At 35.0% G+C, this 72,089-nt stretch overlaps 1 protein-coding gene across 1 annotated transcript; it reads left to right on the top strand.

Annotated features, from left to right (window-relative positions):
• Positions 1 to 33,619: 33,619 nt before the first annotated feature.
• LOC118957251 (piggyBac transposable element-derived protein 4-like) lies at positions 33,620 to 37,866 on the top strand. The gene is made up of 2 exons (XM_036974292.1): positions 33,620 to 34,680; positions 35,624 to 37,866. The coding sequence occupies exons 1-2, from the start codon at positions 34,499 to 34,501 to the stop codon at positions 37,356 to 37,358; spliced, it is 1,917 nt and encodes a 638-aa protein (XP_036830187.1). The 5' UTR covers positions 33,620 to 34,498; the 3' UTR covers positions 37,359 to 37,866.
• Positions 37,867 to 72,089: the final 34,223 nt, after the last annotated feature.

Below are 72,089 nucleotides of genomic sequence, written 5' to 3'. Positions count from 1 at the left end.
TGTCCATAGTGTCCCTATCATCTAGTTTGAACAGTTACGTTTAACAAACTGCAATCCAAACATGATTTTAGACCTTGTTTATATGGAAAAGTGGTTATTTCTGTAGTTTAACTGCTGCAAATTGCTGAAAATTGTCCATAGTGTCCCTATCTCATCTAGTTTGAACAGTTACGTTTAACAGAGTGCAATCCAAACATGATTTTAGACCTTGTTTATATGGAAAAGTGGTTATTTCTGTAGTTTAATTGCTGGAAATTGTCCATAGTGTCCCTATCTCATCTAGTTTGAACAGTTACGTTTAACAGTGCAATCCAAACATGATTTTAGACCTTGTTTATATGGAAAAGTGGTTATTTCTGTAGTTTAATTGCTGCAAATTGCTGAAAATTGTCCATAGTGTCCCTATCTCATCTAGTTTGAACAGTTACGTTTAACAGAGTGCAATCCAAACATGATTTTAGACCTTGTTTATTTGGAAAAGTGGTTATTTCTGTAGTTTAATTGCTGGAAATTGTCCATAGTGTCCCTATCTCATCTAGTTTGAACAGTTACGTTTAACAGAGTGCAATTCAAACATGATTTTAGACCTTGTTTATATGGAAAAGTGGTTATTTCTGTAGTTTAATTGCTGCAAATTGCTGAAAATTGTCCATAGTGTCCCTATCTCATCTAGTTTGAACAGTTAAGTTAAACAGAGTGCAATCCAAACATGATTTTAGACCTTGTTTATATGGAAAAGTGGTTATTTCTGGAGTTTAATTGCTGCAAATTGCTGAAAATTGTCCATAGTGTCCCTATCATCTAGTTTGAACAGTTACGTTTAACAGATTGTATCCAGAGTGCAATCCAAACATGATTTTAGACCTTGTTTATATGGAAAAGTGGTTATTTCTGTAGTTTAATTGCTGAAAATTGTCCATAGTGTCCCTATCTCATCTAGTTTGAACAGTTACGTTTAACAGATTGCAATCCAAACATGATTTTAGACCTTGTTTATATGGAAAAGTGGTTATTTCTGTAGTTGAATTGCTGCAAATCTCTGAAAATTGTCCATAGTGTCCCTACCTCATCTAGTTTGAACAGTTACGTTTAACAGAGTGCAATCCAAACATGATTTTAGACCTTGTTTATATGGAAAAGTGGTTATTTCTGTAGTTTAATTGCTGCAAATTGCTGAAAATTGTCCATAGTGTCCCTATCATCTAGTTTGAACAGTAACGTTTAACAGAGTGCAATCCAAACATGATTTTAGACCTTGTTTATATGGAAAAGTGGTTATTTCTGTAGTTTAATTGCTGCAAATTGCTGAAAATTGTCCATAGTGTCCCTATCATCTAGTTTGAACAGTTACGTTTAACAGATTGTATCCAGAGTGCAATCCAAACATGATTTTAGACCTTGTTTATTCGGAAAAGTGGTTATTTCTGTAGTTTAATTGCTGCAAATTGCTGAAAATTGTCCATAGTGTCCCTATCTCATCTAGTTTGAACAGTTACGTTTAACAGAGTGCAATCCAAACATGATTTTAGACCTTGTTTATATGGAAAAGTGGTTATTTGTGTAGTTTAATTGCTGCGAATTTCTGAAAATTGTCCATAGTGTCCCTATCATCTAGTTTGAACAGTTACGTTTAACAGATTGTATCCAGAGTGCAATCCAAACATGATTTTAGACCTTGTTTATATGGAAAAGTGGTTATTTCTGTAGTTTAATTGCTGCAAATTGCTGAAAATTGTCCAGTGTCCCTATCTCATCTAGTTTGAACAGTTACGTTTAACAGAGTGCAATCCAAACATGATTTTAGACCTTGTTTATATGGAAAAGTGGTTATTTCTGTAGTTTAATTGCTGCAAATTGCTGAAAATTGTCCATAGTGTCCCTATCTCATCTAGTTTGAACAGTTACGTTTAACAGATTGTATCCAGAGTGCAATCCAAACATGATTTTAGACCTTGTTTATATGGAAAAGTGGTTATTTCTGTAGTTTAATTGCTGCAAATTGCTGAAAATTGTCCATAGTGTCCCTATCATCTAGTTTGAACAGTTACGTTTAACAGAGTGCAATCCAAACATGATTTTAGAACTTGTTTATATGGAAAAGTGGTTATTTCTGTAGTTTAATTGCTGCAAATTGCTGAAAATTGTCCATAGTGTCCCTATCATCTAGTTTGAACAGTTATGTTTAACAGAGTGCAATCCAAACATGATTTTAGACCTTGTTTATATGGAAAAGTGGTTATTTCTGTAGTTTAATTGCTGCAAATTGCTGAAAATTGTCCATAGTGTCCCTATCATCTAGTTTGAACAGTTACGTTTAACAGATTGTATCCAGAGTGCAATCCAAACATGATTTTAGACCTTGTTTATATGGAAAAGTGGTTATTTCTGTAGTTGAATTGCTGCAAATCTCTGAAAATTGTCCATAGTGTCCCTACCTCATCTAGTTTGAACAGTTACGTTTAACAGAGTGCAATCCAAACATGATTTTAGACCTTGTTTATATGGAAAAGTGGTTATTTCTGTAGTTTAATTGCTGCAAATTGCTGAAAATTGTCCATAGTGTCCATATCATCTAGTTTGAACAGTTCCGTTTAACAGATTGTGTCCAGAGTGCAATCCCAACATGATTTTAGACCTTGTTTATATGGAAAAGTGGTTATTTCTGTAGTTTAATTGCTGCAAATTGCTGAAAATTGTCCATAGTGTCCCTATCATCTAGTTTGAACAGTAACGTTTAACAGAGTGCAATCCAAACATGATTTTAGACCTTGTTTATATGGAAAAGTGGTTATTTCTGTAGTTGAATTGCTGCAAATTGCTGAAAATTGTCCATAGTGTCCCTATCTCATCTAGTTTGAACAGTTACGTTTGACAGATTGTATCCAGAGTGCAATCCAAACATGATTTTAGACCTTGTTTATATGGAAAAGTGGTTATTTCTGTAGTTTAATTGCTGCAAATTGCTGAAAATTGTCCATAGTGTCCCTATCTCATCTAGTTTGAACAGTTACGTTTAACAGATTGTATTCAGAGTGCAATCCAAACATGATTTTAGACCTTGTTTATATGATAAAGTGGTTATTTCTGTAGTTTAATTGCTGAAAATTGTCCATAGTGTCCCTATCTCATCTAGTTTGAACAGTTACGTTTAACAGAGTGCAATCCAAACATGATTTTAGACCTTGTTTATATGGAAAAGTGGTTATTTCTGTAGTTTAATTGCTGCAAATTGCTGAAAATTGTCCATAGTGTCCCTATCATCTAGTTTGAACAGTTACGTTTAACAAACTGCAATCCAAACATGATTTTAGACCTTGTTTATATGGAAAAGTGGTTATTTCTGTAGTTTAACTGCTGCAAATTGCTGAAAATTGTCCATAGTGTCCCTATCTCATCTAGTTTGAACAGTTACGTTTAACAGAGTGCAATCCAAACATGATTTTAGACCTTGTTTATATGGAAAAGTGGTTATTTCTGTAGTTTAATTGCTGGAAATTGTCCATAGTGTCCCTATCTCATCTAGTTTGAACAGTTACGTTTAACAGTGCAATCCAAACATGATTTTAGACCTTGTTTATATGGAAAAGTGGTTATTTCTGTAGTTTAATTGCTGCAAATTGCTGAAAATTGTCCATAGTGTCCCTATCTCATCTAGTTTGAACAGTTACGTTTAACAGAGTGCAATCCAAACATGATTTTAGACCTTGTTTATTTGGAAAAGTGGTTATTTCTGTAGTTTAATTGCTGGAAATTGTCCATAGTGTCCCTATCTCATCTAGTTTGAACAGTTACGTTTAACAGTGCAATCCAAACATGATTTTAGACCTTGTTTATATGGAAAAGTGGTTATTTCTGTAGTTTAATTGCTGCAAATTGCTGAAAATTGTCCATAGTGTCCCTATATCATCTAGTTTGAACAGTTACGTTTAACAAAGTGCAATCCAAACATGATTTTAGACCTTGTTTATATGGAAAAGTGGTTATTTCTGTAGTTTAATTGCTGCAAATTGCTGCAAATTGTCCATAGTGTCCCTATCATCTAGTTTGAACAGTTACGTTTAACAGATTGTATCCAGAGTGCAATCCAAACATGATTTTAGACCTTGTTTATATGGAAAAGTGGTTATTTCTGTAGTTTAATTGCTGCAAATTGCTGAAAATTGTCCATAGTGTCCCTATCATCTAGTTTGAACAGTTACGTTTAACAGAGTGCAATCCAAACATGATTTTAGACCTTGTTTATATGGAAAAGTGGTTATTTCTGTAGTTTAATTGCTGCAAATTGCTGAAAATTGTCCATAGTGTCCCTATCATCTAGTTTGAACAGTAACGTTTAACAGAGTGCAATCCAAACATGATTTTAGACCTTGTTTATATGGAAAAGTGGTTATTTCTGTAGTTTAATTGCTGCAAATTGCTGAAAATTGTCCATAGTGTCCCTATCATCTAGTTTGAACAGTTACGTTTAACAGAGTGCAATCCAAACATGATTTTAGACCTTGTTTATATGGAAAAGTGGTTATTTCTGTAGTTTAATTGCTGCAAATTGCTGAAAATTGTCCATAGTGTCCCTATCATCTAGTTTGAACAGTTATGTTTAATAGATTGTATCCAGAGTGCAATCCAAACATGATTTTAGACCTTGTTTATATGGAAAAGTGGTTATTTCTGTAGTTTAATTGCTGCAAATTGCTGAAAATTGTCCATAGTGTCCCTATCATCTAGTTTGAACAGTAACGTTTAACAGAGTGCAATCCAAACATGATTTTAGACCTTGTTTATATGGAAAAGTGGTTATTTCTGTAGTTGAATTGCTGCAAATTGCTGAAAATTGTCCATAGTGTCCCTATCTCATCTAGTTTGAACAGTTACGTTTGACAGATTGTATCCAGAGTGCAATCCAAACATGATTTTAGACCTTGTTTATATGGAAAAGTGGTTATTTCTGTAGTTTAATTGCTGCAAATTGCTGAAAATTGTCCATAGTGTCCCTATCTCATCTAGTTTGAACAGTTACGTTTAACAGATTGTATTCAGAGTGCAATCCAAACATGATTTTAGACCTTGTTTATATGATAAAGTGGTTATTTCTGTAGTTTAATTGCTGAAAATTGTCCATAGTGTCCCTATCTCATCTAGTTTGAACAGTTACGTTTAACAGAGTGCAATCCAAACATGATTTTAGACCTTGTTTATATGGAAAAGTGGTTATTTCTGTAGTTTAATTGCTGCAAATTGCTGAAAATTGTCCATAGTGTCCCTATCATCTAGTTTGAACAGTTACGTTTAACAAACTGCAATCCAAACATGATTTTAGACCTTGTTTATATGGAAAAGTGGTTATTTCTGTAGTTTAATTGCTGCAAATTGCTGAAAATTGTCCATAGTGTCCCTATCTCATCTAGTTTGAACAGTTACGTTTAACAGAGTGCAATCCAAACATGATTTTAGACCTTGTTTATATGGAAAAGTGGTTATTTCTGTAGTTTAATTGCTGGAAATTGTCCATAGTGTCCCTATCTCATCTAGTTTGAACAGTTACGTTTAACAGTGCAATCCAAACATGATTTTAGACCTTGTTTATATGGAAAAGTGGTTATTTCTGTAGTTTAATTGCTGCAAATTGCTGAAAATTGTCCATAGTGTCCCTATCATCTAGTTTGAACAGTTACGTTTAACAAACTGCAATCCAAACATGATTTTAGACCTTGTTTATATGGAAAAGTGGTTATTTCTGTAGTTTAATTGCTGCAAATTGCTGAAAATTGTCCATAGTGTCCCTATCATCTAGTTTGAACAGTTACGTTTAACAGATTGTATCCAGAGTGCAATCCAAACATGATTTTAGACCTTGTTTATATGGAAAAGTGGTTATTTCTGTAGTTTAATTGCTGCAAATTGCTGAAAATTGTCCATAGTGTCCCTATCTCATCTAGTTTGAACAGTTACGTTTGACAGATTGTATCCAGAGTGCAATCGAAAAATGATTTTAGACCTTGTTTATATGGAAAAGTGGTTATTTCTGTAGTTTAATTGCTGAAAATTGTCCATAGTGTCCCTATATCATCTAGTTTGAACAGTTACGTTTAACAAAGTGCAATCCAAACATGATTTTAGACCTTGTTTATATGGAAAAGTGGTTATTTCTGTAGTTTAATTGCTGCAAATTGCTGCAAATTGTCCATAGTGTCCCTATCATCTAGTTTGAACAGTTACGTTTAACAGATTGTATCCAGAGTGCAATCCAAACATGATTTTAGACCTTGTTTATATAGAAAAGTAGTTATTTCTGTAGTTTAATTGCTGCAAATTGCTGAAAATTGTCCATAGTGTCCCTATCTCATCTAGTTTGAACAGTTACGTTTAACAGAGTGCAATCCAAACATGATTTTAGATCTTGTTTATATGGAAAAGTGGTTATTTCTGTAGTTTAATTGCTGCAAATTGCTGAAAATTGTCCATAGTGTCCCTATCTCATCTAGTTTGAACAGTTACGTTTGACAGATTGTATCCAGAGTGCAATCCAAACATGATTTTAGACCTTGTTTATATGGAAAAGTGGTTATTTCTGTAGTTTAATTGCTGCAAATTGCTGCAAATTGTCCATAGTGTCCCTATCTCATCTAGTTTGAACAGTTACGTTTAACAGAGTGCAATTCAAACATGATTTTAGACCTTGTTTATATGGAAAAGTGGTTATTTCTGTAGTTTAATTGCTGCAAATTGCTGAAAATTGTCCATAGTGTCCCTATCTCATCTAGTTTGAACAGTTAAGTTTAACAGAGTGCAATCCAAACATGATTTTAGACCTTGTTTATATGGAAAAGTGGTTATTTCTGGAGTTTAATTGCTGCAAATTGCTGAAAATTGTCCATAGTGTCCCTATCATCTAGTTTGAACAGTTACGTTTAACAGATTGTATCCAGAGTGCAATCCAAACATGATTTTAGACCTTGTTTATATGGAAAAGTGGTTATTTATGTAGTTTAATTGCTGCAAATTGCTGAAAATTGTCCATAGTGTCCCTATCTCATCTAGTTTGAACAGTTACGTTTAACAGATTGTATTCAGAGTGCAATCCAAACATGATTTTAGACCTTGTTTATATGGAAAAGTGGTTATTTCTGTAGTTTAATTGCTGAAAATTGTCCATAGTGTCCCTATCTCATCTAGTTTGAACAGTTACGTTTAACAGATTGCAATCCAAACATGATTTTAGACCTTGTTTATATGGAAAAGTGGTTATTTCTGTAGTTTAATTGCTGCAAATTGCTGAAAATTGTCCATAGTGTCCCTACCTCATCTAGTTTGAACAGTTACGTTTGACAGATTGTATCCAGAGTGCAATCGAAACATGATTTTAGACCTTGTTTATATGGAAAAGTGGTTATTTCTGTAGTTTAATTGCTGAAAATTGTCCATAGTGTCCCTATATCATCTAGTTTGAACAGTTACGTTTAACAGATTGCAATCCAAACATGATTTTAGACCTTGTTTATATGGAAAAGTGGTTATTTCTGTAGTTTAATTGCTGCAAATTGCTGAAAATTGTCCATAGTGTCCCTATCATCTAGTTTGAACAGTTACGTTTAACAAACTGCAATCCAAACATGATTTTAGACCTTGTTCATGTGGAAAAGTGGTTATTTCTGTAGTTTAATTGCTGCAAATTGCTGAAAATTGTCCATAGTGTCCCTATCATCTAGTTTGAACAGTTACGTTTAACAGATTGTATCCAGAGTGCAATCCAAACATGATTTTAGAACTTGTTTATATGGAAAAGTGGTTATTTCTGTAGTTTAATTGCTGCAAATTGCTGAAAATTGTCCATAGTGTCCCTATCTCATCTAGTTTGAACAGTTACGTTTAACAGAGTGCAATCCAAACATGATTTTAGACCTTGTTTATATGGAAAAGTGGTTATTTCTGTAGTTTAATTGCTGCAAATTGCTGAAAATTGTCCATAGTGTCCCTATCATCTAGTTTGAACAGTTACGCTTAACAGATTGTATCCAGAGTGCAATCCAAACATGATTTTAGAACTTGTTTATATGGAAAAGTGGTTATTTCTGTAGTTTAATTGCTGCAAATTGCTGAAAATTGTCCATAGTGTCCCTATCTCATCTAGTTTGAACAGTTACGTTTAACAGATTGTATTCAGAGTGCAATCCAAACATGATTTTAGACCTTGTTTATATGGAAAAGTGGTTATTTCTGTAGTTTAATTGCTGAAAATTGTCCATAGTGTCCCTATCTCATCTAGTTTGAACAGTTACGTTTAACAGAGTGCAATCCAAACATGATTTTAGACCTTGTTTATATGGAAAAGTGGTTATTTCTGTAGTTTAATTGCTGCAAATTGCTGAAAATTGTCCATAGTGTCCCTATCATCTAGTTTGAACAGTTACGTTTGACAGATTGTATCCAGAGTGCAATCCAAACATGATTTTAGACCTTGTTTATATGGAAAAGTGATTATTTCTGTAGTTTAATTGCTGCAAATTGCTGAAAATTGTCCATAGTGTCCCTATCATCTAGTTTGAACAGTTACGTTTAACAGAGTGTGTCACGTAGAGTAGGCCAGAAGGCTAAACTGGATAACCTAACCTTTATCAAAATAAAAAGATGGCGGAGCCGCAAAAGTTCTTCTGTGCAAAGGTGTTTATTTACAAGTGATTCCGGAACAAAAAACAACAGTACTGCCATCAACGTCTACCTTATGGGACAGCTTAAAAACAATGCTGCCCCATCCACAGCTCAATCCAAAAAATGCCTCCTTAGAGACTGGAGAGAGGCTCCTTTTGTAGGGCTAGCCTCTCCCCTCAGAACAATTAACCCTAATTAATTAATCAATTAACAATACAAACCTACATTTTCCATGAACTAAACATACTAAAGGATATACATTGCAACATGGTTTTAAACAATATCACAACATAACATTTACAACATTACATCACTACTGACAATATCTTTCAATATGCCCATATGCATTAATGAGCCATTTGGGACAGGCACTATAAAGCCAACCCAATTCCCTTAGCTCGGGTCCTTTTCCAGCACACCCGGAAGCTACAGAGATGGAGAGAGAGGAACAGAACAAACAAACAATGCGCTCATCCACAACATTGATAAGTATAATAATTATTGTATCTCTCAAATATGAACATTGACAAGTGTGAAATGCCTGCACCAAGACAGAAGTTAATTTGTGTGTCGACCCACATTGTTAACTTATGGTATAATGGCGCAGGGAGGAGTGATGAATATGTGTGTGCGTTAAAGAACCAAATGCTGCCCGCGGACTTCTACGTCACAGAGTGCAATCCAAACATGATTTTAGACCTTGTTTACATGGAAAAGTGGTTATTTCTGTAGTTTAATTGCTGCAAATTGCTGAAAATTGTCCATAGTGTCCCTATCATCTAGTTTGAACAGTTACGTTTAACAGATTGTATCCAGAGTGCAATCCAAACATGATTTTAGACCTTGTTTATATGGAAAAGTGGTTATTTCTGTAGTTTAATTGCTGCAAATTGCTGAAAATTGTCCATAGTGTCCCTACCTCATCTAGTTTGAACAGTTACGTTTGACAGATTGTATCCAGAGTGCAATCGAAACATGATTTTAGACCTTGTTTATATGGAAAAGTGGTTATTTCTGTAGTTTAATTGCTGAAAATTGTCCATAGTGTCCCTATATCATCTAGTTTGAACAGTTACGTTTAACAGATTGCAATCCAAACATGATTTTAGACCTTGTTTATATGGAAAAGTGGTTATTTCTGTAGTTTAATTGCTGCAAATTGCTGAAAATTGTCCATAGTGTCCCTATCATCTAGTTTGAACAGTTACGTTTAACAAACTGCAATCCAAACATGATTTTAGACCTTGTTCATGTGGAAAAGTGGTTATTTCTGTAGTTTAATTGCTGCAAATTGCTGAAAATTGTCCATAGTGTCCCTATCATCTAGTTTGAACAGTTACGTTTAACAGATTGTATCCAGAGTGCAATCCAAACATGATTTTAGAACTTGTTTATATGGAAAAGTGGTTATTTCTGTAGTTTAATTGCTGCAAATTGCTGAAAATTGTCCATAGTGTCCCTATCTCATCTAGTTTGAACAGTTACGTTTAACAGAGTGCAATCCAAACATGATTTTAGACCTTGTTTATATGGAAAAGTGGTTATTTCTGTAGTTTAATTGCTGCAAATTGCTGAAAATTGTCCATAGTGTCCCTATCATCTAGTTTGAACAGTTACGTTTGACAGATTGTATCCAGAGTGCAATCCAAACATGATTTTAGACCTTGTTTATATGGAAAAGTGATTATTTCTGTAGTTTAATTGCTGCAAATTGCTGAAAATTGTCCATAGTGTCCCTATCATCTAGTTTGAACAGTTACGTTTAACAGAGTGTGTCACGTAGAGTAGGCCAGAAGGCTAAACTGGATAACCTAACCTTTATCAAAATAAAAAGATGGCGGAGCCGCAAAAGTTCTTCTGTGCAAAGGTGTTTATTTACAAGTGATTCCGGAACAAAAAACAACAGTACTGCCATCAACGTCTACCTTATGGGACAGCTTAAAAACAATGCTGCCCCATCCACAGCTCAATCCAAAAAATGCCTCCTTAGAGACTGGAGAGAGGCTCCTTTTGTAGGGCTAGCCTCTCCCCTCAGAACAATTAACCCTAATTAATTAATCAATTAACAATACAAACCTACATTTTCCATGAACTAAACATACTAAAGGATATACATTGCAACATGGTTTTAAACAATATCACAACATAACATTTACAACATTACATCACTACTGACAATATCTTTCAATATGCCCATATGCATTAATGAGCCATTTGGGACAGGCACTATAAAGCCAACCCAATTCCCTTAGCTCGGGTCCTTTTCCAGCACACCCGGAAGCTACAGAGATGGAGAGAGAGGAACAGAACAAACAAACAATGCGCTCATCCACAACATTGATAAGTATAATAATTATTGTATCTCTCAAATATGAACATTGACAAGTGTGAAATGCCTGCACCAAGACAGAAGTTAATTTGTGTGTCGACCCACATTGTTAACTTATGGTATAATGGCGCAGGGAGGAGTGATGAATATGTGTGTGCGTTAAAGAACCAAATGCTGCCCGCGGACTTCTACGTCACAGAGTGCAATCCAAACATGATTTTAGACCTTGTTTACATGGAAAAGTGGTTATTTCTGTAGTTTAATTGCTGCAAATTGCTGAAAATTGTCCATAGTGTCCCTATCATCTAGTTTGAACAGTTACGTTTAACAGATTGTATCCAGAGTGCAATCCAAACATGATTTTAGACCTTGTTTATATGGAAAAGTGGTTATTTCTGTAGTTTAATTGCTGCAAATTGCTGAAAATTGTCCATAGTGTCCCTACCTCATCTAGTTTGAACAGTTACGTTTGACAGATTGTATCCAGAGTGCAATCGAAACATGATTTTAGACCTTGTTTATATGGAAAAGTGGTTATTTCTGTAGTTTAATTGCTGAAAATTGTCCATAGTGTCCCTATATCATCTAGTTTGAACAGTTACGTTTAACAAAGTGCAATCCAAACATGATTTTAGACCTTGTTTATATGGAAAAGTGGTTATTTCTGTAGTTTAATTGCTGCAAATTGCTGAAAATTGTCCATAGTGTCCCTATCATCTAGTTTGAACAGTTACGTTTAACAGATTGTATCCAGAGTGCAATCCAAACATGATTTTAGACCTTGTTTATACAGAAAAGTGGTTATTTCTGTAGTTTAATTGCTGCAAATTGCTGAAAATTGTCCATAGTGTCCCTATCTCATCTAGTTTGAACAGTTACGTTTAACAGAGTGCAATCCAAACATGATTTTAGATCTTGTTTATATGGAAAAGTGGTTATTTCTGTAGTTTAATTGCTGCAAATTGCTGAAAATTGTCCATAGTGTCCCTATCTCATCTAGTTTGAACAGTTACGTTTGACAGATTGTATCCAGAGTGCAATCCAAACATGATTTTAGACCTTGTTTATATGGAAAAGTGGTTATTTCTGTAGTTTAATTGCTGCAAATTGCTGCAAATTGTCCATAGTGTCCCTATCATCTAGTTTGAACAGTTACGTTTAACAGATTGTATCCAGAGTGCAATCCAAACATGATTTTAGACCTTGTTTATATGGAAAAGTGGTTATTTCTGTAGTTTAATTGCTGCAAATTGCTGCAAATTGTCCATAGTGTCCCTATCTCATCTAGTTTGAACAGTTACGTTTAACAGAGTGCAATTCAAACATGATTTTAGACCTTGTTTATATGGAAAAGTGGTTATTTCTGGAGTTTAATTGCTGCAAATTGCTGCAAATTGTCCATAGTGTCCCTATCTCATCTAGTTTGAACAGTTACGTTTAACAGAGTGCAATCCAAACATGATTTTAGACCTTGTTTATATGGAAAAGTGGTTATTTCTGGAGTTTAATTGCTGCAAATTGCTGCAAATTGTCCATAGTGTCCCTATCATCTAGTTTGAACAGTTACGTTTAACAGATTGTATCCAGAGTGCAATCCAAACATGATTTTAGACCTTGTTTATATGGAAAAGTGGTTATTTATGTAGTTTAATTGCTGCAAATTGCTGAAAATTGTCCATAGTGTCCCTATCTCATCTAGTTTGAACAGTTACGTTTAACAGATTGTATTCAGAGTGCAATCCAAACATGATTTTAGACCTTGTTTATATGGAAAAGTGGTTATTTCTGTAGTTTAATTGCTGAAAATTGTCCATAGTGTCCCTATCTCATCTAGTTTGAACAGTTACGTTTAACAGATTGCAATCCAAACATGATTTTAGACCTTGTTTATATGGAAAAGTGGTTATTTCTGTAGTTTAATTGCTGCAAATTGCTGAAAATTGTCCATAGTGTCCCTATCATCTAGTTTGAACAGTTACGTTTAACAAACTGCAATCCAAACATGATTTTAGACCTTGTTCATGTGGAAAAGTGGTTATTTCTGTAGTTTAATTGCTGCAAATTGCTGAAAATTGTCCATAGTGTCCCTATCATCTAGTTTGAACAGTTACGTTTAACAGATTGTATCCAGAGTGCAATCCAAACATGATTTTAGAACTTGTTTATATGGAAAAGTGGTTATTTCTGTAGTTTAATTGCTGCAAATTGCTGAAAATTGTCCATAGTGTCCCTATCTCATCTAGTTTGAACAGTTACGTTTAACAGAGTGCAATCCAAACATGATTTTAGACCTTGTTTATATGGAAAAGTGGTTATTTCTGTAGTTTAATTGCTGCAAATTGCTGAAAATTGTCCATAGTGTCCCTATCTCATCTAGTTTGAACAGTTACGTTTAACAGATTGTATTCAGAGTGCAATCCAAACATGATTTTAGACCTTGTATATATGGAAAAGTGGTTATTTCTGTAGTTTAATTGCTGCAAATTGCTGAAAATTGTCCATAGTGTCCCTATCATCTAGTTTGAACAGTTCCGTTTAACAGATTGTATCCAGAGTGCAATCCAAACATGATTTTAGACCTTGTTTATATGGAAAAGTGATTATTTCTGTAGTTTAATTGCTGCAAATTGCTGAAAATTGTCCATAGTGTCCCTATCATCTAGTTTGAACAGTTACGTTTAACAGAGTGTGTCACGTAGAGTAGGCCAGAAGGCTAAAATGGATAACCTAACCTTTATCAAAATAAAAAGATGGCGGAGCCGCAAAAGTTCTTCTGTGCAAAGGTGTTTATTTACAAGTGAATCCGGAACAAAAAACAACAGTACTGCCATCAACGTCTACCTTATGGGACAGCTTAAAAACAATGCTGCCCCATCCACAGCTCAATCCAAAAAATGCCTCCTTAGAGACTGGAGAGAGGCTCCTTTTGTAGGGCTAGCCTCTCCCCTCAGAACAATTAACCCTAATTAATTAATTAATCAATTAACAATACAAACCTACATTTTCCATGAACTAAACATACTAAAGGATATACATTGCAACACGGTTTTAAACAATATCACAACATAACATTTACAACATTACATCACTACTGACAATATCTTTCAATATGCCCATATGCATTAATGAGCCATTTGGGACAGGCACTATAAAGCCAACCCAATTCCCTTAGCTCGGGTCCTTTTCCAGCACACCCGGAAGCTACAGAGATGGAGAGAGAGGAACAGAACAAACAAACAATGCACTCATCCACAACATTGATAAGTATAATAATTATTGTATCTCTCAAATATGAACATTGACAAGTGTGAAATGCCTGCACCAAGACAGAAGTTAATTTGTGTGTCGACCCACATTGTTAACTTATGGTATAATGGCGCAGGGAGGAGTGATGAATATGTGTGTGCGTTAAAGAACCAAATGCTGCCCGCGGACTTCTACGTCACAGAGTGCAATCCAAACATGATTTTAGACCTTGTTTATATGGAAAAGTGGTTATTTCTGTAGTTTAATTGCTGCAAATTGCTGAAAATTGTCCATAGTGTCCCTATCTCATCTAGTTTGAACAGTTACGTTTGACAGATTGTATCCAGAGTGCAATCCAAACATGATTTTAGACCTTGTTTATATGGAAAAGTGGTTATTTCTGTAGTTTAATTGCTGGAAATTGTCCATAGTGTCCCTATCTCATCTAGTTTGAACAGTTACGTTTAACAGAGTGCAATCCAAACATGATTTTAGACCTTGTTTATATGGAAAAGTGGTTATTTCTGTAGTTTAATTGCTGCAAATTGCTGAAAATTGTCCATAGTGTCCCTATCATCTAGTTTGAACAGTTACGTTTAACAAACTGCAATCCAAACATGATTTTAGACCTTGTTTATATGGAAAAGTGGTTATTTCTGTAGTTTAATTGCTGCAAATTGCTGAAAATTGTCCATAGTGTCCCTATCATCTAGTTTGAACAGTTAGGTTTAACAGATTGTATCCAGAGTGCAATCCAAACATGATTTTAGACCTTGTTTATATGGAAAAGTGGTTATTTCTGTAGTTTAATTGCTGCAAATTTCTGAAAATTGTCCATAGTGTCCCTATCATCTAGTTTGAACAGTTACGTTTAACAGATTGTATCCAGAGTGCAATCCAAACATGATTTTAGACCTTGTTTATATGGAAAAGTGGTTATTTCTGTAGTTTAATTGCTGCAAATTGCTGAAAATTGTCCATAGTGTCCCTATCTCATCTAGTTTGAACAGTTACGTTTGACAGATTGTATCCAGAGTGCAATCCAAACATGATTTTAGACCTTGTTTATATGGAAAAGTGGTTATTTCTGTAGTTTAATTGCTGGAAATTGTCCATAGTGTCCCTATCTCATCTAGTTTGAACAGTTACGTTTAACAGAGTGCAATCCAAACATGATTTTAGACCTTGTTTATATGGAAAAGTGGTTATTTCTGTAGTTTAATTGCTGCAAATTGCTGAAAATTGTCCATAGTGTCCCTATCATCTAGTTTGAACAGTTACGTTTGACAGATTGTATCCAGAGTGCAATCCAAACATGATTTTAGACCTTGTTTATATGGAAAAGTGGTTATTTCTGTAGTTTAATTGCTGCAAATTGCTGAAAATTGTCCATAGTGTCCCTATCATCTAGTTTGAACAGTTACGTTTAACAGATTGTATCCAGAGTGCAATCCAAACATGATTTTAGACCTTGTTTTTATGGAAAAGTGGTTATTTCTGTAGTTTAATTGCTGCAAATTGCTGCAAATTGTCCATAGTGTCCCTATCTCATCTAGTTTGAACAGTTACGTTTAACAGAGTGCAATCCAAACATGATTTTAGACCTTGTTTATATGGAAAAGTGGTTATTTCTGGAGTTTAATTGCTGCAAATTGCTGAAAATTGTCCATAGTGTCCCTATCATCTAGTTTGAACAGTTACGTTTAACAGATTGTATCCAGAGTGCAATCCAAACATGATTTTAGACCTTGTTTATATGGAAAAGTGGTTATTTATGTAGTTTAATTGCTGCAAATTGCTGAAAATTGTCCATAGTGTCCCTATCTCATCTAGTTTGAACAGTTACGTTTAACAGATTGCAATCCAAACATGATTTTAGACCTTGTTTATATGGAAAAGTGGTTATTTCTGTAGTTGAATTGCTGCAAATTGCTGAAAATTGTCCATAGTGTCCCTATCATCTAGTTTGAACAGTTACGTTTAACAGAGTGTGTCACGTAGAGTAGGCCAGAAGGCTAAACTGGATAACCTAACCTTTATCAAAATAAAAAGATGGCGGAGCCGCAAAAGTTCTTCTGTGCAAAGGTGTTTATTTACAAGTGATTCCGGAACAAAAAACAACAGTACTGCCATCAACGTCTACCTTATGGGACAGCTTAAAAACAATGCTGCCCCATCCACAGCTCAATCCAAAAAATGCCTCCTTAGAGACTGGAGAGAGGCTCCTTTTGTAGGGCTAGCCTCTCCCCTCAGAACAATTAACCCTAATTAATTAATCAATTAACAATACAAACCTACATTTTCCATGAACTAAACATACTAAAGGATATACATTGCAACACGGTTTTAAACAATATCACAACATAACATTTACAACATTACATCACTACTGACAATATCTTTCAATATGCCCATATGCATTAATGAGCCATTTGGGACAGGCACTACAAAGCCAACCCAATTCCCTTAGCTCGGGTCCTTTTCCAGCACACCCGGAAGCTACAGAGATGGAGAGAGAGGAACAGAACAAACAAACAATGCGCTCATCCACAACATTGATAAGTATAATAATTATTGTATCTCTCAAATATGAACATTGACAAGTGTGAAATGCCTGCACCAAGACAGAAGTTAATTTGTGTGTCGACCCACATTGTTAACTTATGGTATAATGGCGCAGGGAGGAGTGATGAATATGTGTGTGCGTTAAAGAACCAAATGCTGCCCGCGGACTTCTACGTCACAGAGTGCAATCCAAACATGATTTTAGACCTTGTTTATATGGAAAAGTGGTTATTTCTGTAGTTTAATTGCTGCAAATTGCTGAAAATTGTCCATAGTGTCCCTATCTCATCTAGTTTGAACAGTTACGTTTGACAGATTGTATCCAGAGTGCAATCCAAACATGATTTTAGACCTTGTTTATATGGAAAAGTGGTTATTTCTGTAGTTTAATTGCTGGAAATTGTCCATAGTGTCCCTATCTCATCTAGTTTGAACAGTTACGTTTAACAGAGTGCAATCCAAACATGATTTTAGACCTTGTTTATATGGAAAAGTGGTTATTTCTGTAGTTTAATTGCTGCAAATTGCTGAAAATTGTCCATAGTGTCCCTATCATCTAGTTTGAACAGTTACGTTTAACAAACTGCAATCCAAAAATGATTTTAGACCTTGTTTATATGGAAAAGTGGTTATTTCTGTAGTTTAATTGCTGCAAATTGCTGAAAATTGTCCATAGTGTCCCTATCATCTAGTTTGAACAGTTAGGTTTAACAGATTGTATCCAGAGTGCAATCCAAACATGATTTTAGACCTTGTTTATATGGAAAAGTGGTTATTTCTGTAGTTTAATTGCTGCAAATTGCTGAAAATTGTCCATAGTGTCCCTATCATCTAGTTTGAACAGTTACGTTTAACAGATTGTATCCAGAGTGCAATCCAAACATGATTTTAGACCTTGTTTATATGGAAAAGTGGTTATTTCTGTAGTTTAATTGCTGCAAATTGCTGAAAATTGTCCATAGTGTCCCTATCTCATCTAGTTTGAACAGTTACGTTTGACAGATTGTATCCAGAGTGCAATCCAAACATGATTTTAGACCTTGTTTATATGGAAAAGTGGTTATTTCTGTAGTTTAATTGCTGGAAATTGTCCATAGTGTCCCTATCTCATCTAGTTTGAACAGTTACGTTTAACAGAGTGCAATCCAAACATGATTTTAGACCTTGTTTATATGGAAAAGTGGTTATTTCTGTAGTTTAATTGCTGCAAATTGCTGAAAATTGTCCATAGTGTCCCTATCATCTAGTTTGAACAGTTACGTTTAACAAACTGCAATCCAAACATGATTTTAGACCTTGTTTATATGGAAAAGTGGTTATTTCTGTAGTTTAATTGCTGCAAATTGCTGAAAATTGTCCATAGTGTCCCTATCATCTAGTTTGAACAGTTACGTTTGACAGATTGTATCCAGAGTGCAATCCAAACATGATTTTAGACCTTGTTTATATGGAAAAGTGGTTATTTCTGTAGTTTAATTGCTGCAAATTGCTGAAAATTGTCCATAGTGTCCCTATCATCTAGTTTGAACAGTTACGTTTAACAGATTGTATCCAGAGTGCAATCCAAACATGATTTTAGACCTTGTTTATATGGAAAAGTGGTTATTTCTGTAGTTTAATTGCTGCAAATTGCTGCAAATTGTCCATAGTGTCCCTATCTCATCTAGTTTGAACAGTTACGTTTAACAGAGTGCAATTCAAACATGATTTTAGACCTTGTTTATATGGAAAAGTGGTTATTTCTGTAGTTTAATTGCTGCAAATTCCTGAAAATTGTCCATAGTGTCCCTATCTCATCTAGTTTGAACAGTTACGTTTAACAGAGTGCAATCCAAACATGATTTTAGACCTTGTTTATATGGAAAAGTGGTTATTTCTGGAGTTTAATTGCTGCAAATTGCTGAAAATTGTCCATAGTGTCCCTATCATCTAGTTTGAACAGTTACGTTTAACAAACTGCAATCCAAACATGATTTTAGACCTTGTTTATATGGAAAAGTGGTTATTTCTGTAGTTTAATTGCTGCAAATTGCTGCAAATTGTCCATAGTGTCCCTATCATCTAGTTTGAACAGTTACGTTTAACAGATTGTATCCAGAGTGCAATCCAAACATGATTTTAGACCTTGTTTATATGGAAAAGTGGTTATTTCTGTAGTTTAATTGCTGCAAATTGCTGAAAATTGTCCATAGTGTCCCTATCTCATCTAGTTTGAACAGTTACGTTTAACAGAGTGCAATCCAAACATGATTTTAGACCTTGTTTATATGGAAAAGTGGTTATTTCTGGAGTTTAATTGCTGCAAATTGCTGAAAATTGTCCATAGTGTCCCTATCATCTAGTTTGAACAGTTACGTTTAACAAACTGCAATCCAAACATGATTTTAGACCTTGTTCATGTGGAAAAGTGGTTATTTCTGTAGTTTAATTGCTGCAAAATGCTGAAAATTGTCCATAGTGTCCCTATCATCTAGTTTGAACAGTTACGTTTAACAGATTGTATCCAGAGTGCAATCCAAACATGATTTTAGAACTTGTTTATATGGAAAAGTGGTTATTTCTGTAGTTTAATTGCTGCAAATTGCTGAAAATTGTCCATAGTGTCCCGATCTCATCTAGTTTGAACAGTTACGTTTAACAGAGTGCAATCCAAACATGATTTTAGACCTTTTTTATATGGAAAAGTGGTTATTTCTGTAGTTTAATTGCTGCAAATTGCTGAAAATTGTCCATAGTGTCCCTATCATCTAGTTTGAACAGTTACGTTTAACAGAGTGCAATCCAAACATGATTTTAGACCTTGTTTATATGGAAAAGTGGTTATTTCTGTAGTTTAATTGCTGCAAATTGCTGAAAATTGTCCATAGTGTCCCTATCTCATCTAGTTTGAACAGTTAGGTTTAACAGATTGTATTCAGAGTGCAATCCAAACATGATTTTAGACCTTGTTTATATGGAAAAGTGGTTATTTCTGTAGTTTAATAGCTGAAAATTGTCCATAGTGTCCCTATCTCATCTAGTTTGAACAGTTACGTTTAACAGAGTGCAATCCAAACATGATTTTAGACCTTGTTTATATGGAAAAGTGGTTATTTCTGTAGTTTAATTGCTGCAAATTGCTGAAAATTGTCCATAGTGTCCCTATCATCTAGTTTGAACAGTTCCGTCTAACAGATTGTATCCAGAGTGCAATCCAAACATGATTTTAGACCTTGTTTATATGGAAAAGTGATTATTTCTGTAGTTTAATTGCTGCAAATTGCTGAAAATTGTCCATAGTGTCCCTATCATCTAGTTTGAACAGTTACGTTTAACAGAGTGTGTCACGTAGAGTAGGCCAGAAGGCTAAACTGGATAACCTAACCTTTATCAAAATAAAAAGATGGCGGAGCCGCAAAAGTTCTTCTGTGCAAAGGTGTTTATTTACAAGTGATTCCGGAACAAAAAACAACAGTACTGCCATCAACGTCTACCTTATGGGACAGCTTAAAAACAATGCTGCCCCATCCACAGCTCAATCCAAAAAATGCCTCCTTAGAGACTGGAGAGAGGCTCCTTTTGTAGGGCTAGCCTCTCCCCTCAGAACAATTAACCCTAATTAATTAATCAATTAACAATACAAACCTACATTTTCCATGAACTAAACATACTAAAGGATATACATTGCAACACGGTTTTAAACAATATCACAACATAACATTTACAACATTACATCACTACTGACAATATCTTTCAATATGCCCATATGCATTAATGAGCCATTTGGGACAGGCACTATAAAGCCAACCCAATTCCCTTAGCTCGGGTCCTTTTCCAGCACACCCGGAAGCTACAGAGATGGAGAGAGAGGAACAGAACAAACAAACAATGCGCTCATCCACAACATTGATAAGTATAATAATTATTGTATCTCTCAAATATGAACATTGACAAGTGTGAAATGCCTGCACCAAGACAGAAGTTAATTTGTGTGTCGACCCACATTGTTAACTTATGGTATAATGGCGCAGGGAGGAGTGATGAATATGTGTGTGCGTTAAAGAACCAAATGCTGCCCGCGGACTTCTACGTCACAGAGTGCAATCCAAACATGATTTTAGACCTTGTTTATATGGAAAAGTGGTTATTTCTGTAGTTTAATTGCTGCAAATTGTCCATAGTGTCCCTATCTCATCTAGTTTGAACAGTTACGTTTAACAGAGTGCAATCCAAACATGATTTTAGACCTTGTTTATATGGAAAAGTGGTTATTTCTGTAGTTTAATTGCTGCAAATTGCTGAAAATTGTCCATAGTGTCCCTATCATCTAGTTTGAACAGTTACGTTTAACAAACTGCAATCCAAACATGATTTTAGACCTTGTTTATATGGAAAAGTGGTTATTTCTGTAGTTTAATTGCTGCAAATTGCTGAAAATTGTCCATAGTGTCCCTATCATCTAGTTTGAACAGTTACGTTTAACAGATTGTATCCAGAGTGCAATCCAAACATGATTTTAGACCTTGTTTATATGGAAAAGTGGTTATTTCTGTAGTTTAATTGCTGCAAATTGCTGAAAATTGTCCATAGTGTCCCTATCATCTAGTTTGAACAGTTACGTTTGACAGATTGTATCCAGAGTGCAATCCAAACATGATTTTAGACCTTGTTTATATGGAAAAGTGGTTATTTCTGTAGTTTAATTGCTGCAAATTGCTGCAAATTGTCCATAGTGTCCCTATCATCTAGTTTGAACAGTTACGTTTAACAGATTGTATCCAGAGTGCAATCCAAACATGATTTTAGACCTTGTTTATATGGAAAAGTGGTTATTTCTGTAGTTTAATTGCTGCAAATTGCTGAAAATTGTCCATAGTGTCCCTATCTCATCTAGTTTGAACAGTTACGTTTAACAGAGTGCAATCCAAACATGATTTTAGACCTTGTTTATATGGAAAAGTGGTTATTTCTGGAGTTTAATTGCTGCAAATTGCTGAAAATTGTCCATAGTGTCCCTATCATCTAGTTTGAACAGTTACGTTTAACAGATTGTATCCAGAGTGCAATCCAAACATGATTTTAGACCTTGTTTATATGGAAAAGTGGTTATTTATGTAGTTTAATTGCTGCAAATTGCTGCAAATTGTCCATAGTGTCCCTATCTCATCTAGTTTGAACAGTTACGTTTAACAGATTGTATTCAGAGTGCAATCCAAACATGATTTTAGACCTTGTTTATATGGAAAAGTGGTTATTTCTGTAGTTTAATTGCTGAAAATTGTCCATAGTGTCCCTATCTCATCTAGTTTGAACAGTTACGTTTAACAGATTGCAATCCAAACATGATTTTAGACCTTGTTTATATGGAAAAGTGGTTATTTCTGTAGTTTAATTGCTGCAAATTGCTGAAAATTGTCCATAGTGTCCCTATCATCTAGTTTGAACAGTTACGTTTAACAGATTGTATCCAGAGTGCAATCCAAACATGATTTTAGAACTTGTTTATATGGAAAAGTGGTTATTTCTGTAGTTTAATTGCTGCAAATTGCTGAAAATTGTCCATAGTGTCCCGATCTCATCTAGTTTGAACAGTTACGTTTAACAGAGTGCAATCCAAACATGATTTTAGACCTTTTTTATATGGAAAAGTGGTTATTTCTGTAGTTTAATTGCTGCAAATTGCTGAAAATTGTCCATAGTGTCCCTATCATCTAGTTTGAACAGTTACGTTTAACAGAGTGCAATCCAAACATGATTTTAGACCTTGTTTATATGGAAAAGTGGTTATTTCTGTAGTTTAATTGCTGCAAATTGCTGAAAATTGTCCATAGTGTCCCTATCTCATCTAGTTTGAACAGTTACGTTTAACAGATTGTATTCAGAGTGCAATCCAAACATGATTTTAGACCTTGTTTATATGGAAAAGTGGTTATTTCTGTAGTTTAATAGCTGAAAATTGTCCATAGTGTCCCTATCTCATCTAGTTTGAACAGTTACGTTTAACAGAGTGCAATCCAAACATGATTTTAGACCTTGTTTATATGGAAAAGTGGTTATTTCTGTAGTTTAATTGCTGCAAATTGCTGAAAATTGTCCATAGTGTCCCTATCATCTAGTTTGAACAGTTACGTTTAACAAACTGCAATCCAAACATGATTTTAGACCTTGTTTATATGGAAAAGTGGTTATTTCTGTAGTTTAATTGCTGAAAATTGTCCATAGTGTCCCTATCTCATCTAGTTTGAACAGTTACGTTTAACAGATTGCAATCCAAACATGATTTTAGACCTTGTTTATATGGAAAAGTGGTTATTTCTGTAGTTTAATTGCTGCAAATTGCTGAAAATTGTCCATAGTGTCCCTATCATCTAGTTTGAACAGTTACGTTTAACAGATTGTATCCAGAGTGCAATCCAAACATGATTTTAGAACTTGTTTATATGGAAAAGTGGTTATTTCTGTAGTTTAATTGCTGCAAATTGCTGAAAATTGTCCATAGTGTCCCGATCTCATCTAGTTTGAACAGTTACGTTTAACAGAGTGCAATCCAAACATGATTTTAGACCTTTTTTATATGGAAAAGTGGTTATTTCTGTAGTTTAATTGCTGCAAATTGCTGAAAATTGTCCATAGTGTCCCTATCATCTAGTTTGAACAGTTACGTTTAACAGAGTGCAATCCAAACATGATTTTAGACCTTGTTTATATGGAAAAGTGGTTATTTCTGTAGTTTAATTGCTGCAAATTGCTGAAAATTGTCCATAGTGTCCCTATCTCATCTAGTTTGAACAGTTACGTTTAACAGATTGTATTCAGAGTGCAATCCAAACATGATTTTAGACCTTGTTTATATGGAAAAGTGGTTATTTCTGTAGTTTAATAGCTGAAAATTGTCCATAGTGTCCCTATCTCATCTAGTTTGAACAGTTACGTTTAACAGAGTGCAATCCAAACATGATTTTAGACCTTGTTTATATGGAAAAGTGGTTATTTCTGTAGTTTAATTGCTGCAAATTGCTGAAAATTGTCCATAGTGTCCCTATCATCTAGTTTGAACAGTTACGTTTAACAAACTGCAATCCAAACATGATTTTAGACCTTGTTTATATGGAAAAGTGGTTATTTCTGTAGTTTAATTGCTGCAAATTGCTGAAAATTGTCCATAGTGTCCCTATCATCTAGTTTGAACAGTTACGTTTAACAGATTGTATCCAGAGTGCAATCCAAACATGATTTTAGACCTTGTATATATGGAAAAGTGGTTATTTCTGTAGTTTAATTGCTGCAAATTGCTGAAAATTGTCCATAGTGTCCCTATCATCTAGTTTGAACAGTTCCGTCTAACAGATTGTATCCAGAGTGCAATCCAAACATGATTTTAGACCTTGTTTATATGGAAAAGTGATTATTTCTGTAGTTTAATTGCTGCAAATTGCTGAAAATTGTCCATAGTGTCCCTATCATCTAGTTTGAACAGTTACGTTTAACAGAGTGTGTCACGTAGAGTAGGCCAGAAGGCTAAACTGGATAACCTAACCTTTATCAAAATAAAAAGATGGCGGAGCCGCAAAAGTTCTTCTGTGCAAAGGTGTTTATTTACAAGTGATTCCGGAACAAAAAACAACAGTACTGCCATCAATGTCTACCTTATGGGACAGCTTAAAAACAATGCTGCCCCATCCACAGCTCAATCCAAAAAATGCCTCCTTAGAGACTGGAGAGAGGCTCCTTTTGTAGGGCTAGCCTCTCCCCTCAGAACAATTAACCCTAATTAATTAATCAATTAACAAGTGTGAAATGCTTTTGATTTTAGACCTTGTTTATATGGAAAAGTGGTTATTTCTGTAGTTTAATTGCTGCAAATTGCTGAAAATTGTCCATAGTGTCCCTATCTCATCTAGTTTGAACAGTTACGTTTAACAGATTGTATTCAGAGTGCAATCCAAACATGATTTTAGACCTTGTTTATATGGAAAAGTGGTTATTTCTGTAGTTTAATTGCTGAAAATTTGTCCATAGTGTCCCTATCTCATCTAGTTTGAACAGTTACGTTTAACAGAGTGCAATCCAAACATGATTTTAGACCTTGTTTATATGGAAAAGTGGTTATTTCTGTAGTTTAATTGCTGCAAATTGCTGAAAATTGTCCATAGTGTCCCGATCTCATCTAGTTTGAACAGTTACGTTTAACAGAGTGCAATCCAAACATGATTTTAGACCTTGTTTATATGGAAAAGTGGTTATTTCTGTAGTTTAATTGCTGCAAATTGCTGAAAATTGTCCATAGTGTCCCTATCATCTAGTTTGAACAGTTACGTTTGACAGATTGTATCCAGAGTGCAATCCAAACATGATTTTAGACCTTGTTTATATGGAAAAGTGGTTATTTCTGTAGTTTAATTGCTGCAAATTGCTGAAAATTGTCCATAGTGTCCCTATCATCTAGTTTGAACAGTTACGTTTAACAAACTGCAATCCAAACATGATTTTAGACCTTGTTTATGTGGAAAAGTGGTTATTTCTGTAGTTTAATTGCTGCAAATTGCTGAAAATTGTCCATAGTGTCCCTATCATCTAGTTTGAACAGTTACGTTTAACAGATTGTATCCAGAGTGCAATCCAAACATTATTTCAGAACTTGTTTATATGGAAAAGTGGTTATTTCTGTAGTTTAATTGCTGCAAATTGCTGAAAATTGTCCATAGTGTCCCTATCATCTAGTTTGAACAGTTAGGTTTAACAGATTGTATCCAGAGTGCAATCCAAACATGATTTTAGACCTTGTTTATATGGAAAAGTGGTTATTTCTGTAGTTTAATTGCTGCAAATTGCTGAAAATTGTCCATAGTGTCCCTATCATCTAGTTTGAACAGTTACGTTTAACAGATTGTATCCAGAGTGCAATCCAAACATGATTTTAGACCTTGTTTATATGGAAAAGTGGTTATTTCTGTAGTTTAATTGCTGCAAATTGCTGAAAATTGTCCATAGTGTCCCTATCTCATCTAGTTTGAACAGTTACGTTTGACAGATTGTATCCAGAGTGCAATCGAAACATGATTTTAGACCTTGTTTATATGGAAAAGTGGTTATTTCTGTAGTTTAATTGCTGAAAATTGTCCATAGTGTCCCTATCTCATCTAGTTTGAACAGTTACGTTTAACAGAGTGCAATCCAAACATGATTTTAGACCTTGTTTATATGGAAAAGTGGTTATTTCTGTAGTTTAATTGCTGCAAATTGCTGAAAATTGTCCATAGTGTCCCTATCATCTAGTTTGAACAGTTACATTTAACAGATTGTATCCAGAGTGCAATCCAAACATGATTTTAGACCTTGTTTATATGGAAAAGTGGTTATTTCTGTAGTTTAATTGCTGCAAATTGCTGAAAATTGTCCATAGTGTCCCTATCTCATCTAGTTTGAACAGTTACGTTTAACAGAGTGCAATCCAAACATGATTTTAGACCTTGTTTATATGGAAAAGTGGTTATTTCTGTAGTTTAATTGCTGCAAATTGCTGAAAATTGTCCATAGTGTCCCTATCTCATCTAGTTTGAACAGTTACGTTTAACAGATTGTATTCAGAGTGCAATCCAAACATGATTTTAGACCTTGTTTATATGGAAAAGTGGTTATTTCTGTAGTTTAATTGCTGAAAATTGTCCATAGTGTCCCTATCTCATCTAGTTTGAACAGTTACGTTTAACAGAGTGCAATCCAAACATGATTTTAGACCTTGTTTATATGGAAAAGTGGTTATTTCTGTAGTTTAATTGCTGCAAATTGCTGAAAATTGTCCATAGTGTCCCGATCTCATCTAGTTTGAACAGTTACGTTTAACAGAGTGCAATCCAAACATGATTTTAGACCTTGTTTATATGGAAAAGTGGTTATTTCTGTAGTTTAATTGCTGCAAATTGCTGAAAATTGTCCATAGTGTCCCTATCATCTAGTTTGAACAGTTACGTTTGACAGATTGTATCCAGAGTGCAATCCAAACATGATTTTAGACCTTGTTTATATGGAAAAGTGGTTATTTCTGTAGTTTAATTGCTGCAAATTGCTGAAAATTGTCCATAGTGTCCCTATCATCTAGTTTGAACAGTTACGTTTAACAAACTGCAATCCAAACATGATTTTAGACCTTGTTTATGTGGAAAAGTGGTTATTTCTGTAGTTTAATTGCTGCAAATTGCTGAAAATTGTCCATAGTGTCCCTATCATCTAGTTTGAACAGTTACGTTTAACAGATTGTATCCAGAGTGCAATCCAAACATGATTTCAGAACTTGTTTATATGGAAAAGTGGTTATTTCTGTAGTTTAATTGCTGCAAATTGTCCATAGTGTCCCGATCTCATCTAGTTTGAACAGTTACGTTTAACAGAGTGCAATCCAAACATGATTTTAGACCTTGTTTATATGGAAAAGTGATTATTTCTGTAGTTTAATTGCTGCAAATTGCTGAAAATTGTCCATAGTGTCCCTATCTCATCTAGTTTGAACAGTTACGTTTAACAGAGTGCAATCCAAACATGATTTTAGACCTTGTTTATATGGAAAAGTGGTTATTTCTGTAGTTTAATTGCTGCAAATTGCTGAAAATTGTCCATAGTGTCCCTATCTCATCTAGTTTGAACAGTTACGTTTGACAGATTGTATCCAGAGTGCAATCGAAACATGATTTTAGACCTTGTTTATATGGAAAAGTGGTTATTTCTGTAGTTTAATTGCTGAAAATTGTCCATAGTGTCCCTATCTCATCTAGTTTGAACAGTTACGTTTAACAGAGTGCAATCCAAACATGATTTTAGACCTTGTTTATATGGAAAAGTGGTTATTTCTGTAGTTTAATTGCTGCAAATTGCTGAAAATTGTCCATAGTGTCCCTATCATCTAGTTTGAACAGTTACATTTAACAGATTGTATCCAGAGTGCAATCCAAACATGATTTTAGACCTTGTTTATATGGAAAAGTGGTTATTTCTGTAGTTTAATTGCTGCAAATTGCTGAAAATTGTCCATAGTGTCCCTATCTCATCTAGTTTGAACAGTTACGTTTAACAGAGTGCAATCCAAACATGATTTTAGACCTTGTTTATATGGAAAAGTGGTTATTTCTGTAGTTTAATTGCTGCAAATTGCTGAAAATTGTCCATAGTGTCCCTATCTCATCTAGTTTGAACAGTTACGTTTAACAGATTGTATTCAGAGTGCAATCCAAACATGATTTTAGACCTTGTTTATATGGAAAAGTGGTTATTTCTGTAGTTTAATTGCTGAAAATTGTCCATAGTGTCCCTATCTCATCTAGTTTGAACAGTTACGTTTAACAGAGTGCAATCCAAACATGATTTTAGACCTTGTTTATATGGAAAAGTGGTTATTTCTGTAGTTTAATTGCTGCAAATTGCTGAAAATTGTCCATAGTGTCCCGATCTCATCTAGTTTGAACAGTTACGTTTAACAGAGTGCAATCCAAACATGATTTTAGACCTTGTTTATATGGAAAAGTGGTTATTTCTGTAGTTTAATTGCTGCAAATTGCTGAAAATTGTCCATAGTGTCCCTATCATCTAGTTTGAACAGTTACGTTTGACAGATTGTATCCAGAGTGCAATCCAAACATGATTTTAGACCTTGTTTATATGGAAAAGTGGTTATTTCTGTAGTTTAATTGCTGCAAATTGCTGAAAATTGTCCATAGTGTCCCTATCATCTAGTTTGAACAGTTACGTTTAACAAACTGCAATCCAAACATGATTTTAGACCTTGTTTATGTGGAAAAGTGGTTATTTCTGTAGTTTAATTGCTGCAAATTGCTGAAAATTGTCCATAGTGTCCCTATCATCTAGTTTGAACAGTTACGTTTAACAGATTGTATCCAGAGTGCAATCCAAACATGATTTCAGAACTTGTTTATATGGAAAAGTGGTTATTTCTGTAGTTTAATTGCTGCAAATTGCTGAAAATTGTCCATAGTGTCCCGATCTCATCTAGTTTGAACAGTTACGTTTAACAGAGTGCAATCCAAACATGATTTTAGACCTTGTTTATATGGAAAAGTGATTATTTCTGTAGTTTAATTGCTGCAAATTGCTGAAAATTGTCCATAGTGTCCCTATCTCATCTAGTTTGAACAGTTACGTTTAACAGAGTGCAATCCAAACATGATTTTAGACCTTGTTTATATGGAAAAGTGGTTATTTCTGTAGTTTAATTGCTGCAAATTGCTGAAAATTGTCCATAGTGTCCCTATCATCTAGTTTGAACAGTTACGTTTAACAAACTGCAATCCAAACATGATTTTAGACCTTGTTTATATGGAAAAGTGGTTATTTCTGTAGTTTAATTGCTGCAAATTGCTGAAAATTGTCCATAGTGTCCCTATCATCTAGTTTGAACAGTTACGTTTAACAGATTGTATCCAGAGTGCAATCCAAACATGATTTTAGACCTTGTATATATGGAAAAGTGGTTATTTCTGTAGTTTAATTGCTGCAAATTGCTGAAAATTGTCCATAGTGTCCCTATCATCTAGTTTGAACAGTTCCGTTTAACAGATTGTATCCAGAGTGCAATCCAAACATGATTTTAGACCTTGTTTATATGGAAAAGTGATTATTTCTGTAGTTTAATTGCTGCAAATTGCTGAAAATTGTCCATAGTGTCCCTATCATCTAGTTTGAACAGTTACGTTTAACAGAGTGTGTCACGTAGAGTAGGCCAGAAGGCTAAACTGGATAACCTAACCTTTATCAAAATAAAAAGATGGCGGAGCCGCAAAAGTTCTTCTGTGCAAAGGTGTTTATTTACAAGTGATTCCGGAACAAAAAACAACAGTACTGCCATCAACGTCTACCTTATGGGACAGCTTAAAAACAATGCTGCCCCATCCACAGCTCAATCCAAAAAATGCCTCCTTAGAGACTGGAGAGAGGCTCCTTTTGTAGGGCTAGCCTCTCCCCTCAGAACAATTAACCCTAATTAATTAATCAATTAACAATACAAACCTACATTTTCCATGAACTAAACATACTAAAGGATATACATTGCAACACGGTTTTAAACAATATCACAACATAACATTTACAACATTACATCACTACTGACAATATCTTTCAATATGCCCATATGCATTAATGAGCCATTTGGGACAGGCACTATAAAGCCAACCCAATTCCCTTAGCTCGGGTCCTTTTCCAGCACACCCGGAAGCTACAGAGATGGAGAGAGAGGAACAGAACAAACAAACAATGCGCTCATCCACAACATTGATAAGTATAATAATTATTGTATCTCTCAAATATGAACATTGACAAGTGTGAAATGCCTGCACCAAGACAGAAGTTAATTTGTGTGTCGACCCACATTGTTAACTTATGGTATAATGGCGCAGGGAGGAGTGATGAATATGTGTGTGCGTTAAAGAACCAAATGCTGCCCGCGGACTTCTACGTCACAGAGTGCAATCCAAACATGATTTTAGACCTTGTTTATATGGAAAAGTGGTTATTTCTGTAGTTTAATTGCTGCAAATTGCTGAAAATTGTCCATAGTGTCCCTATCTCATCTAGTTTGAACAGTTACGTTTAACAGATTGTATTCAGAGTGCAATCCAAACATGATTTTAGACCTTGTTTATATGGAAAAGTGGTTATTTCTGTAGTTTAATTGCTGAAAATTGTCCATAGTGTCCCTATCTCATCTAGTTTGAACAGTTACGTTTAACAGAGTGCAATCCAAACATGATTTTAGACCTTGTTTATATGGAAAAGTGGTTATTTCTGTAGTTTAATTGCTGCAAATTGCTGAAAATTGTCCATAGTGTCCCTATCATCTAGTTTGAACAGTTACGTTTAACAAACTGCAATCCAAACATGATTTTAGACCTTGTTTATATGGAAAAGTGGTTATTTCTGTAGTTTAATTGCTGCAAATTGCTGAAAATTGTCCATAGTGTCCCTATCATCTAGTTTGAACAGTTACGTTTAACAGATTGTATCCAGAGTGCAATCCAAACATGATTTTAGACCTTGTATATATGGAAAAGTGGTTATTTCTGTAGTTTAATTGCTGCAAATTGCTGAAAATTGTCCATAGTGTCCCTATCATCTAGTTTGAACAGTTCCGTCTAACAGATTGTATCCAGAGTGCAATCCAAACATGATTTTAGACCTTGTTTATATGGAAAAGTGATTATTTCTGTAGTTTAATTGCTGCAAATTGCTGAAAATTGTCCATAGTGTCCCTATCATCTAGTTTGAACAGTTACGTTTAACAGAGTGTGTCACGTAGAGTAGGCCAGAAGGCTAAACTGGATAACCTAACCTTTATCAAAATAAAAAGATGGCGGAGCCGCAAAAGTTCTTCTGTGCAAAGGTGTTTATTTACAAGTGATTCCGGAACAAAAAACAACAGTACTGCCATCAACGTCTACCTTATGGGACAGCTTAAAAACAATGCTGCCCCATCCACAGCTCAATCCAAAAAATGCCTCCTTAGAGACTGGAGAGAGGCTCCTTTTGTAGGGCTAGCCTCTCCCCTCAGAACAATTAACCCTAATTAATTAATCAATTAACAATACAAACCTACATTTTCCATGAACTAAACATACTAAAGGATATACATTGCAACACGGTTTTAAACAATATCACAACATAACATTTACAACATTACATCACTACTGACAATATCTTTCAATATGCCCATATGCATTAATGAGCCATTTGGGACAGGCACTATAAAGCCAACCCAATTCCCTTAGCTCGGGTCCTTTTCCAGCACACCCGGAAGCTACAGAGATGGAGAGAGAGGAACAGAACAAACAAACAATGCGCTCATCCACAACATTGATAAGTATAATAATTATTGTATCTCTCAAATATGAACATTGACAAGTGTGAAATGCCTGCACCAAGACAGAAGTTAATTTGTGTGTCGACCCACATTGTTAACTTATGGTATAATGGCGCAGGGAGGAGTGATGAATATGTGTGTGCGTTAAAGAACCAAATGCTGCCCGCGGACTTCTACGTCACAGAGTGCAATCCAAACATGATTTTAGACCTTGTTTATATGGAAAAGTGGTTATTTCTGTAGTTTAATTGCTGCAAATTGCTGAAAATTGTCCATAGTGTCCCTATCTCATCTAGTTTGAACAGTTACGTTTAACAGAGTGCAATCCAAACATGATTTTAGACCTTGTTTATATGGAAAAGTGGTTATTTCTGTAGTTTAATTGCTGCAAATTGCTGAAAATTGTCCATAGTGTCCCTATCATCTAGTTTGAACAGTTACGTTTAAGAAACTGCAATCCAAACATGATTTTAGACCTTGTTTATATGGAAAAGTGGTTATTTCTGTAGTTTAATTGCTGCAAATTGCTGAAAATTGTCCATAGTGTCCCTATCATCTAGTTTGAACAGTTACGTTTAACAGATTGTATCCAGAGTGCAATCCAAACATGATTTTAGACCTTGTTTATATGGAAAAGTGGTTATTTCTGTAGTTTAATTGCTGCAAATTGCTGAAAATTGTCCATAGTGTCCCTATCATCTAGTTTGAACAGTTACGTTTAACAGATTGTATCCAGAGTGCAATCCAAACATGATTTTAGACCTTGTTTATATGGAAAAGTGGTTATTTCTGTAGTTTAATTGCTGCAAATTGCTGAAAATTGTCCATAGTGTCCCTATCTCATCTAGTTTGAACAGTTACGTTTGACAGATTGTATCCAGAGTGCAATCGAAACATGATTTTAGACCTTGTTTATATGGAAAAGTGGTTATTTCTGTAGTTTAATTGCTGAAAATTGTCCATAGTGTCCCTATCTCATCTAGTTTGAACAGTTACGTTTAACAGAGTGCAATCCAAACATGATTTTAGACCTTGTTTATATGGAAAAGTGGTTATTTCTGTAGTTTAATTGCTGCAAATTGCTGAAAATTGTCCATAGTGTCCCTATCATCTAGTTTGAACAGTTACGTTTAACAAACTGCAATCCAAACATGATTTTAGACCTTGTTTATATGGAAAAGTGGTTATTTCTGTAGTTTAATTGCTGCAAATTGCTGAAAATTGTCCATAGTGTCCCTATCATCTAGTTTGAACAGTTACGTTTAACAGATTGTATCCAGAGTGCAATCCAAACATGATTTTAGACCTTGTATATATGGAAAAGTGGTTATTTCTGTAGTTTAATTGCTGCAAATTGCTGAAAATTGTCCATAGTGTCCCTATCATCTAGTTTGAACAGTTCCGTCTAACAGATTGTATCCAGAGTGCAATCCAAACATGATTTTAGACCTTGTTTATATGGAAAAGTGATTATTTCTGTAGTTTAATTGCTGCAAATTGCTGAAAATTGTCCATAGTGTCCCTATCATCTAGTTTGAACAGTTACGTTTAACAGAGTGTGTCACGTAGAGTAGGCCAGAAGGCTAAACTGGATAACCTAACCTTTATCAAAATAAAAAGATGGCGGAGCCGCAAAAGTTCTTCTGTGCAAAGGTGTTTATTTACAAGTGATTCCGGAACAAAAAACAACAGTACTGCCATCAACGTCTACCTTATGGGACAGCTTAAAAACAATGCTGCCCCATCCACAGCTCAATCCAAAAAATGCCTCCTTAGAGACTGGAGAGAGGCTCCTTTTGTAGGGCTAGCCTCTCCCCTCAGAACAATTAACCCTAATTAATTAATCAATTAACAATACAAACCTACATTTTCCATGAACTAAACATACTAAAGGATATACATTGCAACACGGTTTTAAACAATATCACAACATAACATTTACAACATTACATCACTACTGACAATATCTTTCAATATGCCCATATGCATTAACTTCTTGCTCCTATGTGGGACGTCAGCGTCCCACATAGGCTAACTTCCGGTGAAATAGCATAGCACAAAGATACTAAATGCACAAATCGTAATGTTAAACTTTCTTGTAAATACATGTATCTAACATCATTTAAAAGCTTAATTTCCTCTTAATCCAACCACCATGTCAGATTTTTAAAATGCTTTTCAGCGAAAGCAATCTTACGATAATCTGACGACAGCGCGCCACACACACAAGTATTACAAGCATTTTCCATCCAAACATTAGCGTCACAAAAAGCCAGAAATAGCACTAAAATAATCAATTACCTTTGAAGATCTTCTTCTTTTGGCAATACAAAAGGTCCAATCTTCACAATAAATGGTTGCTTTGTTCGATTAAATCATGTTTCCATGCATAAAACGACACATTTTGTAAAAGGCTTGTGTCCTGAATTCCGTATCCTTCGACGTTCAACCAGACATGGGATGCAATCAGTCACACAGCATTGACGTTATCTAGTCATGGTTGGTTTCTGTGAAATCCTTTGTTTGTTAGTAACACAACGACACCTTGTTAGGTGCGTATTGACCGAAAGGAGGTGATTTGAACCCAGCAAACAATGACCTGATTACGCGCCAATGATCTCACCTGTGCATCTTTGAATGACTGTATTTCTGCCCAATCACCACTGATCCTCTTGAAATCTTGCTTGGTAGATAGCCAATGGGCTTAGGTAAATGGAAATAGCAATTGTTTGTATCAGGGAAGACCAGCTCTTGACCGAAACTCGAGCGTAACGCAGCCATTCGCCATTGGAATTTCTACCAGAAGGAGCCATTTTCTTTGCGCAACGCAGTATTTAGTCAAGATAATTTTCCGCTCTTTTATTGAAGTAATTATGGCGAGTAAAGCTGTAAAAGCAAAGGCAAAGTCCAAGTATACGGATCTCCAAGAGATTATTTGCGAGATTGAACGAGAAAGTGACACAGAAATCCCAGATGATCTATCAGATTGTGCGTCAAGTGTGGACAGCAACTTTGAGTACATGTTTCTGCGTGGTGAGGATGCCATTCTCGATTGGTAAGTAATTCTCATGCAGTTGTTTGAAATATTTGACATATATATATATTCAGTAATGAAATGTTTGTATTGTTGGCCACATGGCTTTCCCTTTGCGCGTTCCTAAATGTAATGTACTTTATCTAAACATGAATGTTTACTGTTGGCCACATGGCTTTCCCTTTGCGCGTGTTCCTAAATGTAATGTACTTTATCTAAACATGAATGTTTACTGTTGGCCACATGGCTTTCCCTTTGCGCGTGTTCCTAAATGTAATGTACTTTATCTAAACATGAATGTTTACTGTTGGCCACATGGCTTTCCCTTTGCGCGTGTTCCTAAATGTAATGTACTTTATCTAAACATGAATGTTTACTGTTGGCCACATGGCTTTCCCTTTGCGCGTGTTCCTAAATGTAATGTACTTTATCTAAACATGAATGTTTACTGTTGGCCACATGGCTTTCCCTTTGCGTGTTCCTAAATGTAATGTACTTTATCTAAACATGAATGTTTACTGTTGGCCACATGGCTTTCCCTTTGCGCGTGTTCCTAAATGTAATGTACTTTATCTAAACATGAATGTTTACTGTTGGCCACATGGCTTTCCCTTTGCGCGTGTTCCTAAATGTAATGTACTTTATCTAAACATGAATGTTTACTGTTGGCCACATGGCTTTCCCTTTGCGCGTGTTCCTAAATGTAATGTACTTTATCTAAACATGAATGTTTACTGTTGGCCACATGGCTTTCCCTTTGCGCGTTCCTAAATGTAATGTACTTTATCTAAACATGAATGTTTACTGTTGGCCACATGGCTTTCCCTTTGCGCGTGTTCCTAAATGTAATGTACTTTATCTAAACATGAATGTTTATTGTTGGCCTTGTGTGTCTGAACCTCACCTGAGTGATTTACATTCCCTACTCTAATATAATCTGTGTTTCTTTGTCTTTATTTCACAGTCCCAGTCCCTCTGATTCTGATTGGGAGCCCCCACTGAAAGGAGCTGGACCATCTAGCCGGACCCCTGCTGTCTCCGGCTCCACACCTACCCCTGCCCTGCAAGGTGTGAAGTCTGTGACAAAGAAGCGGAGGTGGGGAAGGGCTAAACCTGCAATCAGAGAGGAGGAGGGTCGTTGGCACTCTGTGCTGGAGGAGGATGTGTTGCCTACACCTCCAGTATTCAGACCGAAGAGGCCAACAGGACCTCAGCTGGACATGACCTCTAAGTACAGCCCCATTCAACTTTTTCAGCTGTTTTTCACCTCGGCAGTTGTTGATTCCTTGGTGTCGAACACAAACAAGTATGGTGCTAAGAAGCAGGCAGGCAAGAAAGAGGGATGGAAGCCCATTGCCATTTCAGATTTTTTTGGGTTCATGTCCATGGTCATTTACATGGGTATTGTGAAGCTAAAAACCCTGAAAGACTACTGGAAAACTGCTTCCCTCTATCAACTGCCTTTCCCATCCACGGTCATATCATGCAAAAGGTTTCTGACAATCTCAGGGGCGCTTCATATCAGTGACCCAGAAGTTGATGAGGACAACGAGAAGAAGAGAGGCACAGCTAGGTTTGATAGGCTGTGCAAAATAAAACCTCTCTACCCCAGCATTGTTGAGGCTTGCAAAACCTATTTTCAGCCTGCCCAGAACCTTTCCATAGATGAGAGGATGGTAGCTTCAAAAGCCCGAATTGGCCTAAAACAGTACATGCGCAACAAACCAACTAAATGGGGTTACAAACTGTTTGTTTTGGCTGATTCGGTGTGTGCATACACATGCAATTTTTTTATTTATGAGGGGAAGAACAGTTTTGCGACCGGTAATGGACTTAGTTATGACTCTGTTATGCAGTTATTAGATTTTCAACTGCTGGGGAAGGGCTACAAACTTTTTGTGGACAACTTTTACACAAGCCCTACCCTGTTTACAGAGCTGAGGAAGCGGGATGTGTGGGCTTGTGGCACCATTCGGCCCAATAGAGTGGGCTTTCCAAAAACCAAGGTGAATGACATGCCTAAGCGGGCTGAGCGGGGTACCATGAGATGGATCCGTGAAGATGGCCTGCTCTTTGTGAAGTGGATGGACACCAGAGAGGTGGTCATGTGCTCCAGTATCCACAAGTCCTTCAGTGGAGATCACGTCGTCAGGCGTGTGAAGGACGCTGCTGGGGCATGGACCACCAAGAATGTCCCCATTCCTGGAGCAATCAAGGACTACAACAAAAGCATGGGAGGTGTAGACCTCTCGGATGCGCTTATTGGATACTACAACGTTCTCCACAAGACAATGAAGTGGTACAAGACATTTTTTTATCATTTCGTTGACATTGCTGTGGTGAACGCCTTCATCCTCCAGAAGGAAATGGCTCAGAGCTGTGGACATCCCCCCATCTCACAGCTAGCCTTCAGGGAGCTGCTCATCCATGAGCTTGCTAGCTACAGCAAGTCCACTGTAGCACCTTCTGTCCCCTCTACGTCTGGCCCCTCTGCTCCAACCAGTAGTGTTCACCTGCCCAGATTCATCTCTGCAGGCATGAATGTGCCTCAGGGCAAAAAGGGCACAATAGGGAGACGTCGTTGTGTCCTCTGTCACAGGAAATGCCCCATCACCTGCACCAGCTGTTCAGTAACCCTGTGCTTTACAGCAGAAAGAGACTGCTATTGGGCATGGCATCAGAAGAACAATATTGTGTAGAGGACTGAGGGTCTTCACAATATTGTACATTGTACATTGTACATTGAATGTGTGTAAATAGTTTACCCTTGTTATTTGAAAATGTTTCAAATGTTCATTTTTTGGGTTTTTTTTTGTGGGGTGGTATGTTAGAATGGCATTTGAGTGTTTTGTATATAGTAATTTACTTCAATGTATCACTGTGCCAAATAGGCCACTTGGGTACATTTGGGCACCTTGTGTGGGACACCTGGGTGACTACATGCTCAATGTCATGTAGCTCACTCATTCCTGAAGATATCTTTCTAAAACTTTTTTCAAATACTGTTGCCATCTTATGTTCTCCATTTCTACCACCCCCAGCATCCTATCTGTATGTGTGGATGTTCTTGTTCAGTTGAAAGATGATGCAGCAACAATAAAAACAGAAAACGAATGTTAATTTCCTTGTATTTTCTTCTACCAGATCTATGGTGTTCTATTCTCCTACATTCAATTCACATTTACACAAAATTCAGAGTGTTTCCTTTCAAATGGTACCAAGAATATGCATGTCCTTGCTTCTGGGCCAGAGCTACAGGCAGTTAGATTTGGGTATGTCTTCAGGCGGAAATTGGAAAAAGTGGGGGGGTAGAATTAAGAATTAATGAGCCATTTGGGACAGGCACTATAAAGCCAACCCAATTCCCTTAGCTCGGGTCCTTTTCCAGCACACCCGGAAGCTACAGAGATGGAGAGAGAGGAACAGAACAAACAAACAATGCGCTCATCCACAACATTGATAAGTATAATAATTATTGTATCTCTCAAATATGAACATTGACAAGTGTGAAATGCCTGCACCAAGACAGAAGTTAATTTGTGTGTCGACCCACATTGTTAACTTATGGTATAATGGCGCAGGGAGGAGTGATGAATATGTGTGTGCGTTAAAGAACCAAATGCTGCCCGCGGACTTCTACGTCACAGAGTGCAATCCAAACATGATTTTAGACCTTGTTTATATGGAAAAGTGGTTATTTCTGTAGTTTAATTGCTGCAAATTGCTGAAAATTGTCCATAGTGTCCCTATCTCATCTAGTTTGAACAGTTACGTTTGACAGATTGTATCCAGAGTGCAATCCAAACATGATTTTAGACCTTGTTTATATGGAAAAGTGGTTATTTCTGTAGTTTAATTGCTGGAAATTGTCCATAGTGTCCCTATCTCATCTAGTTTGAACAGTTACGTTTAACAGAGTGCAATCCAAACATGATTTTAGACCTTGTTTATATGGAAAAGTGGTTATTTCTGTAGTTTAATTGCTGCAAATTGCTGAAAATTGTCCATAGTGTCCCTATCATCTAGTTTGAACAGTTACGTTTAACAAACTGCAATCCAAACATGATTTTAGACCTTGTTTATATGGAAAAGTGGTTATTTCTGTAGTTTAATTGCTGCAAATTGCTGAAAATTGTCCATAGTGTCCCTATCATCTAGTTTGAACAGTTACGTTTAACAGATTGTATCCAGAGTGCAATCCAAACATGATTTTAGACCTTGTTTATATAGAAAATTGGTTATTTCTGTAGTTTAATTGCTGCAAATTGCTGAAAATTGTCCATAGTGTCCCTATCATCTAGTTTGAACAGTTACGTTTAACAGAGTGCAATCCAAACATGATTTTAGACCTTGTTTATATGGAAAAGTGGTTATTTCTGTAGTTTAATTGCTGCAAATTGCTGAAAATTGTCCATAGTGTCCCTATCATCTAGTTTGAACAGTTACATTTAACAGATTGTATCCAGAGTGCAATCCAAACATGATTTTAGACCTTGTTTATATGGAAAAGTGGTTATTTCTGTAGTTTAATTGCTGCAAATTGCTGAAAATTGTCCATAGTGTCCCTATCATCTAGTTTGAACAGTTACGTTTAACAGAGTGCAATCCAAACATGATTTTAGACCTTGTTTATATGGAAAAGTGGTTATTTCTGTAGTTTAATTGCTGCAAATTGCTGAAAATTGTCCATAGTGTCCCTATCTCATCTAGTTTGAACAGTTACGTTTAACAGATTGTATTCAGAGTGCAATCCAAACATGATTTTAGACCTTGTTTATATGGAAAAGTGGTTATTTCTGTAGTTTAATTGCTGAAAATTGTCCATAGTGTCCCTATCTCATCTAGTTTGAACAGTTACGTTTAACAGAGTGCAATCCAAACATGATTTTAGACCTTGTTTATATGGAAAAGTGGTTATTTCTGTAGTTTAATTGCTGCAAATTGCTGAAAATTGTCCATAGTGTCCCTATCTCATCTAGTTTGAACAGTTACGTTTGACAGATTGTATCCAGAGTGCAATCCAAACATGATTTTAGACCTTGTTTATATGGAAAAGTGGTTATTTCTGTAGTTTAATTGCTGGAAATTGTCCATAGTGTCCCTATCTCATCTAGTTTGAACAGTTACGTTTAACAGAGTGCAATCCAAACATGATTTTAGACCTTGTTTATATGGAAAAGTGGTTATTTCTGTAGTTTAATTGCTGCAAATTGCTGAAAATTGTCCATAGTGTCCCTATCATCTAGTTTGAACAGTTACGTTTAACAAACTGCAATCCAAACATGATTTTAGACCTTGTTTATATGGAAAAGTGGTTATTTCTGTAGTTTAATTGCTGCAAATTGCTGAAAATTGTCCATAGTGTCCCTATCATCTAGTTTGAACAGTTACGTTTAACAGATTGTATCCAGAGTGCAATCCAAACATGATTTTAGACCTTGTTTATATAGAAAATTGGTTATTTCTGTAGTTTAATTGCTGCAAATTGCTGAAAATTGTCCATAGTGTCCCTATCTCATCTAGTTTGAACAGTTACGTTTAACAGAGTGCAATCCAAACATGATTTTAGACCTTGTTTATATGGAAAAGTGGTTATTTCTGTAGTTTAATTGCTGCAAATTGCTGAAAATTGTCCATAGTGTCCCTATCATCTAGTTTGAACAGTTACATTTAACAGATTGTATCCAGAGTGCAATCCAAACATGATTTTAGACCTTGTTTATATGGAAAAGTGGTTATTTCTGTAGTTTAATTGCTGCAAATTGCTGAAAATTGTCCATAGTGTCCCTATCATCTAGTTTGAACAGTTACGTTTAACAGAGTGTGTCACGTAGAGTAGGCCAGAAGGCTAAAATGGATAACCTAACCTTTATCAAAATAAAAAGATGGCGGAGCCGCAAAAGTTCTTCTGTGCAAAGGTGTTTATTTACAAGTGATTCCGGAACAAAAAACAACAGTACTGCCATCAACGTCTACCTTATGGGACAGCTTAAAAACAATGCTGCCCCATCCACAGCTCAATCCAAAAAATGCCTCCTTAGAGACTGGAGAGAGGCTCCTTTTGTAGGGCTAGCCTCTCCCCTCAGAACAATTAACCCTAATTAATTAATCAATTAACAATACAAACCTACATTTTCCATGAACTAAACATACTAAAGGATATACATTGCAACACGGTTTTAAACAATATCACAACATAACATTTACAACATTACATCACTACTGACAATATCTTTCAATATGCCCATATGCATTAATGAGCCATTTGGGACAGGCACTATAAAGCCAACCCAATTCCCTTAGCTCGGGTCCTTTTCCAGCACACCCGGAAGCTACAGAGATGGAGAGAGAGGAACAGAACAAACAAACAATGCGCTCATCCACAACATTGATAAGTATAATAATTATTGTATCTCTCAAATATGAACATTGACAAGTGTGAAATGCCTGCACCAAGACAGAAGTTAATTTGTGTGTCGACCCACATTGTTAACTTATGGTATAATGGCGCAGGGAGGAGTGATGAATATGTGTGTGCGTTAAAGAACCAAATGCTGCCCGCGGACTTCTACGTCACAGAGTGCAATCCAAACATGATTTTAGACCTTGTTTATATGGAAAAGTGGTTATTTCTGTAGTTTAATTGCTGCAAATTGCTGAAAATTGTCCATAGTGTCCCTATCTCATCTAGTTTGAACAGTTACGTTTGACAGATTGTATCCAGAGTGCAATCCAAACATGATTTTAGACCTTGTTTATATGGAAAAGTGGTTATTTCTGTAGTTTAATTGCTGGAAATTGTCCATAGTGTCCCTATCTCATCTAGTTTGAACAGTTACGTTTAACAGAGTGCAATCCAAACATGATTTTAGACCTTGTTTATATGGAAAAGTGGTTATTTCTGTAGTTTAATTGCTGCAAATTGCTGAAAATTGTCCATAGTGTCCCTATCATCTAGTTTGAACAGTTACGTTTAACAAACTGCAATCCAAACATGATTTTAGACCTTGTTTATATGGAAAAGTGGTTATTTCTGTAGTTTAATTGCTGCAAATTGCTGAAAATTGTCCATAGTGTCCCTATCATCTAGTTTGAACAGTTACGTTTAACAGATTGTATCCAGAGTGCAATCCAAACATGATTTTAGACCTTGTTTATATAGAAAATTGGTTATTTCTGTAGTTTAATTGCTGCAAATTGCTGAAAATTGTCCATAGTGTCCCTATCTCATCTAGTTTGAACAGTTACGTTTAACAGAGTGCAATCCAAACATGATTTTAGACCTTGTTTATATGGAAAAGTGGTTATTTCTGTAGTTTAATTGCTGCAAATTGCTGAAAATTGTCCATAGTGTCCCTATCATCTAGTTTGAACAGTTACATTTAACAGATTGTATCCAGAGTGCAATCCAAACATGATTTTAGACCTTGTTTATATGGAAAAGTGGTTATTTCTGTAGTTTAATTGCTGCAAATTGCTGAAAATTGTCCATAGTGTCCCTATCATCTAGTTTGAACAGTTACGTTTAACAGAGTGCAATCCAAACATGATTTTAGACCTTGTTTATATGGAAAAGTGGTTATTTCTGTAGTTTAATTGCTGCAAATTGCTGAAAATTGTCCATAGTGTCCCTATCTCATCTAGTTTGAACAGTTACGTTTAACAGATTGTATTCAGAGTGCAATCCAAACATGATTTTAGACCTTGTTTATATGGAAAAGTGGTTATTTCTGTAGTTTAATTGCTGAAAATTGTCCATAGTGTCCCTATCTCATCTAGTTTGAACAGTTACATTTAACAGAGTGCAATCCAAACATGATTTTAGACCTTGTTTATATGGAAAAGTGGTTATTTCTGTAGTTTAACTGCTGCAAATTGCTGAAAATTGTCCATAGTGTCCCTATCATCTAGTTTGAACAGTTACGTTTAACAAACTGCAATCCAAACATGATTTTAGACCTTGTTTATGTGGAAAAGTGGTTATTTCTGTAGTTTAATTGCTGCAAATTGCTGAAAATTGTCCATAGTGTCCCTATCATCTAGTTTGAACAGTTACGTTTAACAGATTGTATCCAGAGTGCAATCCAAACATGATTTTAGACCTTGTTTATATGGAAAAGTGGTTATTTCTGTAGTTTAATTGCTGCAAATTGCTGAAAATTGTCCATAGTGTCCCTATCTCATCTAGTTTGAACAGTTACGTTTGACAGATTGTATCCAGAGTGCAATCCAAACATGATTTTAGACCTTGTTTATATGGAAAAGTGGTTATTTCTGTAGTTTAATTGCTGGAAATTGTCCATAGTGTCCCTATCTCATCTAGTTTGAACAGTTACGTTTAACAGAGTGCAATCCAAACATGATTTTAGACCTTGTTTATATGGAAAAGTGGTTATTTCTGTAGTTTAATTGCTGCAAATTGCTGAAAATTGTCCATAGTGTCCCTATCATCTAGTTTGAACAGTTACGTTTAACAAACTGCAATCTAAACATGATTTTAGACCTTGTTTATATGGAAAAGTGGTTATTTCTGTAGTTTAATTGCTGCAAATTGCTGAAAATTGTCCATAGTGTCCCTATCATCTAGTTTGAACAGTTACGTTTAACAGATTGTATCCAGAGTGCAATCCAAACATGATTTTAGACCTTGTTTATATAGAAAATTGGTTATTTCTGTAGTTTAATTGCTGCAAATTGCTGAAAATTGTCCATAGTGTCCCTATCTCATCTAGTTTGAACAGTTACGTTTAACAGAGTGCAATCCAAACATGATTTTAGACCTTGTTTATATGGAAAAGTGGTTATTTCTGTAGTTTAATTGCTGCAAATTGCTGAAAATTGTCCATAGTGTCCCTATCATCTAGTTTGAACAGTTACATTTAACAGATTGTATCCAGAGTGCAATCCAAACATGATTTTAGACCTTGTTTATATGGAAAAGTGGTTATTTCTGTAGTTTAATTGCTGCAAATTGCTGAAAATTGTCCATAGTGTCCCTATCATCTAGTTTGAACAGTTACGTTTAACAGAGTGTGTCACGTAGAGTAGGCCAGAAGGCTAAAATGGATAACCTAACCTTTATCAAAATAAAAAGATGGCGGAGCCGCAAAAGTTCTTCTGTGCAAAGGTGTTTATTTACAAGTGATTCCGGAACAAAAAACAACAGTACTGCCATCAACGTCTACCTTATGGGACAGCTTAAAAACAATGCTGCCCCATCCACAGCTCAATCCAAAAAATGCCTCCTTAGAGACTGGAGAGAGGCTCCTTTTGTAGGGCTAGCCTCTCCCCTCAGAACAATTAACCCTAATTAATTAATCAATTAACAATACAAACCTACATTTTCCATGAACTAAACATACTAAAGGATATACATTGCAACACGGTTTTAAACAATATCACAACATAACATTTACAACATTACATCACTACTGACAATATCTTTCAATATGCCCATATGCATTAATGAGCCATTTGGGACAGGCACTATAAAGCCAACCCAATTCCCTTAGCTCGGGTCCTTTTCCAGCACACCCGGAAGCTACAGAGATGGAGAGAGAGGAACAGAACAAACAAACAATGCGCTCATCCACAACATTGATAAGTATAATAATTATTGTATCTCTCAAATATGAACATTGACAAGTGTGAAATGCCTGCACCAAGACAGAAGTTAATTTGTGTGTCGACCCACATTGTTAACTTATGGTATAATGGCGCAGGGAGGAGTGATGAATATGTGTGTGCGTTAAAGAACCAAATGCTGCCCGCGGACTTCTACGTCACAGAGTGCAATCCAAACATGATTTTAGACCTTGTTTATATGGAAAAGTGGTTATTTCTGTAGTTTAATTGCTGCAAATTGCTGAAAATTGTCCATAGTGTCCCTATCTCATCTAGTTTGAACAGTTACGTTTGACAGATTGTATCCAGAGTGCAATCCAAACATGATTTTAGACCTTGTTTATATGGAAAAGTGGTTATTTCTGTAGTTTAATTGCTGGAAATTGTCCATAGTGTCCCTATCTCATCTAGTTTGAACAGTTACGTTTAACAGAGTGCAATCCAAACATGATTTTAGACCTTGTTTATATGGAAAAGTGGTTATTTCTGTAGTTTAATTGCTGCAAATTGCTGAAAATTGTCCATAGTGTCCCTATCATCTAGTTTGAACAGTTACGTTTAACAAACTGCAATCCAAACATGATTTTAGACCTTGTTTATATGGAAAAGTGGTTATTTCTGTAGTTTAATTGCTGCAAATTGCTGAAAATTGTCCATAGTGTCCCTATCATCTAGTTTGAACAGTTACGTTTAACAGATTGTATCCAGAGTGCAATCCAAACATGATTTTAGACCTTGTTTATATAGAAAATTGGTTATTTCTGTAGTTTAATTGCTGCAAATTGCTGAAAATTGTCCATAGTGACACTATCTCATCTAGTTTGAACAGTTACGTTTAACAGAGTGCAATCCAAACATGATTTTAGACCTTGTTTATATGGAAAAGTGGTTATTTCTGTAGTTTAATTGCTGCAAATTGCTGAAAATTGTCCATAGTGTCCCTATCATCTAGTTTGAACAGTTACATTTAACAGATTGTATCCAGAGTGCAATCCAAAGATGATTTTAGACCTTGTTTATATGGAAAAGTGGTTATTTCTGTAGTTTAATTGCTGCAAATTGCTGAAAATTGTCCATAGTGTCCCTATCATCTAGTTTGAACAGTTACGTTTAACAGATTGTATTCAGAGTGCAATCCAAACATGATTTTAGACCTTGTTTATATGGAAAAGTGGTTATTTCTGTAGTTTAATTGCTGCAAATTGCTGAAAATTGTCCATAGTGTCCCTATCTCATCTAGTTTGAACAGTTACGTTTAACAGATTGTATTCAGAGTGCAATCCAAACATGATTTTAGACCTTGTTTATATGGAAAAGTGGTTATTTCTGTAGTTTAATTGCTGAAAATTGTCCATAGTGTCCCTATCTCATCTAGTTTGAACAGTTACATTTAACAGAGTGCAATCCAAACATGATTTTAGACCTTGTTTATATGGAAAAGTGGTTATTTCTGTAGTTTAACTGCTGCAAATTGCTGAAAATTGTCCATAGTGTCCCTATCATCTAGTTTGAACAGTTACGTTTAACAAACTGCAATCCAAACATGATTTTAGACCTTGTTTATGTGGAAAAGTGGTTATTTCTGTAGTTTAATTGCTGCAAATTGCTGAAAATTGTCCATAGTGTCCCTATCATCTAGTTTGAACAGTTACGTTTAACAGATTGTATCCAGAGTGCAATCCAAACATGATTTTAGAACTTGTTTATATGGAAAAGTGGTTATTTCTGTAGTTTAATTGCTGCAAATTGCTGAAAATTGTCCATAGTGTCCCGATCTCATCTAGTTTGAACAGTTACGTTTAACAGAGTGCAATCCAAACATGATTTTAGACCTTGTTTATATGGAAAAGTGGTTATTTCTGTAGTTTAATTGCTGCAAATTGCTGAAAATTGTCCATAGTGTCCCCATCATCTAGTTTGAACAGTTACGTTTGACAGATTGTATCCAGAGTGCAATCCAAACATGATTTTAGACCTTGTTTATATGGAAAAGTGGTTATTTCTGTAGTTTAATTGCTGCAAATTGCTGAAAATTGTCCATAGTGTCCCTATCATCTAGTTTGAACAGTTCCGTTTAACAGATTGTATCCAGAGTGCAATCCAAACATGATTTTAGACCTTGTTTATATGGAAAAGTGATTATTTCTGTAGTTTAATTGCTGCAAATTGCTGAAAATTGTCCATAGTGTCCCTATCATCTAGTTTGAACAGTTACGTTTAACAGAGTGTGTCACGTAGAGTAGGCCAGAAGGCTAAAATGGATAACCTAACCTTTATCAAAATAAAAAGATGGCGGAGCCGCAAAAGTTCTTCTGTGCAAAGGTGTTTATTTACAAGTGATTCCGGAACAAAAAACAACAGTACTGCCATCAACGTCTACCTTATGGGACAGCTTAAAAACAATGCTGCCCCATCCACAGCTCAATCCAAAAAATGCCTCCTTAGAGACTGGAGAGAGGCTCCTTTTGTAGGGCTAGCCTCTCCCCTCAGAACAATTAACCCTAATTAATTAATCAATTAACAATACAAACCTACATTTTCCATGAACTAAACATACTAAAGGATATACATTGCAACACGGTTTTAAACAATATCACAACATAACATTTACAACATTACATCACTACTGACAATATCTTTCAATATGCCCATATGCATTAATGAGCCATTTGGGACAGGCACTATAAAGCCAACCCAATTCCCTTAGCTCGGGTCCTTTTCCAGCACACCTGGAAGCTACAGAGATGGAGAGAGAGGAACAGAACAAACAAACAATGCGCTCATCCACAACATTGATAAGTATAATAATTATTGTATCTCTCAAATATGAACATTGACAAGTGTGAAATGCCTGCACCAAGACAGAAGTTAATTTGTGTGTCGACCCACATTGTTAACTTATGGTATAATGGCGCAGGGAGGAGTGATGAATATGTGTGTGCGTTAAAGAACCAAATGCTGCCCGCGGACTTCTACGTCACAGAGTGCAATCCAAACATGATTTTAGACCTTGTTTATATGGAAAAGTGGTTATTTCTGTAGTTTAATTGCTGCAAATTGCTGAAAATTGTCCATAGTGTCCCTATCTCATCTAGTTTGAACAGTTACGTTTGACAGATTGTATCCAGAGTGCAATCCAAACATGATTTTAGACCTTGTTTATATGGAAAAGTGGTTATTTCTGTAGTTTAATTGCTGGAAATTGTCCATAGTGTCCCTATCTCATCTAGTTTGAACAGTTACGTTTAACAGAGTGCAATCCAAACATGATTTTAGACCTTGTTTATATGGAAAAGTGGTTATTTCTGTAGTTTAATTGCTGCAAATTGCTGAAAATTGTCCATAGTGTCCCTATCTCATCTAGTTTGAACAGTTACGTTTAACAGATTGTATCCAGAGTGCAATCCAAACATGATTTTAGACCTTGTTTTTATGGAAAAGTGGTTATTTCTGTAGTTTAATTGCTGAAAATTGTCCATAGTGTCCCTATCTCATCTAGTTTGAACAGTTACGTTTAACAGAGTGCAATCCAAACATGATTTTAGACCTTGTTTATATGGAAAAGTGGTTATTTCTGTAGTTTAATTGCTGCAAATTGCTGAAAATTGTCCATAGTGTCCCTATCTCATCTAGTTTGAACAGTTACGTTTAACAGATTGTATCCAGAGTGCAATCCAAACATGATTTTAGACCTTGTTTATATGGAAAAGTGGTTATTTCTGTAGTTTAATTGCTGCAAATTGCTGAAAATTGTCCATAGTGTCCCTATCATCTAGTTTAAACAGTTACGTTTAACAGAGTGCAATCCAAACATGATTTTAGACCTTGTTTATATGGAAAAGTGGTTATTTCTGTAGTTTAATTGCTGCAAATTGCTGAAAATTGTCCATAGTGTCCCTATCTCATCTAGTTTGAACAGTTACGTTTAACAGATTGTATCCAGAGTGCAATCCAAACATGATTTTAGACCTTGTTTATATGGAAAAGTGGTTATTTCTGTAGTTTAATTGCTGAAAATTGTCCATAGTGTCCCTATCTCATCTAGTTTGAACAGTTACGTTTAACAGATTGTATCCAGAGTGCAATCCAAACATGATTTTAGACCTTGTTTATATGGAAAAGTGGTTATTTCTGTAGTTTAATTGCTGCAAATTGCTGAAAATTGTCCATAGTGTCCCTATCTCATCTAGTTTGAACAGTTACGTTTAACAGATTGTATCCAGAGTGCAATCCAAACATGATTTTAGACCTTGTTTATATGGAAAAGTGGTTATTTCTGTAGTTTAATTGCTGCAAATTGCTGAAAATTGTCCATAGTGTCCCTATCATCTAGTTTGAACAGTTACGTTTAACAGAGTGCAATCCAAACATGATTTTAGACCTTGTTTATATGGAAAAGTGGTTATTTCTGTAGTTTAATTGCTGCAAATTGCTGAAAATTGTCCATAGTGTCCAAATCATCTAGTTTGAACAGTTCCGTTTAACAGATTGTATCCAGAGTGCAATCCAAACCTGATTTTAGACCTTGTTTATATGGAAAAGTGGTTATTTCTGTAGTTTGTTTGCTGCAAATTGCTGAAAATTGTCCATAGTGTCCCTTATCATCTAGTTTGAACAGTTCAGTTTAACAGATTGTGTCCAGAGTGCAATCCAAACATGATTTTAGACCTTGTTTATATGGAAAAGTGGTTATTTCTGTAGTTTAATTGCTGCAAATTGCTGAAAATTGTCCATAGTGTCCCTATCTCATCTAGTTTGAACAGTTACGTTTAACAGAGTGCAATCCAAACATGATTTTAGACCTTGTTTATATGGAAAAGTGGTTATTTCTGTAGTTTAATTGCTGAAAATTGCTGAAAATTGTCCATAGTGTCCAAATCTCATCTAGTTTGAACAGTTACGTTTAACAGATTGTATCCAGAGTGCAATCCAAACATGATTTTAGACCTTGTTTATATGGAAAAGTGGTTATTTCTGTAGTTTAATTGCTGCAAATTGCTGAAAATTGTCCATAGTGTCCCTATCTCATCTAGTTTGAACAGTTACGTTTGACAGATTGTATCCAGAGTGCAATCCAAACATGATTTTAGACCTTGTTTATATGGAAAAGTGGTTATTTCTGTAGTTTAATTGCTGCAAATTGCTGAAAATTGTCCATAGTGTCCCTATCTCATCTAGTTTGAACAGTTATGTTTAACAGATTGTATCCAGAGTGCAATCCAAACATGATTTTAGACCTTGTTTATATGGAAAAGTGGTTATTTCTGTAGTTTAATTGCTGCAAATTGCTGAAAATTGTCCATAGTGTCCCTATCTCATCTAGTTTGAACAGTTACGTTTAACAGAGTGCAATCCAAACATGATTTTAGACCTTGTTTATATGGAAAAGTGGTTATTTCTGTAGTTTAATTGCTGCAAATTGCTGAAAATTGTCCATAGTGTCCCTATCTCATCTAGTTTGAACTTACGTTTGACAGATTGTATCCAGAGTGCAATCCAAACATGATTTTAGACCTTGTTTATATGGAAAAGTGGTTATTTCTGTAGTTTAATTGCTGCAAATTGCTGAAAATTGTCCATAGTGTCCCTATCATCTAGTTTGAACAGTTACGTTTAACAGAGTGCAATCCAAACATGATTTTAGACCTTGTTTATATGGAAAAGTGGTTATTTCTGTAGTTTAATTGCTGCAAATTGCTGAAAATTGTCCATAGTGTCCCTATCATCTAGTTTGAACAGTTCCGTTTAACAGATTGTATCCAGAGTGCAATCCAAACATGATTTTAGACCTTGTTTATATGGAAAAGTGGTTATTTCTGTAGTTTAATTGCTGAAAATTGTCCATAGTGTCCCTATCTCATCTAGTTTGAACAGTTACGTTTAACAGATTGTATCCAGAGTGCAATCCAAACATGATTTTAGACCTTGTTTATATGGAAAAGTGGTTATTTCTGTAGTTTAATTGCTGCAAATTGCTGAAAATTGTCCATAGTGTCCCTATCTCATCTAGTTTGAACAGTTACGTTTAACAGAGTGCAATCCAAACATGATTTTAGACCTTGTTTATATGGAAAAGTGGTTATTTCTGTAGTTTAATTGCTGCAAATTGCTGAAAATTGTCCATAGTGTCCCTATCTCATCTAGTTTGAACAGTTACGTTTAACAGATTGTATCCAGAGTGCAATCCAAACATGATTTTAGACTTTGTTTATATGGAAAAGTGGTTATTTCTGTAGTTTAATTGCTGCAAATTGCTGAAAATTGTCCATAGTGTCCCTATCTCATCTAGTTTGAACAGTTACGTTTGACAGATTGTATCCAGAGTGCAATCCAAACATGATTTTAGACCTTGTTTATATGGAAAAGTGGTTATTTCTGTAGTTTAATTGCTGCAAATTGCTGAAAATTGTCCATAGTGTCCCTATCTCATCTAGTTTGAACTTACGTTTGACAGATTGTATCCAGAGTGCAATCCAAACATGATTTTAGACCTTGTTTATATGGAAAAGTGGTTATTTCTGTAGTTTAATTGCTGAAAATTGTCCATAGTGTCCCTATCTCATCTAGTTTGAACAGTTACGTTTAACAGATTGTATCCAGAGTGCAATCCAAACATGATTTTAGACCTTGTTTATATGGAAAAGTGGTTATTTCTGTAGTTTAATTGCTGCAAATTGCTGAAAATTGTCCATAGTGTCCCTATCTCATCTAGTTTGAACAGTTACGTTTAACAGAGTGCAATCCAAACATGATTTTAGACCTTGTTTATATGGAAAAGTGGTTATTTCTGTAGTTTAATTGCTGCAAATTGCTGAAAATTGTCCATAGTGTCCCTATCTCATCTAGTTTGAACAGTTACGTTTAACAGATTGTATCCAGAGTGCAATCCAAACATGATTTTAGACCTTGTTTATATGGAAAAGTGGTTATTTCTGTAGTTTAATTGCTGCAAATTGCTGAAAATTGTCCATAGTGTCCCTATCTCATCTAGTTTGAACAGTTACGTTTGACAGATTGTATCCAGAGTGCAATCCAAACATGATTTTAGACCTTGTTTATATGGAAAAGTGGTTATTTCTGTAGTTTAATTGCTGCAAATTGCTGAAAATTGTCCATAGTGTCCCTATCATCTAGTTTGAACAGTTACGTTTAACAGAGTGCAATCCAAACATGATTTTAGACCTTGTTTATATGGAAAAGTGGTTATTTCTGTAGTTTAATTGCTGCAAATTGCTGAAAATTGTCCATAGTGTCCCTATCATCTAGTTTGAACAGTTCCGTTTAACAGATTGTATCCAGAGTGCAATCCAAACATGATTTTAGACCTTGTTTATATGGAAAAGTGGTTATTTCTGTAGTTTAATTGCTGAAAATTGTCCATAGTGTCCCTATCTCATCTAGTTTGAACAGTTACGTTTAACAGAGTGCAATCCAAACATGATTTTAGACCTTGTTTATATGGAAAAGTGGTTATTTCTGTAGTTTAATTGCTGCAAATTGCTGAAAATTGTCCATAGTGTCCCTATCTCATCTAGTTTGAACTTACGTTTGACAGATTGTATCCAGAGTGCAATCCAAACATGATTTTAGACCTTGTTTATATGGAAAAGTGGTTATTTCTGTAGTTTAATTGCTGCAAATTGCTGAAAATTGTCCATAGTGTCCCTATCATCTAGTTTAAACAGTTACGTTTAACAGAGTGCAATCCAAACATGATTTTAGACCTTGATTATATGGAAAAGTGGTTATTTCTGTAGTTTAATTGCTGCAAATTGCTGAAAATTGTCCATAGTGTCCCTATCATCTAGTTTGAACAGTTCCGTTTAACAGATTGTATCCAGAGTGCAATCCAAACATGATTTTAGACCTTGTTTATATGGAAAAGTGGTTATTTCTGTAGTTTAATTGCTGAAAATTGTCCATAGTGTCCCTATCTCATCTAGTTTGAACAGTTACGTTTAACAGATTGTATCCAGAGTGCAATCCAAACATGATTTTAGACCTTGTTTATATGGAAAAGTGGTTATTTCTGTAGTTTAATTGCTGCAAATTGCTGAAAATTGTCCATAGTGTCCCTATCTCATCTAGTTTGAACAGTTACGTTTAACAGAGTGCAATCCAAACATGATTTTAGACCTTGTTTATATGGAAAAGTGGTTATTTCTGTAGTTTAATTGCTGCAAATTGCTGAAAATTGTCCATAGTGTCCCTATCTCATCTAGTTTGAACAGTTACGTTTAACAGATTGTATCCAGAGTGCAATCCAAACATGATTATAGACCTTGTTTATATGGAAAAGTGGTTATTTCTGTAGTTTAATTGCTGCAAATTGCTGAAAATTGTCCATAGTGTCCCTATCTCATCTAGTTTGAACAGTTACGTTTGACAGATTGTATCCAGAGTGCAATCCAAACATGATTTTAGACCTTGTTTATATGGAAAAGTGGTTATTTCTGTAGTTTAATTGCTGCAAATTGCTGAAAATTGTCCATAGTGTCCCTATCTCATCTAGTTTGAACAGTTACGTTTAACAGATTGTATCCAGAGTGCAATCCAAACATGATTTTAGACCTTGTTTATATGGAAAAGTGGTTATTTCTGTAGTTTAATTGCTGCAAATTGCTGAAAATTGTCCATAGTGTCCCTATCATCTAGTTTGAACAGTTACGTTTAACAGAGTGCAATCCAAACATGATTTTAGACCTTGTTTATATGGAAAAGTGGTTATTTCTGTAGTTTAATTGCTGCAAATTGCTGAAAATTGTCCATAGTGTCCCTATCATCTAGTTTGAACAGTTCCGTTTAACAGATTGTATCCAGAGTGCAATCCAAACATGATTTTAGACCTTGTTTATATGGAAAAGTGGTTATTTCTGTAGTTTAATTGCTGAAAATTGTCCATAGTGTCCCTATCTCATCTAGTTTGAACAGTTACGTTTAACAGATTGTATCCAGAGTGCAATCCAAACATGATTTTAGACCTTGATTAAATGGAAAAGTGGTTATTTCTGTAGTTTAATTGCTGCAAATTGCTGAAAATTGTCCATAGTGTCCCTATCTCATCTAGTTTCAACAGTTACGTTTAACAGATTGTATCCAGAGTGCAATCCAAACATGATTTTAGACCTTGTTTATATGGAAAAGTGGTTATTTCTGTAGTTTAATTGCTGCAAATTGCTGAAAATTTTCCATAGTGTCCCTATCATCTAGTTTGAACAGTTACGTTTAACAGAGTGCAATCCAAACATGATTTTAGACCTTGTTTATATGGAAAAGTGGTTATTTCTGTAGTTTAATTGCTGCAAATTGCTGAAAATTGTCCATAGTGTCCCTATCTCATCTAGTTTGAACAGTTACGTTTAACAGATTGTATCCAGAGTGCAATCCAAACATGATTTTAGACCTTGTTTATATGGAAAAGTGGTTATTTCTGTAGTTTAATTGCTGCAAATTGCTGAAAATTGTCCATAGTGTCCCTATCATCTAGTTTGAACAGTTCCGTTTAACAGATTGTATCCAGAGTGCAATCCAAACATGATTTTAGACCTTGTTTATATGGAAAAGTGATTATTTCTGTAGTTTAATTGCTGCAAATTGCTGAAAATTGTCCATAGTGTCCCTATCATCTAGTTTGAACAGTTACGTTTAACAGACTGCAATCCAAACATGATTTTAGACCTTGTTTATATGGAAAAGTGGTTATTTCTGTAGTTTAATTGCTGAAAATTGTCCATAGTGTCCCTATCATCTAGTTTGAACAGTTCCGTTTAACAGATTGTATCCAGAGTGCAATCCAAACATGATTTTAGACCTTGTTTATATGGAAAAGTGGTTATTTCTGTAGTTTAACTGCTGCAAATTGCTGAAAATTGTCCATAGTGTCCCTATCATCTAGTTTGAACAGTTACGTTTAACAAACTGCAATCCAAACATGATTTTAGACCTTGTTTATGTGGAAAAGTGGTTATTTCTGTAGTTTAATTGCTGCAAATTGCTGAAAATTGTCCATAGTGTCCCTATCATCTAGTTTGAACAGTTACGTTTAACAGATTGTATCCAGAGTGCAATCCAAACATGATTTTAGAACTTGTTTATATGGAAAAGTGGTTATTTCTGTAGTTTAATTGCTGCAAATTGCTGAAAATTGTCCATAGTGTCCCGATCTCATCTAGTTTGAACAGTTACGTTTAACAGAGTGCAATCCAAACATGATTTTAGACCTTGTTTATATGGAAAAGTGGTTATTTCTGTAGTTTAATTGCTGCAAATTGCTGAAAATTGTCCATAGTGTCCCCATCATCTAGTTTGAACAGTTACGTTTGACAGATTGTATCCAGAGTGCAATCCAAACATGATTTTAGACCTTGTTTATATGGAAAAGTGGTTATTTCTGTAGTTTAATTGCTGCAAATTGCTGAAAATTGTCCATAGTGTCCCTATCATCTAGTTTGAACAGTTCCGTTTAACAGATTGTATCCAGAGTGCAATCCAAACATGATTTTAGACCTTGTTTATATGGAAAAGTGATTATTTCTGTAGTTTAATTGCTGCAAATTGCTGAAAATTGTCCATAGTGTCCCTATCATCTAGTTTGAACAGTTACGTTTAACAGAGTGTGTCACGTAGAGTAGGCCAGAAGGCTAAAATGGATAACCTAACCTTTATCAAAATAAAAAGATGGCGGAGCCGCAAAAGTTCTTCTGTGCAAAGGTGTTTATTTACAAGTGATTCCGGAACAAAAAACAACAGTACTGCCATCAACGTCTACCTTATGGGACAGCTTAAAAACAATGCTGCCCCATCCACAGCTCAATCCAAAAAATGCCTCCTTAGAGACTGGAGAGAGGCTCCTTTTGTAGGGCTAGCCTCTCCCCTCAGAACAATTAACCCTAATTAATTAATCAATTAACAATACAAACCTACATTTTCCATGAACTAAACATACTAAAGGATATACATTGCAACACGGTTTTAAACAATATCACAACATAACATTTACAACATTACATCACTACTGACAATATCTTTCAATATGCCCATATGCATTAATGAGCCATTTGGGACAGGCACTATAAAGCCAACCCAATTCCCTTAGCTCGGGTCCTTTTCCAGCACACCTGGAAGCTACAGAGATGGAGAGAGAGGAACAGAACAAACAAACAATGCGCTCATCCACAACATTGATAAGTATAATAATTATTGTATCTCTCAAATATGAACATTGACAAGTGTGAAATGCCTGCACCAAGACAGAAGTTAATTTGTGTGTCGACCCACATTGTTAACTTATGGTATAATGGCGCAGGGAGGAGTGATGAATATGTGTGTGCGTTAAAGAACCAAATGCTGCCCGCGGACTTCTACGTCACAGAGTGCAATCCAAACATGATTTTAGACCTTGTTTATATGGAAAAGTGGTTATTTCTGTAGTTTAATTGCTGCAAATTGCTGAAAATTGTCCATAGTGTCCCTATCTCATCTAGTTTGAACAGTTACGTTTGACAGATTGTATCCAGAGTGCAATCCAAACATGATTTTAGACCTTGTTTATATGGAAAAGTGGTTATTTCTGTAGTTTAATTGCTGGAAATTGTCCATAGTGTCCCTATCTCATCTAGTTTGAACAGTTACGTTTAACAGAGTGCAATCCAAACATGATTTTAGACCTTGTTTATATGGAAAAGTGGTTATTTCTGTAGTTTAATTGCTGCAAATTGCTGAAAATTGTCCATAGTGTCCCTATCTCATCTAGTTTGAACAGTTACGTTTAACAGATTGTATCCAGAGTGCAATCCAAACATGATTTTAGACCTTGTTTTTATGGAAAAGTGGTTATTTCTGTAGTTTAATTGCTGAAAATTGTCCATAGTGTCCCTATCTCATCTAGTTTGAACAGTTACGTTTAACAGAGTGCAATCCAAACATGATTTTAGACCTTGTTTATATGGAAAAGTGGTTATTTCTGTAGTTTAATTGCTGCAAATTGCTGAAAATTGTCCATAGTGTCCCTATCTCATCTAGTTTGAACAGTTACGTTTAACAGATTGTATCCAGAGTGCAATCCAAACATGATTTTAGACCTTGTTTATATGGAAAAGTGGTTATTTCTGTAGTTTAATTGCTGCAAATTGCTGAAAATTGTCCATAGTGTCCCTATCATCTAGTTTAAACAGTTACGTTTAACAGAGTGCAATCCAAACATGATTTTAGACCTTGTTTATATGGAAAAGTGGTTATTTCTGTAGTTTAATTGCTGCAAATTGCTGAAAATTGTCCATAGTGTCCCTATCTCATCTAGTTTGAACAGTTACGTTTAACAGATTGTATCCAGAGTGCAATCCAAACATGATTTTAGACCTTGTTTATATGGAAAAGTGGTTATTTCTGTAGTTTAATTGCTGAAAATTGTCCATAGTGTCCCTATCTCATCTAGTTTGAACAGTTACGTTTAACAGATTGTATCCAGAGTGCAATCCAAACATGATTTTAGACCTTGTTTATATGGAAAAGTGGTTATTTCTGTAGTTTAATTGCTGCAAATTGCTGAAAATTGTCCATAGTGTCCCTATCTCATCTAGTTTGAACAGTTACGTTTAACAGATTGTATCCAGAGTGCAATCCAAACATGATTTTAGACCTTGTTTATATGGAAAAGTGGTTATTTCTGTAGTTTAATTGCTGCAAATTGCTGAAAATTGTCCATAGTGTCCCTATCATCTAGTTTGAACAGTTACGTTTAACAGAGTGCAATCCAAACATGATTTTAGACCTTGTTTATATGGAAAAGTGGTTATTTCTGTAGTTTAATTGCTGCAAATTGCTGAAAATTGTCCATAGTGTCCAAATCATCTAGTTTGAACAGTTCCGTTTAACAGATTGTATCCAGAGTGCAATCCAAACCTGATTTTAGACCTTGTTTATATGGAAAAGTGGTTATTTCTGTAGTTTGTTTGCTGCAAATTGCTGAAAATTGTCCATAGTGTCCCTTATCATCTAGTTTGAACAGTTCAGTTTAACAGATTGTGTCCAGAGTGCAATCCAAACATGATTTTAGACCTTGTTTATATGGAAAAGTGGTTATTTCTGTAGTTTAATTGCTGCAAATTGCTGAAAATTGTCCATAGTGTCCCTATCTCATCTAGTTTGAACAGTTACGTTTAACAGAGTGCAATCCAAACATGATTTTAGACCTTGTTTATATGGAAAAGTGGTTATTTCTGTAGTTTAATTGCTGAAAATTGCTGAAAATTGTCCATAGTGTCCAAATCTCATCTAGTTTGAACAGTTACGTTTAACAGATTGTATCCAGAGTGCAATCCAAACATGATTTTAGACCTTGTTTATATGGAAAAGTGGTTATTTCTGTAGTTTAATTGCTGCAAATTGCTGAAAATTGTCCATAGTGTCCCTATCTCATCTAGTTTGAACAGTTACGTTTGACAGATTGTATCCAGAGTGCAATCCAAACATGATTTTAGACCTTGTTTATATGGAAAAGTGGTTATTTCTGTAGTTTAATTGCTGCAAATTGCTGAAAATTGTCCATAGTGTCCCTATCTCATCTAGTTTGAACAGTTATGTTTAACAGATTGTATCCAGAGTGCAATCCAAACATGATTTTAGACCTTGTTTATATGGAAAAGTGGTTATTTCTGTAGTTTAATTGCTGCAAATTGCTGAAAATTGTCCATAGTGTCCCTATCTCATCTAGTTTGAACAGTTACGTTTAACAGAGTGCAATCCAAACATGATTTTAGACCTTGTTTATATGGAAAAGTGGTTATTTCTGTAGTTTAATTGCTGCAAATTGCTGAAAATTGTCCATAGTGTCCCTATCTCATCTAGTTTGAACTTACGTTTGACAGATTGTATCCAGAGTGCAATCCAAACATGATTTTAGACCTTGTTTATATGGAAAAGTGGTTATTTCTGTAGTTTAATTGCTGCAAATTGCTGAAAATTGTCCATAGTGTCCCTATCATCTAGTTTGAACAGTTACGTTTAACAGAGTGCAATCCAAACATGATTTTAGACCTTGTTTATATGGAAAAGTGGTTATTTCTGTAGTTTAATTGCTGCAAATTGCTGAAAATTGTCCATAGTGTCCCTATCATCTAGTTTGAACAGTTCCGTTTAACAGATTGTATCCAGAGTGCAATCCAAACATGATTTTAGACCTTGTTTATATGGAAAAGTGGTTATTTCTGTAGTTTAATTGCTGAAAATTGTCCATAGTGTCCCTATCTCATCTAGTTTGAACAGTTACGTTTAACAGATTGTATCCAGAGTGCAATCCAAACATGATTTTAGACCTTGTTTATATGGAAAAGTGGTTATTTCTGTAGTTTAATTGCTGCAAATTGCTGAAAATTGTCCATAGTGTCCCTATCTCATCTAGTTTGAACAGTTACGTTTAACAGAGTGCAATCCAAACATGATTTTAGACCTTGTTTATATGGAAAAGTGGTTATTTCTGTAGTTTAATTGCTGCAAATTGCTGAAAATTGTCCATAGTGTCCCTATCTCATCTAGTTTGAACAGTTACGTTTAACAGATTGTATCCAGAGTGCAATCCAAACATGATTTTAGACTTTGTTTATATGGAAAAGTGGTTATTTCTGTAGTTTAATTGCTGCAAATTGCTGAAAATTGTCCATAGTGTCCCTATCTCATCTAGTTTGAACAGTTACGTTTGACAGATTGTATCCAGAGTGCAATCCAAACATGATTTTAGACCTTGTTTATATGGAAAAGTGGTTATTTCTGTAGTTTAATTGCTGCAAATTGCTGAAAATTGTCCATAGTGTCCCTATCTCATCTAGTTTGAACTTACGTTTGACAGATTGTATCCAGAGTGCAATCCAAACATGATTTTAGACCTTGTTTATATGGAAAAGTGGTTATTTCTGTAGTTTAATTGCTGAAAATTGTCCATAGTGTCCCTATCTCATCTAGTTTGAACAGTTACGTTTAACAGATTGTATCCAGAGTGCAATCCAAACATGATTTTAGACCTTGTTTATATGGAAAAGTGGTTATTTCTGTAGTTTAATTGCTGCAAATTGCTGAAAATTGTCCATAGTGTCCCTATCTCATCTAGTTTGAACAGTTACGTTTAACAGATTGTATCCAGAGTGCAATCCAAACATGATTTTAGACCTTGTTTATATGGAAAAGTGGTTATTTCTGTAGTTTAATTGCTGCAAATTGCTGAAAATTGTCCATAGTGTCCCTATCTCATCTAGTTTGAACAGTTACGTTTGACAGATTGTATCCAGAGTGCAATCCAAACATGATTTTAGACCTTGTTTATATGGAAAAGTGGTTATTTCTGTAGTTTAATTGCTGCAAATTGCTGAAAATTGTCCATAGTGTCCCTATCATCTAGTTTGAACAGTTACGTTTAACAGAGTGCAATCCAAACATGATTTTAGACCTTGTTTATATGGAAAAGTGGTTATTTCTGTAGTTTAATTGCTGCAAATTGCTGAAAATTGTCCATAGTGTCCCTATCATCTAGTTTGAACAGTTCCGTTTAACAGATTGTATCCAGAGTGCAATCCAAACATGATTTTAGACCTTGTTTATATGGAAAAGTGGTTATTTCTGTAGTTTAATTGCTGAAAATTGTCCATAGTGTCCCTATCTCATCTAGTTTGAACAGTTACGTTTAACAGAGTGCAATCCAAACATGATTTTAGACCTTGTTTATATGGAAAAGTGGTTATTTCTGTAGTTTAATTGCTGCAAATTGCTGAAAATTGTCCATAGTGTCCCTATCTCATCTAGTTTGAACTTACGTTTGACAGATTGTATCCAGAGTGCAATCCAAACATGATTTTAGACCTTGTTTATATGGAAAAGTGGTTATTTCTGTAGTTTAATTGCTGCAAATTGCTGAAAATTGTCCATAGTGTCCCTATCATCTAGTTTAAACAGTTACGTTTAACAGAGTGCAATCCAAACATGATTTTAGACCTTGATTATATGGAAAAGTGGTTATTTCTGTAGTTTAATTGCTGCAAATTGCTGAAAATTGTCCATAGTGTCCCTATCATCTAGTTTGAACAGTTCCGTTTAACAGATTGTATCCAGAGTGCAATCCAAACATGATTTTAGACCTTGTTTATATGGAAAAGTGGTTATTTCTGTAGTTTAATTGCTGAAAATTGTCCATAGTGTCCCTATCTCATCTAGTTTGAACAGTTACGTTTAACAGATTGTATCCAGAGTGCAATCCAAACATGATTTTAGACCTTGTTTATATGGAAAAGTGGTTATTTCTGTAGTTTAATTGCTGCAAATTGCTGAAAATTGTCCATAGTGTCCCTATCTCATCTAGTTTGAACAGTTACGTTTAACAGAGTGCAATCCAAACATGATTTTAGACCTTGTTTATATGGAAAAGTGGTTATTTCTGTAGTTTAATTGCTGCAAATTGCTGAAAATTGTCCATAGTGTCCCTATCTCATCTAGTTTGAACAGTTACGTTTAACAGATTGTATCCAGAGTGCAATCCAAACATGATTATAGACCTTGTTTATATGGAAAAGTGGTTATTTCTGTAGTTTAATTGCTGCAAATTGCTGAAAATTGTCCATAGTGTCCCTATCTCATCTAGTTTGAACAGTTACGTTTGACAGATTGTATCCAGAGTGCAATCCAAACATGATTTTAGACCTTGTTTATATGGAAAAGTGGTTATTTCTGTAGTTTAATTGCTGCAAATTGCTGAAAATTGTCCATAGTGTCCCTATCTCATCTAGTTTGAACAGTTACGTTTAACAGATTGTATCCAGAGTGCAATCCAAACATGATTTTAGACCTTGTTTATATGGAAAAGTGGTTATTTCTGTAGTTTAATTGCTGCAAATTGCTGAAAATTGTCCATAGTGTCCCTATCATCTAGTTTGAACAGTTACGTTTAACAGAGTGCAATCCAAACATGATTTTAGACCTTGTTTATATGGAAAAGTGGTTATTTCTGTAGTTTAATTGCTGCAAATTGCTGAAAATTGTCCATAGTGTCCCTATCATCTAGTTTGAACAGTTCCGTTTAACAGATTGTATCCAGAGTGCAATCCAAACATGATTTTAGACCTTGTTTATATGGAAAAGTGGTTATTTCTGTAGTTTAATTGCTGAAAATTGTCCATAGTGTCCCTATCTCATCTAGTTTGAACAGTTACGTTTAACAGATTGTATCCAGAGTGCAATCCAAACATGATTTTAGACCTTGATTAAATGGAAAAGTGGTTATTTCTGTAGTTTAATTGCTGCAAATTGCTGAAAATTGTCCATAGTGTCCCTATCTCATCTAGTTTCAACAGTTACGTTTAACAGATTGTATCCAGAGTGCAATCCAAACATGATTTTAGACCTTGTTTATATGGAAAAGTGGTTATTTCTGTAGTTTAATTGCTGCAAATTGCTGAAAATTTTCCATAGTGTCCCTATCATCTAGTTTGAACAGTTACGTTTAACAGAGTGCAATCCAAACATGATTTTAGACCTTGTTTATATGGAAAAGTGGTTATTTCTGTAGTTTAATTGCTGCAAATTGCTGAAAATTGTCCATAGTGTCCCTATCTCATCTAGTTTGAACAGTTACGTTTAACAGATTGTATCCAGAGTGCAATCCAAACATGATTTTAGACCTTGTTTATATGGAAAAGTGGTTATTTCTGTAGTTTAATTGCTGCAAATTGCTGAAAATTGTCCATAGTGTCCCTATCATCTAGTTTGAACAGTTCCGTTTAACAGATTGTATCCAGAGTGCAATCCAAACATGATTTTAGACCTTGTTTATATGGAAAAGTGATTATTTCTGTAGTTTAATTGCTGCAAATTGCTGAAAATTGTCCATAGTGTCCCTATCATCTAGTTTGAACAGTTACGTTTAACAGACTGCAATCCAAACATGATTTTAGACCTTGTTTATATGGAAAAGTGGTTATTTCTGTAGTTTAATTGCTGAAAATTGTCCATAGTGTCCCTATCATCTAGTTTGAACAGTTCCGTTTAACAGATTGTATCCAGAGTGCAATCCAAACATGATTTTAGACCTTGTTTATATGGAAAAGTGGTTATTTCTGTAGTTTGTTTGCTGCAAATTGCTGAAAATTGTCCATAGATGATAGGGACACTATGGACAATTTTCAGCAATTAAACTACAGAAATAACCACTTTTCCATATAAACAAGGTCTAAAATCATGTTTGGATTGCACTCTGGACACAATCTGTTAAACGGAACTGTTCAAACTAGATGATAAGGGACACTGCAAATTGCTGAAAATTGTCCATAGTGTCCCTATCTCATCTAGTTTGAAAAGTTATGTTTAACAGATTGTATCCAGAGTGCAATCCAAACATGATTTTAGACCTTGTTTATATGATAAAGTGGTTATATCTGTAGTTTAATTGCTGAAAATTGTCCATAGTGTCCCTATCATCTAGTTTGAACAGTTCCGTTTAACAGATTGTATCCAGAGTGCAATCCAAACATGATTTTAGACCTTGTTTATATGGAAAAGTGATTATTTCTGTAGTTTAATTGCTGCAAATTGCTGAAAATTGTCCATAGTGTCCCTATCATCTAGTTTGAACAGTTCCGTTTAACAGATTGTATCCAGAGTGCAATCCAAACATGATTTTAGACCTTGTTTAAATGGAAAAGTGGTTATTTCTGTAGTTTATTTGCTGCAAATTGCTGAAAATTGTCCATAGTGTCCCTTATCATCTAGTTTGAACAGTTCCGTTTAACAGATTGTGTCCAGAGTGCAATCCAAACATGATTTTAGACCTTGTTTATATGGAAAAGTGGTTATTTCTGTAGTTTAATTGCTGCAAATTGCTGAAAATTGTCCATAGTGTCCCTATCTCATCTAGTTTGAACAGTTACGTTTGACAGATTGTATCCAGAGTGCAATCCAAACATGATTTTAGACCTTGTTTATATGGAAAAGTGGTTATTTCTGTAGTTTAATTGCTGCAAATTGCTGAAAATTGTCCATAGTGTCCCTATCATCTAGTTTGAACAGTTCCGTTTAACAGATTGTATCCAGAGTGCAATCCAAACATGATTTTAGACCTTGTTTATATGGAAAAGTGGTTATTTCTGTAGTTTATTTGCTGCAAATTGCTGAAAATTGTCCATAGTGTCCCTTATCATCTAGTTTGAACAGTTCCGTTTAACAGATTGTGTCCAGAGTGCAATCCAAACATGATTTTAGACCTTGTTTATATGGAAAAGTGGTTATTTCTGTAGTTTAATTGCTGCAAATTGCTGAAAATTGTCCATAGTGTCCCTATCTCATCTAGTTTGAACAGTTACGTTTGACAGATTGTATCCAGAGTGCAATCCAAACATGATTTTAGACCTTGTTTATATGGAAAAGTGGTTATTTCTGTAGTTTAATTGCTGAAAATTGTCCATAGTGTCCCTATCATCTAGTTTGAACAGTCACGTTTAACAGATTGTGTCCAGAGTGCAATCCAAACATGATTTTAGACCTTGTTTATATGGAAAAGTGGTTATTTCTGTAGTTTAATTGCTGCAAATTGCTGAAAATTGTCCATAGTGTCCCTATCTCATCTAGTTTGAACAGTTACGTTTAACAGATTGTATCCAGAGTGCAATCCAAACATGATTTTAGACCTTGTTTATATGGAAAAGTGGTTATTTCTGTAGTTTAATTGCTGCAAATTGCTGAAAATTGTCCATAGTGTCCCTATCATCTAGTTTGAACAGTTCCGTTTAACAGATTGTATCCAGAGTGCAATCCAAACATGATTTTAGACCTTGTTTATATGGAAAAGTGATTATTTCTGTAGTTTAATTGCTGCAAATTGCTGAAAATTGTCCATAGTGTCCCTATCATCTAGTTTGAACAGTTCCGTTTAACAGATTGTATCCAGAGTGCAATCCAAACATGATTTTAGACCTTGTTTATATGGAAAAGTGGTTATTTCTGTAGTTTGTTTGCTGCAAATTGCTGAAAATTGTCCATAGATGATAGGGACACTATGGACAATTTTCAGCAATTAAACTACAGAAATAACCACTTTTCCATATAAACAAGGTCTAAAATCATGTTTGGATTGCACTCTGGACACAATCTGTTAAACGGAACTGTTCAAACTAGATGATAAGGGACACTGCAAATTGCTGAAAATTGTCCATAGTGTCCCTATCTCATCTAGTTTGAAAAGTTATGTTTAACAGATTGTATCCAGAGTGCAATCCAAACATGATTTTAGACCTTGTTTATATGATAAAGTGGTTATATCTGTAGTTTAATTGCTGAAAATTGTCCATAGTGTCCCTATCATCTAGTTTGAACAGTTCCGTTTAACAGATTGTATCCAGAGTGCAATCCAAACATGATTTTAGACCTTGTTTATATGGAAAAGTGATTATTTCTGTAGTTTAATTGCTGCAAATTGCTGAAAATTGTCCATAGTGTCCCTTATCATCTAGTTTGAACAGTTCCGTTTAACAGATTGTGTCCAGAGTGCAATCCAAACATGATTTTAGACCTTGTTTATATGGAAAAGTGGTTATTTCTGTAGTTTAATTGCTGCAAATTGCTGAAAATTGTCCATAGTGTCCCTATCTCATCTAGTTTGAACAGTTACGTTTGACAGATTGTATCCAGAGTGCAATCCAAACATGATTTTAGACCTTGTTTATATGGAAAAGTGGTTATTTCTGTAGTTTAATTGCTGCAAATTGCTGAAAATTGTCCATAGTGTCCCTATCATCTAGTTTGAACAGTTCCGTTTAACAGATTGTATCCAGAGTGCAATCCAAACATGATTTTAGACCTTGTTTATATGGAAAAGTGGTTATTTCTGTAGTTTATTTGCTGCAAATTGCTGAAAATTGTCCATAGTGTCCCTTATCATCTAGTTTGAACAGTTCCGTTTAACAGATTGTGTCCAGAGTGCAATCCAAACATGATTTTAGACCTTGTTTATATGGAAAAGTGGTTATTTCTGTAGTTTAATTGCTGCAAATTGCTGAAAATTGTCCATAGTGTCCCTATCTCATCTAGTTTGAACAGTTACGTTTGACAGATTGTATCCAGAGTGCAATCCAAACATGATTTTAGACCTTGTTTATATGGAAAAGTGGTTATTTCTGTAGTTTAATTGCTGAAAATTGTCCATAGTGTCCCTATCATCTAGTTTGAACAGTCACGTTTAACAGATTGTGTCCAGAGTGCAATCCAAACATGATTTTAGACCTTGTTTATATGGAAAAGTGGTTATTTCTGTAGTTTAATTGCTGCAAATTGCTGAAAATTGTCCATAGTGTCCCTATCATCTAGTTTGAACAGTTCCGTTTAACAGATTGTATCCAGAGTGCAATCCAAACATGATTTTAGACCTTGTTTATATGGAAAAGTGATTATTTCTGTAGTTTAATTGCTGCAAATTGCTGAAAATTGTCCATAGTGTCCCTATCATCTAGTTTGAACAGTTCCGTTTAACAGACTGCAATCCAAACATGATTTTAGACCTTGTTTATATGGAAAAGTGGTTATTTCTGTAGTTTGTTTGCTGCAAATTGCTGAAAATTGTCCATAGATGATAGGGACACTATGGACAATTTTCAGCAATTAAACTACAGAAATAACCACTTTTCCATATAAACAAGGTCTAAAATCATGTTTGGATTGCACTCTGGACACAATCTGTTAAACGGAACTGTTCAAACTAGATGATAAGGGACACTGCAAATTGCTGAAAATTGTCCATAGTGTCCCTATCTCATCTAGTTTGAAAAGTTATGTTTAACAGATTGTATCCAGAGTGCAATCCAAACATGATTTTAGACCTTGTTTATATGATAAAGTGGTTATATCTGTAGTTTAATTGCTGAAAATTGTCCATAGTGTCCCTATCATCTAGTTTGAACAGTTCCGTTTAACAGATTGTATCCAGAGTGCAATCCAAACATGATTTTAGACCTTGTTTATATGGAAAAGTGATTATTTCTGTAGTTTAATTGCTGCAAATTGCTGAAAATTGTCCATAGTGTCCCTATCATCTAGTTTGAACAGTTCCGTTTAACAGATTGTATCCAGAGTGCAATCCAAACATGTTTTTAGACCTTGTTTAAATGGAAAAGTGGTTATTTCTGTAGTTTATTTGCTGCAAATTGCTGAAAATTGTCCATAGTGTCCCTTATCATCTAGTTTGAACAGTTCCGTTTAACAGATTGTGTCCAGAGTGCAATCCAAACATGATTTTAGACCTTGTTTATATGGAAAAGTGGTTATTTCTGTAGTTTAATTGCTGCAAATTGCTGAAAATTGTCCATAGTGTCCCTATCTCATCTAGTTTGAACAGTTACGTTTAACAGATTGTATCCAGAGTGCAATCCAAACATGATTTTAGACCTTGTTTATATGGAAAAGTGATTATTTCTGTAGTTTAATTGCTGCAAATTGCTGAAAATTGTCCATAGTGTCCCTATCATCTAGTTTGAACAGTTCCGTTTAACAGATTGTATCCAGAGTGCAATCCAAACATGATTTTAGACCTTGTTTAAATGGAAAAGTGGTTATTTCTGTAGTTTATTTGCTGCAAATTGCTGAAAATTGTCCATAGTGTCCCTTATCATCTAGTTTGAACAGTTCCGTTTAACAGATTGTGTCCAGAGTGCAATCCAAACATGATTTTAGACCTTGTTTATATGGAAAAGTGGTTATTTCTGTAGTTTAATTGCTGCAAATTGCTGAAAATTGTCCATAGTGTCCCTATCTCATCTAGTTTGAACAGTTACGTTTGACAGATTGTATCCAGAGTGCAATCCAAACATGATTTTAGACCTTGTTTATATGGAAAAGTGGTTATTTCTGTAGTTTAATTGCTGCAAATTGCTGAAAATTGTCCATAGTGTCCCTATCATCTAGTTTGAACAGTTACGTTTAACAGACTGCAATCCAAACATGATTTTAGACCCTGTTTATATGGAAAAGTGGTTATTTCTGTAGTTTAATTGCTGCAAATTGCTGAAAATTGTCCATAGTGTCCCTATCATCTAGTTTGAACAGTTCCGTTTAACAGATTGTATCCAGAGTGCAATCCAAACATGATTTTAGACCTTGTTTATATGGAAAAGTGGTTATTTCTGTAGTTTATTTGCTGCAAATTGCTGAAAATTGTCCATAGTGTCCCTTATCATCTAGTTTGAACAGTTCCGTTTAACAGATTGTGTCCAGAGTGCAATCCAAACATGATTTTAGACCTTGTTTATATGGAAAAGTGGTTATTTCTGTAGTTTAATTGCTGCAAATTGCTGAAAATTGTCCATAGTGTCCCTATCTCATCTAGTTTGAACAGTTACGTTTGACAGATTGTATCCAGAGTGCAATCCAAACATGATTTTAGACCTTGTTTATATGGAAAAGTGGTTATTTCTGTAGTTTAATTGCTGAAAATTGTCCATAGTGTCCCTATCATCTAGTTTGAACAGTCACGTTTAACAGATTGTGTCCAGAGAGCAATCCAAACATGATTTTAGACCTTGTTTATATGGAAAAGTGGTTATTTCTGTAGTTTAATTGCTGCAAATTGCTGAAAATTGTCCATAGTGTCCCTATCATCTAGTTTGAACAGTTCCGTTTAACAGATTGTATCCAGAGTGCAATCCAAACATGATTTTAGACCTTGTTTATATGGAAAAGTGATTATTTCTGTAGTTTAATTGCTGCAAATTGCTGAAAATTGTCCATAGTGTCCCTATCATCTAGTTTGAACAGTTACGTTTAACAGACTGCAATCCAAACATGATTTTAGACCTTGTTTATATGGAAAAGTGGTTATTTCTGTAGTTTAATTGCTGCAAATTGCTGAAAATTGTCCATAGTGTCCCTATCATCTAGTTTGAACAGTTCCGTTTAACAGATTGTATCCAGAGTGCAATCCAAACATGATTTTAGACCTTGTTTATATGGAAAAGTGGTTATTTCTGTAGTTTGTTTGCTGCAAATTGCTGAAAATTGTCCATAGATGATAGGGACACTATGGACAATTTTCAGCAATTAAACTACAGAAATAACCACTTTTCCATATAAACAAGGTCTAAAATCATGTTTGGATTGCACTCTGGACACAATCTGTTAAACGGAACTGTTCAAACTAGATGATAAGGGACACTGCAAATTGCTGAAAATTGTCCATAGTGTCCCTATCTCATCTAGTTTGAAAAGTTATGTTTAACAGATTGTATCCAGAGTGCAATCCAAACATGATTTTAGACCTTGTTTATATGATAAAGTGGTTATATCTGTAGTTTAATTGCTGAAAATTGTCCATAGTGTCCCTATCATCTAGTTTGAACAGTTCCGTTTAACAGATTGTATCCAGAGTGCAATCCAAACATGATTTTAGACCTTGTTTAAATGGAAAAGTGGTTATTTCTGTAGTTTATTTGCTGCAAATTGCTGAAAATTGTCCATAGTGTCCCTTATCATCTAGTTTGAACAGTTCCGTTTAACAGATTGTGTCCAGAGTGCAATCCAAACATGATTTTAGACCTTGTTTATATGGAAAAGTGGTTATTTCTGTAGTTTAATTGCTGCAAATTGCTGAAAATTGTCCATAGTGTCCCTATCTCATCTAGTTTGAACAGTTACGTTTGACAGATTGTATCCAGAGTGCAATCCAAACATGATTTTAGACCTTGTTTATATGGAAAAGTGGTTATTTCTGTAGTTTAATTGCTGCAAATTGCTGAAAATTGTCCATAGTGTCCCTATCATCTAGTTTGAACAGTTACGTTTAACAGACTGCAATCCAAACATGATTTTAGACCCTGTTTATATGGAAAAGTGGTTATTTCTGTAGTTTAATTGCTGCAAATTGCTGAAAATTGTCCATAGTGTCCCTATCATCTAGTTTGAACAGTTCCATTTAACAGATTGTATCCAGAGTGCAATCCAAACATGATTTTAGACCTTGTTTATATGGAAAAGTGGTTATTTCTGTAGTTTAATTGCTGCAAATTGCTGAAAATTTTCCATAGTGTCCCTATCTCATCTAGTTTGAACAGTTACGTTTGACAGATTGTATCCAGAGTGCAATCCAAACATGATTTTAGACCTTGTTTATATGGAAAAGTGGTTATTTCTGTAGTTTAATTGCTGAAAATTGTCCATAGTGTCCCTATCATCTAGTTTGAACAGTCACGTTTAACAGATTGTGTCCAGAGTGCAATCCAAACATGATTTTAGACCTTGTTTATATGGAAAAGTGGTTATTTCTGTAGTTTAATTGCTGCAAATTGCTGAAAATTGTCCATAGTGTCCCTATCTCATCTAGTTTGAACAGTTACGTTTAACAGATTGTATCCAGAGTGCAATCCAAAGATGATTTTAGACCTTGTTTATATGGAAAAGTGGTTATTTCTGTAGTTTAATTGCTGCAAATTGCTGAAAATTGTCCATAGTGTCCCTATCTCATCTAGTTTGAACAGTTACGTTTAACAGATTGTATCCAGAGTGCAATCCAAACATGATTTTAGACCTTGTTTATATGGAAAAGTGGTTATTTCTGTAGTTTAATTGCTGAAAATTGTCCATAGTGTCCCTATCATCTAGTTTGAACAGTCACGTTTAACAGATTGTGTCCAGAGTGCAATCCAAACATGATTTTAGTCCTTGTTTATATGGAAAAGTGGTTATTTCTGTAGTTTAATTGCTGCAAATTGCTGAAAATTGTCCATAGTGTCCCTATATCATCTAGTTTGAACAGTTACGTTTAACAAACTGCAATCCAAACATGATTTTAGACCTTGTTTATATGGAAAAGTGGTTATTTCTGTAGTTTAATTGCTGCAAATTGCTGAAAATTGTCCATAGTGTCCCTATCATCTAGTTTGAACAGTTACGTTTAACAGATTGTATCCAGAGTGCAATCCAAACATGATTTTAGACCTTGTTTATATGGAAAAGTGGTTATTTATGTAGTTTAATTGCTGCAAATTGCTGAAAATTGTCCATAGTGTCCCTATCTCATCTAGTTTGAAGAGTTACGTTTGACAGATTGTATCCAGAGTGCAATCCAAACATGATTTTAGACCTTGTTTATATGGAAAAGTGGTTATTTCTGTAGTTTAATTGCTGCAAATTGCTGAAAATTGTCCATAGTGTCCCTATCATCTAGTTTGAACAGTTACGTTTAACAGATTGTATCCAGAGTGCAATCCAAACATGATTTTAGACCTTGTTTATATGATAAAGTGGTTATTTCTGTAGTTTAATTGCTGAAAATTGTCCATAGTGTCCCTTTCTCATATAGTTTGAACAGTTACGTTTAACAGAGTGCAATCCAAACATGATTTTAGACCTTGTTTTATGGAAAAGTGGTTATTTCTGTAGTTTAATTGCTGCAAATTGCTGAAAATTGTCCATAGTGTCCCTATCTCATCTAGTTTGAACAGTTACGTTTAACAGATTGTATCCAGAGTGCAATCCAAACATGATTTTAGACCTTGTATATATGGAAAAGTGGTTATTTCTGTAGTTTAATTGCTGAAAATTGTCCATAGTGTCCCTATCTCATCTAGTTTGAACAGTTACGTTTAACAGATTGTATCCAGAGTGCAATCCAAACATGATTTTAGACCTTGTTTATATGGAAAAGTGGTTATTTCTGTAGTTTAATTGCTGCAAATTGCTGAAAATTGTCCATAGTGTCCCTATCTCATCTAGTTTGAACAGTTACGTTTAACAGAGTGCAATCCAAACATGATTTTAGACCTTGTTTTATGGAAAAGTGGTTATTTCTGTAGTTGAATTGCTGCAAATTGCTGAAAATTGTCCATAGTGTCCCTATCTCATCTAGTTTGAACAGTTACGTTTAACAGATTGTATCCAGAGTGCAATCCAAACATGATTTTAGACCTTGTTTATATGGAAAAGTGGTTATTTCTGTAGTTTAATTGCTGAAAATTGTCCATAGTGTCCCTATCTCATCTAGTTTGAACAGTTATGTTTAACAGAGTGCAATCCAAACATGATTTTAGACCTTGTTTATATGGAAAAGTGGTTATTTCTGTAGTTTAATTGCTGCAAATTGCTGAAAATTGTCCATAGTGTCCCTATCTCATCTAGTTTGAACAGTTACGTTTAACAGATTGTATCCAGAGTGCAATCCAAACATGATTTTAGACCTTGTTTATATGGAAAAGTGGTTATTTCTGTAGTTTGTTTGCTGCAAATTGCTGCAAATTGTCCATAGTGTCCCTTATCATCTAGTTTGAACAGTTCCGTTTAACAGATTGTGTCCAGATTGCAATCCAAACATGATTTTAGACCTTGTTTATATGGAAAAGTGGTTATTTCTGTAGTTTAATTGCTGCAAATTGCTGCAAATTGTCCATAGTGTCCCAATCTCATCTAGTTTGAACAGTTACGTTTGACAGATTGTATCCAGAGTGCAATCCAAACATGATTTTAGACCTTGTTTATATGGAAAAGTGGTTATTTCTGTAGTTTAATTGCTGAAAATTGTCCATAGTGTCCCTATCTCATCTAGTTTGAACAGTTACGTTTAACAGAGTGCAATCCAAACATGATTTTAGTCCTTGTTTATATGGAAAAGTGGTTATTTCTGTAGTTGAATTGCTGCAAATTGCTGAAAATTGTCCATAGTGTCCCTATCATCTAGTTTGAACAGTTACGTTTAACAAACTGCAATCCAAACATGATTTTAGACCTTGTTTATATGGAAAAGTGGTTATTTCTGTAGTTTAATTGCTGCAAATTGCTGCAAATTGTCCATAGTGTCCCTA

Source organism: Oncorhynchus mykiss, unplaced genomic scaffold (genome assembly GCF_013265735.2).
Source record: "Oncorhynchus mykiss isolate Arlee unplaced genomic scaffold, USDA_OmykA_1.1 un_scaffold_446, whole genome shotgun sequence".
Taxonomy (NCBI): domain Eukaryota; kingdom Metazoa; phylum Chordata; class Actinopteri; order Salmoniformes; family Salmonidae; genus Oncorhynchus; species Oncorhynchus mykiss.
The sequence above is the reverse complement of the archived record's forward strand: the minus strand, read 5'-3'. Positions and strand labels throughout refer to the sequence as shown.

Bases quoted from the DNA above. Each gene is read 5' to 3' on its own strand.
- LOC118957251 (XM_036974292.1), top strand. From the start codon at position 34,499: ATGGCGAGTAAAGCTGTAAAAGCAAAGGCAAAGTCCAAGTATACGGAT. The intron at 34,681-35,623 runs GTAAGTAATTCT...TTTATTTCACAG, and splicing joins GAGGATGCCATTCTCGATTG to TCCCAGTCCCTCTGATTCTG.